Source organism: Elaeis guineensis, chromosome 8, assembly GCF_000442705.2.
Source record: "Elaeis guineensis isolate ETL-2024a chromosome 8, EG11, whole genome shotgun sequence".
Taxonomy (NCBI): Eukaryota; Viridiplantae; Streptophyta; class Magnoliopsida; order Arecales; family Arecaceae; genus Elaeis; species Elaeis guineensis.
This window is the reverse complement of record NC_026000.2, coordinates 111,193,621-111,265,709: the sequence shown is the minus strand read 5'-3', so window position 1 is coordinate 111,265,709 and position 72,089 is coordinate 111,193,621. Positions and strand designations below refer to the sequence as shown.

Below are 72,089 nucleotides of genomic sequence, written 5' to 3'. Positions count from 1 at the left end.
CTGAATGATGGAGCTATCTGCTGGGAGAGTTTCAAGCAGCATACTGTGACAGACTCTGTTTGTGAAGTGGAGTACATCGTAGCATCAGATACCGTGAAGGAAGCTGTATGGCTGAGAAAATTTATCACTGAGCTCGGAGTAGCTCCATCCCTCGATGGTCCGGTCTTGCCCTACTGTGACAGCACTGGTGCCATAGCTCAGGCGAAGAAATTCAAAGCACACCAGCAGACGAAGCACATTTTACGCCGCTTCCATCTGATTCGGAAGATCGTGGATCAAGGTGACGTCTACCTTCAGAAGATCGACGGAAAGAAAAACCTGACCAATCCCTTCACTAAAGCCCTGGCGATAAAGGAGTTCGACAACCACTAGTCGAAGATGGGTATTAGATACTGTGCCGAGTAGCTTTAGGACAAGTAAGAGTTGTTGGAAAATATATCTCAAAAGTCAATCGTCAAGCTGTTGACGGTTGAGCAACCAAGTATTGTAATTGATTTGTTAATAAATAAAATATATTTAGCATTTTCATCATAAGCTTTCATCTTCTAATGAACTCCGTTGTTATGATGAAGTCCTTAGGACTATTTAGATTCGATAAAGAGAAGATTTATCGATTAGTCTTTAAAATTGTTCATGACCAAATGATAGACTGTTAATAAGGACGACAGCTTCTATCGAGCATAGGTCGCTGTAGGCCATATGGGTTGGTTGTCCTCTTAATCAAGGAGTGTGGAGACACTGGTATAGCATATAGGTGAGATATAAGGGTACATCATCATTGAACATGACCAACTCCAGAGCATTCTGCTGTCGAGAATGTCTCTGATGGGATATAGGTACAAGTGTCCCTTAGACCTGAGATCACCTCAGTGACTTGCAAGCAACTCACTGTGCTTTGGTACTGGACTAACTGAATTTTTAATTCAGTGACGGAAGGCTTCTGGGTATAGTCAAGTACTTGTGAAGTCAGAGTGTGATCAAGATGGGATTGACCACTCCAAGAGTTGGAGAAGAATGAGTCACTGTATTTCAATTTAGCAAAACCTTGGCCAAGGTAATCCATCAGATGGATTTGATATTTTGAAATATAATATGGACAACCTGATCAGAGTTGACAATTAAACTCTAAGATGTCCTATGATCATTTTGGTCAAGGGGATGAATTATATGAAAACTATATCCGCATGGGTTCTAAGATGTTGTTCTACACATTCGACCTATCCGGTCGTCGGGTACCATTGCTAGATGGTCACTTTGATTGGTACAAAAATTTATTCCTGTGCTACCAGCTTAGGTTCGGACCTATGAGGTCACACACATTAGAGTTCATGATCCGATCGGATGGTTGATCAACGATTAAGAATCGTTCTAGGGTTAAATGATCAATACGATTGACATTTAACCTAGTGCAAGTGTTGCAGGAAGATCGATTAGCAATTCAATTGCTAATTGACTTAATTTGATTAAGCCAATGGGTTGAGATTAAGTCTAATTGAATATGATTTAATTAGATTTAGTTTGGACTTGATTGGATCAAGTCCAATTGGTTTATTGGATAAGCCAAGTGCAAGAAAAAAACTAGTCCTAGTTCAATTAGGACTTCGATCAACCTAATTTCTAATTTGATTAGAAAATTAAATTAGATTTAAATCTAATTTAATTTGATTAAATTAGGTTCTTAATTAGGTTAAAATCTATTTTAATTAGGTTGATCTAATTTTGGTTTGATTTGATTTGAAAAATCAAATTAAAACAAGTCATAAGATAGAATCCTAGTAAGACTAGGATTCCACCTTGCGCCACATAAGCCCCCCATGCCCTCTCTCTTATTCCATGCCAATTTTTTCTTATTTTGTATGACAAAAGCCCTCTCCCAGATCTTTCCCACGTCCAAAAGGCTTTCTCTCTTCTTTCATACATGAAAAGTGGTTGTGGATCAAATCAAAGTAAGAATAAGTTTGGATTTCAAATTCTATGAGATAGAGTTTTAGAAATTTAAATCTCTTTCCTTTTTACACCGAATTTACCCAATTTTTTTTGAAATTTTTATGATTATTAAGGCACACATTGTGCACTCTTTTCTGGTCCATGCATGAAAATAAGGAGGAGGAGCCCAAGAGTTGGGCGCCCCTTATCTTGCCATGTTTGGATAAGCTTTGACTAGGTATTTGACCTAGAAAAGGACTCTATCATATCTCTCTCTATAAAATGAGTTTCTTCATGAAATTTTTGGAGAATATATAGATTTGAGAGATATTTGGGGCATCCAAAAATCAAAGAGAAAGACCTTTGGGTCATGGAGATATAATAGACATAAGACAGGGTGTCTAGGAGAGAGTAAAGAGAAGAAGAAGAGGGTCTTCTTCTAGGATTGTTAGTTTCATCTCTTCCCTTCCTCCATCTTGAGTTTTCTGAGAGCATCTCAGATCTAAAACTCCTCTTCCTACTTTTCATCTTTGAAAGAGCCAAAATCAAGAAGAAGGAGGCACCTGATCAACCATCGAAGAAGGATCAGTACAGTACTAGCATACTGTGCTGATTTCCTGAAGCAGGACTTCTGGTTGAGATTCGTGGGCTCGTGTGGATGACTCCTAGAGATCGGATGTGTGTACGGTTTGCAACATCATCCTCAAGCCCGAATCAGCAAGGTTAGAACGTCTAACTTGCAAGGTAATAGATCTGATCTATTGTTTAATACATACATTAGATGTAGTATAGAAACATGTTGATATGATCAACATGTGGTTCATGCTCTATATATTTTAATTTTTGATTTAATGCTATGTAATAATCATGTAATAGAATCTTAGATCTAGAGATTCTCTAATTTTAGAAAATAAATTTTGATTTATTTTAGTCTTCCGCTGTCTGATCTTGAAAAAGTTTCAAGATCTAACCCTGAAATTCTAGATCTAGTTCCTTCACGCACCATACCCTAATGGGTGTGGTGTAGTCGGATAGAATCTCGATATGAGAATGCTATCTCTCGTGCTCATATCTCCAATACTTTAGGGTGAGGTTCTTCAACGGACCTCGCTCTCGTCTCACCACCTGCACCAAATGGCCTGAAACAACAATGAATAAATCATTAGTATGATAGCTATCTATACAGATACAATTAAAATCAAATTTTATCATATAAAAAATATTAAAATACCACTCAAACCCAGCTCTATAGCACCCTCTAGCAGCTCTGATGGTGCGATAGTGGAAATGGGGGAAGTTTCATCCTCAAGGAGAGATTAAAAACTCGAACGTGGTCGTTTCCCTCCTGATGCCATACCTGCAATGTTTAAATCATGCATATAACTAACTTGACATATAAATGAATGTAATAATGAATAATAATAGTAAAAAAATATATAAATATTAATGAATAGAATTATATTATATATCATTATTTGTAAGAGAAGATTCAACAAAGAATATAGATCTACTCATCAATATCCATATTCTCCTTAATTTGTAGGTTCTCCTCCGAATCACAATAATCGACTAATGTATCATTGTTGCCCAGCTATGCAACCCAAGAGGGGGGGTGAATTGGGTTTCTAAAAATTTTATGCTCAATTAATTGCTTATGTAAAGTATTTGTTAAAAGCTTGATGAATGAGAATAAAGACTTTAAATCAAGATTAATTACCTAAAGCAAGAATGCAAGGATATAATAAAGAAATAAAGAGAAACAATAAAGCACACCACAAACACAAGGATTTATAGTGGTTCGGTGCCAACCTTGCACCTACATCCACTCCCCAAGCTCCTACTTGGGAATTTCAATCCACTATACTTGTATTCAACCCGAATACAAACGTCGGAAACTCCGACACTAGCTATCCCAAGCTAGTCCACTTGTTTTCCTGGTACAAGCCAACCCAAAACACTTCGATTTCAGGTTCGGATCAACCTTCTCTCGTTTTGGAAACCCTCCAAAAATAAGAACAATTACTCACAAAGAGTAAGACAGTTTAGAGCACAAATAAGTACAAGAATAGCTCCTTAAATGAGTGAATATAACAATAAAAATACTTTACTCAAATGAAGAATCCCCTTTTGGATTTCCTCAAGGTGTATGAAGAGTTGAATGAACGCTTGAGGAGAAGATGAACTTGATTGAAGACTTCTTGAAGGCTTTGAAAGAGCTCTTGATCAGGGTTGAAAAATAGGCTTGAAAAATCCTCTCTTTGAATACTCTTGAATACCCTTTTGAACACTCTTGCTTTTCTCTTTCACAATCTCTTGTGTATATTGTAGATCTCTTGTCTCTCTCGTGTGGATTGTGGATCCCCTCTCTTTTTCTTTTGTGTATTTCATTGATCTCCTCGTGTATATTTTTGGATCCCTTTTTTTCTTTCACCTTTTGAAACCTTTTATAGCCTTAAGAAACAAGAGAAAATAATTTAGGCAGAAAAAGAGCCGTTAGAGCATTTTAAGGAAGCATAAAAGGCAATTAAAACGGACAAAAAACTAGCCGTTGCGGACGATTTCCGTCGCAGGGGTCGACTCATGAGTCGACTCATGCTTCAGGGGTCGACTCATGAGTCGGCCTCTATTGCAAAGACCAGAGATTTGGTTTTTGGAATTTTTTTGGCCCAAATCAGCAGAGATCGACTCACAGGTCGTGCCAAGCCAAAAATCCAGCGTGCCAAGGGAAATTTTTGCGTGCCAATCAGCTCATAGTGCCATGAATTGACTCATGAGTCGACTCATGCACTTCAAACATTCATAACTTCAAAAATATAAGTCCAAAAATAATAGATTACAAATCATTTGTTCTACCCAATGGTACTATTAAATCAGGATTTTAGTAAAATTATGATTTTGCCCCTGAAAAGCATAAAGACTTTTTCAATTAAAAATATTTGTATCCCTTCAATCTGCTTTGTAATCATCAAAATCAATCTAGGAGCAACAATCATCTTCCATCTCATCATCATTTATAAACTAATCATCGCCCTCCAAATTATCAAGATTAAATACAAAATTGACTTCCACTTCGTTGGATGGCAGATCAACCCTATTCAAAGGAGTTGTCATAAGTTCTTCATCAACAAGGAGCTCAGTCAATGTTTATTCTTCCTCTTGAAAAATTTTTTCTTCATCTAGATCTGAATTTTCGTCCATTTCTAGTTGGGTTGGTATGTCATATATGTCTCTAAGTATTATTATTTGTATGACATGCTAATCACCTCGATACTTCAGATCCTTCAAATATATTACTTATTTCGCTTGAGTTGTTAATATATACGGCTCGTTCTGGTACCATATTCGTGAAAAATTTATATTGATAAAGTGTGAATCGATATGAATACCGATCTTCTTATTAATAATATCCTACCGTTCACACTGAAATAATAATATCAAATTATTGGACCCATATTTCAGTTCTATAATATCTATCAATACACCAAGATATTCAATTTTTTCTTTTTTTTTTATATCCTATCGTAGCAATCCCACTATTCTGGGTCTATTTTTTGCATCTCAAACTCTCTTATATGAAATCTCATTCCTCTAATAATACAGGATGTGTAGTGGTTAATCTTTTGATTGGAACCACATGCTAAATTATACAACTCATCGATCACACCCTTTTCTTTATTGAAATGCTTAGATTTCATCTACAACATAACATAAAGAATTATGTTGATTCAAATAGTTAATTTTATAATTATTAAAATATAACATAATACTAGTAGAACTTACATGGTGTCTAAATTATTTTGTAAATTTTTTCCTATGTCAATCATCAACATCTGTATTATTCTTCCTAGATAGTATCCTCTTATGCTCACTGCAACAAGTCATGATTTTTACATCGATATAAAAAAATTAGTTAGAATACCAAAAAGTATGCTAAGATGGTACCTACTCAATAAAATCTTCTATTTTTTATAATTATTTAGAATATAGAAGTGTGCTTTGGATAGCTCATTCATGTCTGTAAACTCATATCTCCTTCCACCCATAGGTCGAATCATTTATTTGAGTATGGACAGTGTCGGCTCATCGTCACCTCATTCATAATCTGTATTATGATCTGCATGATTGAATCTTGTTTCAATATCATCAAGATACATCGAGCAGAATGTGATACACTTTATAGCTATATATGCTTTCGCTATAGATCCTTCAGGCCGTACCTTATTGCGCATATACTTTTTTAGGGTATATAAGAATCTATAAATAAAAATAAATTTAAATTTAACTAATATATTTACATCTTATAATTGATATGATAAAGGAATTATGATTTCTTTACCTTTCAATAAGATACATCCACTGATAATATATCGGTCCAATCAAAAAAACTTCTTTTGGGAGATGAACAGCCAGGTGCACCATAACATCAAAAAATAATGATGAAAATTTTTTTTCTAACTTACAAAGAATGAGCACAATATCCTTATCAAACTTCTCAAGTTGATCTTCAATTTTCGACAACACAGTTCTCAGAAGAATACTCCCAACTCAATCAATGTAGCTTGAACATCACCACTCAGATAGCTATGCACGACCATAGGAAGCAAGCGCTGAATCATCACATGGGAGATATGACTTTTCATGCAAAGATATTGTCTTCATTGTTGCCAAAACACCGTGATATATTTGAAGCGTAAGTATCAAAAAACTTTACTATTTTGAACCATCTATAGAAACTCTTCTTCTCTTCGCTAAATAGTGAATAACATGCAGGTGGCATAAAAAATTTATCATCTCAGTGAACTAAATGCAACTGCGACCGAATTCTCATTTCTTGCAAATCAAGATGACCTTTTAATTATCTTTTATTTTTTCTACGATGTTCAATACTGTACCGATGATATTATCATAAATTTTTTTCTCAATGTACATTACATCCAAGTTATGATGAAGTAATATGATAGTTTCAAAAATATGCTTTGCTTCATCCAATTCAGCTCAGTTTCAATATGCTTCCACTTGCGAGTATCTGATATTTTCTCAAATTCATATTTTCAATGGTTTTAAGTTTTTTTAAAACTTTCACTCCACTTAGCTCCTTTGGTGGTGGACGCTGGTCGGACTTACCATCAAAATATTAGTTATAACGGATCCTCAAAAAGTGATTAGCAGATAGAAACCACCAATGATCCATGAAGTAGATTTTTTTTTCCATGCTTTAAATGTAAGGAGGACGTATCCTTGTTGCATATTGGACATGTCAGATATCCTTTGATATTCCACTTAAATAAGTTTTCATACACTAGAAAATCATTGATGGTCTAAAAAACTAAAGCATGCAACTTAAAATTTCTTTGACTGATAGAATCGTATGTTTGTACTCTATTTTTTTATAGCTTCTTCAGATCATTGATTAAAGATCGTAGATATACATCAATTTCATTACCTGATACTTTCAGACCTGGAATCAATAGTGACATCAAAATAAATGGTTCTTTCATGCACTTCCAACGTAACACATTATATGATATTAGCATCATAGGTCACATACTATAAAAAGTACGTAAATTATCAAAGAGATTAAATCTATCTATCGCTAGATCAAGTCGGATATTACGTGGATCACTAGCAAAGTGCGGATGCTTTGTATCGAAGTCTTTCCACACTATAGAGTCGGTCGGATGGCAAAATATATTCTGCTCCAAAACCTGCTACTCATGATGTCATCTTATTTCTTAAGCTATTTTTGTGGATATATACAACATTTGAAGTCTTAGAATCAATGAAAAATACCTTAAAATCTTATGAGATATCTTCTTCCCTTTCCTATTATCGGTTTTCTACCCATGCTCACCATATTTTGGATATTCACTTGCTTGTTCGTTCTTCTTATAAAATAATATATAGTCATTTTTGTAGGCATGTATAGGATATAGCCAAGTCTTAATTTTTGTATGTATGTTTTTGCTTCAAAATACAATTTTGGAAGCCTCTCTTCATCAAGAAGAACTGCTTTAATCAATATCAAATTTTAATCAAATAACTTCTGACTCCATCGGTTTACGATTTTAAGATGAAGCAATTTGATCAAAAATTCTAACTTGGAGAACTTTACACAATTTGGAAGAGTGGCTCTCGTGTATCCCTTATAAGCTTTGCAAAGTATTCAAAAGTCTTTTCTACCTCATTAATATTGTGTTCATGATTAGAACTACCTTCAAATGCATTAGTACTCATATGTACATTTCAGAGAACATCCTGATATAAATCATCCAATATTGAACCTATACCACTATGTTCGACAGATTCAACAGCATCACTATCATCGTCAATATCATTATCGTCGCATACAACTTCATTCGGATCACCCTCCCTATGCGATATCCAACGAGTATATTTCTTGTCCATACCATAACATAGCAGATACTCCTCAACAAGTGATATGTGATGATATACCATATTGGCACATCTCTTGTATGGACACTTCATCTTACTGACACTGTCAACCTTATACCATGCAAACTCAATAAAATTTCAAACACCCATGCAGTATTTAGGCAAAAAAATATAGGAAAAGGTGCAGGGTTTCATGCATGAATTTTAAAATATTTTTGAAATATAATGCAACGGAACATGTAAATTAAATAATTTAATCTACAAATACATGTAATCAAATTACTAAACCCTACAATTAGGACCTATAACATATCATATTACATTTATAAATCAGAAAATAAAAGCTTTGGTATTGATCAAATCAATACTGTAGATCTAAAATAATTTTAGATCTAAAATCTAGATCATATCTAGATAAGAGAAGAGATCAAATCTCTTACCTTCATACGGGTTGAAAACTCCATGGTTGATTTTTTTTATTATCTTTGGAGCCGCACACACGTTCGACCTCTACAGGTGATCCACATGAGGCTGCAATAAAATCGAAGGTTCATCGAACGAAGATCCACTCGAAGTGCTAGCTTCTTGCAGATCCCTCCAGATGGTTAATCTAAAAAATATTCTTCGAATCTCTTGGATATTCTAAGAGATGAAGAATATGAGGAAGAATAAGGAAGAAGTAAAACTCTTTGACCTCCCTAAAATCAAAAATAATATGTAAAAGAAATAGATCTTAAGAGAAGACAGATCTTCTCTTTCAGTACATCAATGATTGATGTCCCGAAAACATCTCTATCCTAGGACATGAGAAGACCTTCTTCTCTAGATGTTTTCCTAACTTTAAGATCTTATGATATCTAATTTTTTTCATAGAAAAATCTCATGATTTATAGAGTAAAAGGGTTCTAAAAGAAATCTTAAGAGAAGACCTTCTTTTCTTCTTCTTCTCTCATCAGAACATAATCAGATCATGTCCAAAATTAGATCACCATGCTCCAACTCATTGGAGCATGAATTCACCATGTCATCCCTCTTTCTCTCTCAATTTTTATCATATAAAAATATAAAATAAAGATAGAATAATCTGAAAAGAAAATAATAAGAGAAAATAATCGTCTCTCTTACCTTTTGTTTCTACAGGACATCAACTTTTGATCTCTTGATAGAAGACTTTTCTCCAAGGATCTTGGTGCCTCAAACCACCCATGCCATCCTCTTTCTTCTTTGATTTTTCTATATATTTTTATCAATTTTTGACTGCCTATCTCATCTCAAATGGGGCGGCAACTTTATATATGGTAGACTAGGTCATAAAACCTAGTCTAACAAGGAGTCCATGGGGCGTCCAACTCTTGGACGCCCCTTGCCTTATCTATTTCGTGGAGAGCATGAAAATAACCACAAAAGGGGTGATAAAAAGAAGGGATAAGGATGGAGGAAGTTGGCGCATTAGAGGAGGGAAGAATCCTTGTGAAGAGGGACTCTTTCAAACAAAGGAGATAAACCTAAACCACTTTCCATAATTAACCAAATCACTTTCCACATTGAACCAAACCAAATCTAATTCAAATCTCTAGAATAAGTGGTGTGAGATAACATTCCTTGGACATGGATATCATAGAAAAATATTTAAAAATTAATTAGTAGGCATGGGCTTGAGATTTCTTAGGTGGCGCAAGAGATGATATGGAATCCTAGTCTAACTAAGATTCTTATGTAGATTAGGTCAAATACTTTGAATCCAATCCAAATTAATTGTAACCTAATTAATGATGATCCTAGTCTAACTAGGAGTCTAATTAAATCATATTAAATCATATTTAATTCTGATTTAAATCCTAACTTAATTAGAAATTAGATGTATACAAGTCCTAGTCGAACAGGGACTTATTCTCCCTTACAATTGGCTTATCCAATAAATCAATTAGACTTAATTAAATTAAATCTAAACTAATTTTAATTGAATCAAATTCAATTAGACTTGATCTCAGCCCTATTGCTCAATCAGATTGAGCCAATTAGCAATCCAATTGCTAATCGATCCTCCTGCAACACTTGCATTAGGTCAAACATCAATCACATTGATCGTTTAACCTTAGAACGATTCTCAATCATCGATTAACCATCTGATTAGGTTATAACTTCTTATGTGTATGACCCTATAGGTTCGAACCTAAGTCGATAGTACAGAAACTAATTTCTGTACCAATCGAAGTAACCATCTTGCAATAGTTTCCGACATCCAGATAGGTCGAATGTATGCAAAGCAACATTCTAAGAATCCTGACCCATGGTTACCGTATAATTCATCCTTTTGATCAATAATGCTCAAGATGACTTCGAGTATAATGTCAACACTCATACAAGTCATCTCTATTGTGTCTCAAAATTTTACAAATCTCGTGACTCCTCACGAGGATTACCCAGGTCTAGGTTTTGCTAAATTAAAACACAGCGAGACATTCTCTTTCTGAACTTAATCAAGAATGGTTAATCGTATCTTGACTCACACACTGACTTCACAAGTACTTGACTGTACCCAGAAACCTTTCGAACCTATATTAAAAATACAGGCAGTCCGGCACCAAAGCATAGTGAGTTGCTTGTAAGTCACCGTGATGATCTCAGGTCGGAGAGACACTTATACACATTGGCCTTAGCTAACTACTCTTAATAGTAGAGTGTTACATTGATCACATTCAATGCAGATGTACTCCTACATCTCATCTGGATGCCATACCAGTGTCTCCACACCACTTGGTTACGAGGACAACCAACGCATATGGCATACAGTGACATACACTTGATAAGTTATCGTCCTTATTAATAACTTATCATTTGATCATGAACAATTTAAGAACCATCCGATAAATCTTTCTTTATCGATTGATTGTGGTTCTAAGAACTTCATCATAATTTAGGAGTTCATTTAAGGAAGATAGAACTTTTATGATGAACTTGCCAAATAACTATTATTATTAGATAATTCATATACTAATTTCAATCATCTACCACTTAGATGATAGGCTTTAGGACACATTTCCCAACAAAAAATATCCCTAACATTCATCCAAGTTTTGTTGGTATTCATCTGACAACAAAAAAAAATCATTAATAATAAAAAAATACCCCTGACATTCATCCAAATCGGATCCCGACCTAGATCCCAGACAGGATCTCGAATCGGATCCCGACCCAGATTCTGACCAGGATCTCGTACATCCCTTACAAGTTTTAAGATGAATCCTAACTCCACCAAATCCTTTCTAATAGGTGTGGCCCTATCTCTTTCAAAAAATGCATCACTTTTATTGTTGCCACTGTTTTATTCTTTATTCCATATCTAAAAAAAATCCTGCAGCATCTTCCTACAGTTCTCCAAGTACACAATATAAATAGATTATATTTTAACCACATCTAATATGTACCCGAATAATAAATGAGATAACTGCAATGGAATTTTTCAAAAAGAACAAAGAATGCCATGATAATAATAAAAAATAGATACATTTCTGAGCTGCCCAAATTGAGGCAATCAAAAGCCGTTCACAGAGTTTGTTTTGGGGATCCTATAATCGACTCTTGAATGGAAGTCTAAGGTTACATCAATGCATGTATTACTACCATGGATCTCTCTATGAAATAGAGAGATATATCCAGATCTCGATCCAAATTTGGATCGAATCTAGATCCGAATCTCGACCCGGATCATGATCGGATCCCGACTCAAATCTCAACCTCGATCCGATCCAGATCATGATCCGGATCATGACCCAGATCCAGACTAGATCCCGAACTGGATCCCAACCTGGATTTTGGATTGGATCCTAATTCAGATCTCGATCTAGATCCCAGACCGTACAGTTCATGTGCATTAAAAATTCACTGAAGAATTCGGTTAATTGCAGTTAAAATATTAAATCATAATCATAATAAAACATAGGGACTAAATAAGCAAAAGCATTTAAATTATAACAAGCAAAAGTATTAAATTATTTTTTTAAAATTAATATTTTATCATTATTTTAAAAATCTAACTATTTTTATTATAAAAAATAATTTAATTTTAAATACTTTTAAATATTTTATTTAATTTTATTTATTATTATTATTTTTTAATACTTATTATTATTATTATTATTAATAAATTATTAATTTTTTTAAAAATAATTCTTTTAATTTTTTTTCCCTTCCTCTCCCACATTCCACCACCACCCCCACACCCGTCACCACTGCCCCCCACCCCCTGCAGTGCCCCTCCGCCCCCCATCCCTTGCAGTCCCCACCCCCATCCTTCATTGCCCCACCCTGCATCACCCCCAACCCCCTAGCCTGCTCCGCTCGTGCCCCCCACCATTTGCGGCCTCCACCCCCAGTCCTCCACCCCACCCCACGTCACCCCTAACCCCTGGCCTAGTTTGCCCGCACTCCACACCCCCCATGACCCCCACGCCCCGGTCCTTCACCCCACCCCATGTCACCCGGCCCCACCCCTTTGCCCGTCACCACGACTCCACCACCCGCGGTACCCCTTCGCCCCCCATCCTCCACCACCCCACCCTACGTCACCCCCACCCCCTAGCCCGCTCCACTCATTGCCCCCATCGCTTGTGGCCCCCACCCCCAACCTTCTGCCCCACCCTACATCACCCCCACCCCCTAGCTCGCTCCCCTGTAGCCCCCACCCCTCGATCATTCGCCCCACCCTACATCACCCCGACCCCACCCCGTGTCACCCCAGCCTGCTCCTCTCGCACCCCCCACCCCCCTCCACCCCACCCCACCCCCTGGCCCACTCCGCTCGCACCCCCCCCTGCGGGGAAGGGGCAGCGGTGGTGACGATGGAGAGGAAGACCAACGGTGACAGTGGTGATGACAGGGGCTCGCTCACCATCCATAGGAATCCTGGGAGGGGGGAGGAGAGGGTTTCACGGGTGGGGGGAGAGGGTTTTGCAGAGTTTCACAGAGACAGAAGTGACGAAAGTGACCAGATGAGGGAGATTTTTAACGAACTTTTAGCGATGCAAAAAAAATTTTATCTCTAAAATAATTATTAGCGATGAAAATGGCATTTCCGTCACTAATAATTTTGCCAAAAAAAAAATTTTCCTCTAAAAAAAGTTTAACAAAAAATTTTCAAAAAAAAAATTTACGACGCAACTAAAATTTTTGTCACTAATAAAAGTATTAGTGATGCAAAAGATATTTATGTCATAAATAATTAAGTATTTATGATGCAAAAAGTATTTACATCACAAATAATCTGATATTTATTTTTTTTAAATTTATGATTTTCATTGATTAGTTATGATGAAAATTTTGCATCATAAATAATTCAATATTTATGATGCAAAATTCATTCTCATGACAAATAGAAATTATTTGCTACGATAAATTTTGTAGCAAATACTTCCATCACAAAAATCTTATTTTTTTGTAGTATAATTTTTTTTTATTTTTTTGAATATGATATAATTTTAAAATTTAAAATTCATCTTCATCATTTATTATCCAAATAATTATCATTAGAGTATCATCACAAAAAGATCACCTTGATCCAATAGCCCTATCTATATCGATAAATAAAATTTGATTTCGATGGTCACGAATGATCGTAAAATGATCTGATAGATAGAGATCACCAATGGATTTGAAAACTTACAACGATGATCTCGATAATATTTATAGCATACTATCAAAATTTTATTTTAATCAGACATCATTATCATGGTCCATTTAGTATGGGATAATTTGAGCTGTTAAATAAAAATAAGTAATCAAAAAGCCAAACGACATCTGATTATAAGGTAAATATTTCAGATAAATAATCTTTGTTACTACTTTGATCATTTGTATGATGATGATCGTAAAATTCAAATCACACATATATGAACCATCCAAAACTATATGTCTCTTGATACTCATTCTTAAAGTCTTTAAGTAATTATACTTGTACTTTTATAAGATCTACTTAACATGGATGGTTTATATATGCATGATTTATATTTTACAATGACCACTATACAAATGATTAAAATAGTAGCAAAGATCATTTATCTAAAAAATCTTCTTAACGTGGATGGTTTATATATGCATGGTTTGTATTTTACAATGACCATCATACAAATGATTAAAATAGTAACAAAAATTATTTATCTAAAAAATTATCTTATAATTAGATGTAGTTTGATCTTTTGATCACTCATTTTTTATTTAATGATCCAAATCATCTGGTTTTAAATTGACCATGATAATGATATCCGATTGAAGTAAAATTTTGATAGTGTGCTATAAATATCATCAAAATTATCATTATAAATTTTTAGATCTATCAGTGATCTCTATCTATCAGATTATATAATTGTTCATGATCATAAAAATTAAATTTTATCGATTGACATAGCTAAGGCTATCAGATCGACGCAATCTTTTGTGATAATACTCTAATGATAATTATTTAGATAATAAATAATGAATATAAGTTTTAAATTTTAAAATTATATCATATTTAAAAAAAATTAAAAAAAAATTATATTCAATTGTAAAAAATATTTACGATCAATTTTTCGATTGTAAAATATTAAAAAAATTATGATCAAAAAATTGATCGTAAAATCCATTTTGCATCACAAATACTTATTATTTGTGATGCAAAAATTTACATCATAAATAATTTATTTTTTATTTTTTAAAAATTTTTGATTTTTGATGATTATTTATAATATAAATTTTGCATCATAGATAACCTAATATTTATGATAGAAAGTTAATTTATATCATAAATAACTGGTATTTGCGATGCAAAAAATTTACATCACAAATAATCGATAAATTTTTTTTAATATTTATGATTTTTATCTATTATTTACTAAAAAAATTTATGTCATAAATAATTTAATATTTATGGTGCAAACTATATTTTACATCATAAATAAAAATTATTTGCAACGAAATTTTTTTTTCATCATAAGTAATTATTTATGATGGAACTACTTTTGCATCGTAAATAGTATTGTTTGCGATAAAAATATTTGCGTCATAAATAATTTCATCACAAAAATTCTATTCTCTTGTAGTATTATCCATTTCTTTTTTTTCTCTTTTTGTTTTCTCTTTTTTTAGAAAAGTTTTCTCTTTTGTTGCAGCACTCATGAAATTTGATCTTAAAAAATTAGCTGAGGTGAAGAAGAGAAAATAAGATCCAAGCAACCAACCTGCTACTAAGAGAAAATAAGATCCAAGCAACCAACTTGCTACCAAAGGGAGAAAGGAGGCCGCAACAAGCTCCAGATTGGCTGATTTTCGATCTTCACCTACTTTAGCAATTAGTCCAACTCCAATTTTTGTAGTACCACCCTATCTGACCTCAAAGAACCAACATCGATCTAAAGCTAAGGTGTCTCATCCTTCTCCTAAGGAGGTGATCGTGCGCCCAAGGCAGAATTCTTCACTGGCTCCTCCTCCCACATTATCAAGATTAGCTCAGTCGGTGGAGCAGCAATTGAAGAATTTCAACATCATTCTTCTATCTTCCTCCATGGAGAAGATCAATCTATCCAAAGCATCTCTTTTGGAGACACCACGACTCAATGAGACTATTGTGCATAATGATACCTCAGAAGGACTTGGATGCTTGGAGGCAAGACTGCTCAATTGATTAGTTAATAAATTATGGATTTAATAATATTTTGGATATAAGTTTCATCTCTTGCCTTCTTTTTCTTCTCTCTATTTTTTACATTGATTTTTTATCGATCTAACATATTTTCCTTTTTCTTCTTCAGTCAGCCATGTTTTTCAGGTGGCTCAATGAGCATCTGATATGATTTTATGACAATAAGAAGTCCCAACAAGATGGGCTTAAGGCCGAACAAGAGGTCAAGAAAGCAGTCGGGAAGGCTAAGAAGACACTCAAAAAGAAGGCCGCAAAGGAGGCCAAAACTGCTGAGGAGCTGAAAAAACAACTTCAAGACAAACTGACCTCAATAAAGGAAAAGAACTAGACTCCACTGGATCAGTAGAGAAAAATAAACGAGAATGAAGAGAAGTTGACCAAGTTGCAGAAGGAGGTCGAGAAGATCTCCTAACTAGAGGCCAAATTAAAGGAGGCTGAATCAATAGTTGAAAAGCATGACTTAGCTCTCCTCTTATATCAACGACAACTCAAGAGGGAGAAAGAGAGAACTTTAAAAGCTGTTGAAGACTTCAAGATTCAGATCCTTTCCAATATAAAGTCACGGAAGCTTCTAAAGGGGCTTTGGATTTTAGATTTCTAAGCTATAGAAATTTGGTCACGAAACTTTTTTCTAATCTGGATCTAAGGAAAGTTACCACCGAAGTGGCTATTGCAGCAGCATTCGAGGTGACTTCTAGGCAGACAAGCGAAGTCATCAACCAGTGATAAGTGTAATAAATATCCCTATAAAAGCATCAAAATATATATTAATTGATCTTTATTTCTTAAGAATTGATGCTTTTACTTATGTTTTTTAGGGAAGATTCTTATCAATGCAAAGAGCTCGATTCGCGGGTTAAAATAACTCAAACTAGAAGCAAATCAAACTTAAAATGGATCTTGAGGCATCCCAAATTCAAAAGAAGAAGAAAAGAAGAAAAAAGACCCAAAATCAGCCCAAAAATTGGAACCAAACCAGTTTATTAAGTTGCCCGGTCCACGGTGGTTCAACAAAAAAAAATGCATTTTGGTTTACGGGCAGTCCACAACTACAGTAATTGGCTCACACATGGTGCATAGACCATGGTGCATTGGGTATACACGTGGTCTAAGGAACAGTGTCCCTTGATCTTTATCACGGTGCACAAGCGGTCAGCTTTCTTCTGTGCTATCGGACGACTGCCAGTGATCTTTACATGAAATTGGATGGCCATGGTTCTGCTATCCCATATCTAGTGGTGGTGGCCCACAACATTAGCATGATCCGATGGCTACGCTTCAACCAGGGAAAAGATCGAATGGTTGCGATGGTTCCTGACTGAAAGAAGGATTTTGGGCTGATTTTGTGCATTGATCAATGGACGGGATTCGATCTGGGAAAGCATCCGATGGTCAAAAATGAAGCTGACTTGATTTGGGCTATTTTGAGTGGGTTTTTGAGCCGTTGGATGCTGATCGGATGGTGGGCATGGGTTCACCTATTTGAACGTGAATAAGAGTCCATTTTTCACTTGATTTCAGCTATAAAAAGGGGACTGCTGACACAATATAAAAAGGGCAAGCAACAGCGATCAGCAAACAATGGGCTGCCACAAAAATTCTTTTTCTTTATTTTTTTTAGTTTAATTTTAGGATTTGAGAGAGAGGAAAAGTAGAGAAGAAGGAGATTGCTTCAGGAAGAGGAGGTGCTGTGACAAAGTACTAAATTTTTAGAAAAATATATCCAAGAGCCATGTTTGGCTAAGATGCAGTCTGTAGGGGAGTACAGATATCCTTACATACTTTTATGTATTTATTTTTTATTTTTTATAATTAATAAAATACTTTCAAATTTTATTCACTTTCTTTTATCTTGATTCCTGAATTAGTTACCTATAGGTGGGATGGATCATGATTTTGACAGGATATGCTCCATGATCAGCAAAAGTAATTTATTCTAGGATTTGATATTTATATAACCTATTAGGATCCATACAAATTAACTGTTTGATAGCCTATACTTGTGGGATAGGCTATGATCTTGATAGGATATGGTTCGTGCTCGGCAAGATAGCCTATACTTGGGATTAGTTTGTAAGACTCCTAATTGATTATAAATTTAATTACTTAGATCAGAATAAATATCAAAATCTATGTTTGTGATCATTTAGAAATCTGAAGACATCTTTTTCATTATCTATATCTCTCAATTTCATCTTTGAATTGAACTAGTTAGTTTCAGTTAAAATATTATCAACTTTTAAGAATCAATTTTTTTTTACTTAGTTAATTGCATATCAGCCCTCTAATCTCTGTGAAAATAATCTTGATTCACTCTATCTATATAGTAGTGAGTTAGATTTATTTTTGATCGCTTACGACAGTGATCAAATTTTGATGCCATTATCGGAGATCATTGGCATGGATTTGTTGACTAAGCAAAAAAAAATTACTGCTTATTATTCCTAGTGATTTATTACTTTTCATAGTTTAGAATAATTTACTATCTTGAAAATAGATTTGATTTCTTGTTTTAATTGTAGGTTACCTAGTTGCTTTATAATTTTAGCATAATTTACTTCCCTTTTAGTTTAGACTCTTTACCTAATTAATCTCATTTAAAATTTATTTTTTATTCCTTCTTACTAAAGATAACATAACATAAAAAGAAAACAAAGACATCACATAACACTTAACTAAAATAGAGAAACTAATTAAACCTTAAAAAACTTTCTACTCGCTTGGACATCTTGCTTTCTTTGCATAGCATATTCATAACACATCTTAAGGGCACTTAATTCAATTAAACAAGATAAGACGAAAAATTCATCACCCTTCTTTGGCCCACAAACCATCACTCTGTATATTGTATTAACCTAAATCTTAACTTAAAATCAATGAGACATTGACCCCTAAGGACACTCGAGCTCACTAGAACAAGAGACCCTAAGAGTTGGATCGGGTTAAGGTTAGTTATTTTGACTGGTGTCTAGAAAAGTGGTATAGAAACAAGATTTCGAAGAAAGATGGTTATTTAATTGATTCCCTTCGCTGACTTGATCAATTTTAATTGGTGTCTAAGAAAAGCAACGAGGGGATCCCCATCAATCTTATACTTATCTGGTCAATTGAGTGGTTAGTCCTGTACCTGGAGTGCTAAAAGGCAACCTTGGTAGTTAGGAGCTGTCTAGATCTAGGATAATGCTTAGCTAGGATTGGTTGCATAACTTGATTGCTAACCTATAAATATTAATCCTAATTAAAACACTCTTCTCTATCGTATCTAGATTTAGAAATCTCTTAGGATTCTCATCTTTAAAACTTTTCTTTTTCTTCTTCTTCTCTTCTTCTTTTCACTCTTCTCATCTTCCAAAAAAAAAAAATCAATGAATGAAGGATGGAAGTAATACTACACTTGTCCATATAAAAGTAGATGATTTAGAGAAAAAGATAGGAAGAGAATTTAGAAAAAAGTTCAAAAAGAGTTTAATGTTCTTGGCTTAACTTCTACATTGATTAGTGCTAATACCCCAATGACATACCTCACTCACACTCTACTGAACATTAATGATTTTTTTTAAAATTTTGCCTAGTGAAACTCGAAACTCTAAACTAAATGGTACTTAGCACTAATTCCTTTCTTTACTCGAGGATAAGCAAAGTTGGGGGGTGTGATAAGTATAATAAATATCCTTATAAAAGCATCAAAATATATATTAATTGATTTTTATTTCTTAAGAATTGATTCTTTTACATGTGTTTTTCAGAAAAGATCCTCATCAATGCAAAGAACCTGATTCACAGGTTTAAGTAACTCAAACTAGAAGCAAATCGGACTTAAAATAGATCTTGAGGCAGCCCAAATTCAAAAGAAGAAGAAAAGAAGAAAAAAGACCCAAAATTAGCCCAAAAATCAGACCCAGCCCAGCTCATTAAGCCACCCAGTCTATGATGGTTCACAGAAAAAAATATGCACTTCGATCCATGGGCGGTCCACGGCTATAGTAATCGGCTCACGTGCGGTGCATAAATCATGGTGCATCGGGTATACACGTGGTCCAGGGGAACAGTGTCCCCTGGTCTTTATCATGGCACATGAGTGGGCGGCTTTCTTCTATGCTATTGGATGGCTACCAGTGATCTTTTCATGAAATCAGACGGCCATGGTTCCGCTTTTTCATATCTAACGGTGGTGGCCCATAACATTAGCATGATCCAATGGCTGCGCTTCAACCAGGAGAAAGATTAGACGGCTGTGGTGGTTCCTAACTGAAAGAAGGATTCTGGGCTGATTTTATGTGCTAATCAATGAATGGGATTGATCTAGGAAAGGATCTGATGCTCAAAAATGAAGCCAACTTGATCTCAACTATTTTGAGTGGGTTTTTGAGCCATTGGATGCTGATCAGATGGTGAGCGTGGATTCACCTATTTGAACGTGAATAGGAGTCCATTTTTCACTCGATTTCAACCCTAATTTTAGCTATAAAAAGAAGACTACGGAACAACATAAAAAGGATGAGCAACAGTGATCAGCAAACAGTGGGCAGCCACAAAAATTCTTTTTTTTATTTATTTTAGTTTTATTTTAGGATTTGAGAGAGAGGGAAAGTAGAGAAGAAGAGATTGTTTCAGGAAGAGGAGGTGCTATGACAGAGTACTAAATTTTCAGGAAGATATATCCAAGAGCCATGCTTGGCTAAGATGCAGTCTATAGAGGAGTACAGATGTCCTTATATACTTTTATTATTTATTTTTTATTCTCTATAATTAATAAAATACTTTCAAATTTTATTTACTTTTTTTCATGTTTGATTCCTGAATCTATAGGTGGGATGGATCATGATTTTGATAGAATATGGTCCATGCTTAGCAAAAGTTATTTATTCTAGGATTTGATATTTACATAACCTATTAAGATATGTACAAATTAATTGTTTGATAGTCTATACTTGTGGGACAGGCTATGATCTTGACAGGATATAGTTCATGCTTGGCAAGATAGCCTATGCTTGGGATTAATTTGTAATACTCTTAATTGATTATGAATTTGATTATTTAAATTAGAACAAATATTAGAATCTATGTTTGTGACCATCTAAAAATCTGAAGACATATTTTTTGTTATCTATATCTCTCAATTTCATCTTTGAATTAAACTAGTTAGTTTTAATTAAAATATTATCAACTTTTAAGAATCAAACTTTCTCTTTTGCTTAGTTAATTACATCTCAGCCCTCTGATCCCTGTAGAGATAATCTCGATTCACCCTATCTATATAGTAGTGAGTCAGATTTATTTTTGACCATCTACGATAGTGATCAACTAGCCAACGTCGAATGTTACATTGGTTGCTGAGATGTCACTGTGGTGGCTTCTCAATCTCAAACCGAAGTTCTTCCTACCGAGGTTCCTATCATCGAAGTTATCTCAGTAGAATCTCCAATAGTTGATAAAGATCCAGCTTCAGCTTCTGTTCGTAAATCTGACGGTCCTCAGGCTAATGCCTGATATCAGTTTTATAACTTTCTTTTCCTTTCGAACTTTTGTATCAACCCGATGTGGGCTTTTGTAAATATTTTTTACATCAATAAAAGAAAACTTTTCTTCAAGTATGTATTTTTTCTTTTTCACATCAAATGTCTCTGATCCTATTTAACTTGATGTGGGGGTTTATAACTTAGAAGAAATCTAAGTTATTCATAATAGCCAATCACTTGACCTTGGTCGTGGATACCATGAAACCGATGTAGCTTCACTTAACAAACAAACTTAAATCACTAAAATGATCTGATCTTAATAATCAGATCGATTGATTGGAAGGAAACCAATCTTAATAATTGGAATATCCATAGTAGAGGTTTCAAGAATTACCTTTTGAATTCAGAACGATAGCTTGGGTCTCTTTAACCCTTGACACTTTCTCTCTTTTAAAGGCATGTCATTTTAGGATATGTCCTCGATCATAAATTTCTTTGGATTGAAGTCCAATCTATAGATCCAAATATTTCACATAGGATCTATGTAGAATTATACTAGAAAATCAAGTATTTTTCAATAATTATTCATGGAATCTAATTCAGAATCAGGTTTCTCACATTAATCATTTGTGAGGTCTAATTCGAAGATTGGATATCTCATGTCAAATATCTTATGAGGTCCAATCCAGAGATTGGGTGTCTCATACCGTGAAATCCAATTCGAAGGTTGGATATCTCACATCAAATCTCTTGTGAGGTCCAATCCGAAGATCAGATGTCTCATTTTGAGTTACCCTAGTTCGGTCAGGATTCCTATAGCTTGAGTTCGGCTTTTCCTAACCATGTTTGAACAAATCTGATCTTTTCTTTATCCTCGTTTGGCCGCACTTCGTGGCATCGTTTGGACATATTTCATCCTGATTTGCTCGAAAATCATGACCTTGTTTGAATCAAATCTTCAATTCTATCCTTGTTTGACCAGACGTCATGGCCTCATCTAGATAGGTTGTCATTGTTTGATCGTTTATCACCGATCTAGTTTGGACACAATATACATTGTCATCTGCATTTGATCAATTTTTACGGGTCTGATTTGGATGAGAAAATTTTTCATAATACTTAGATAGAAATCCATCTTCATTAGGACAAAAATTAAAGATTTTATTAAGAGCCTCATTAACAATACATCCTAAGATTTTCACTATTCCTAGTTCGTGGAATAACTGGGCCATCTAGATTTTCAATTTTGTATGCCCTTGGATGAATTACTCTGGTAATTACATAAGGTCCTTCTCAATTAGGAACAAGTTTTCTTTGTTCTGAAGGCTTTAAGATTTTAGCTCCATGAAGAACAAGATCTCCTTTATGGAAAAGTTTTAGCTTCACCCGAGCATTATAATATCTAGCCACTTTCTGTTTATAAGTTGTCATGCAAATTCGAGCTCCTTCTTTAATTTTGTCAAGCAAATCTAGATCAATTTTCAACTAATCTAAGTTACTTTCCTCATGAAAATTTTCTAACTTGGTTGTCGGGAGACCAATCTCCATAGATATCACTGCTTCTACTCCGAAAGTAAGTCTGAAAGGTGTTTCCCCAGTTGGTCTCTGAAGTGCAGGTTGATAGGACCAGAAAACACTATAAAGTTCATCTGCCCAAACTCTCTTTGCTTCAATAAGCCTTATTTTCAAACCTTGAAGAATAGTTTGATTGGTAACCTCGAGTTCTCCATTCGACTACGGATGTCCCACTAATATAGTCTATGGTCGATGTGAAGCTTAGAATAGAATATTTTGAATTTTTGATTATCAAATTATCATTCATTATTGATGATAATGATCCGAGATAAGGTAAAATGATAGATAATTGACTTCCAGATGAAGTCTTGCATCTTTTTCTCAGTGATTTATACCAGAGGTTTAGCTTTCATCCATTTGATGAAGTAATCAATAGCCATAACCGAAAATTATTTTTATCCTATCACCATTGGGAAAGATCCAAGAATATCTATTCTCTATATAGTAAAAGGTTAAGGTGCTATGATAAAAATGAGTTCAGCTGCAGGCTGATATTGAATATTAGCGTACCCTTGGCACTGATCACATTTATTGACGAGGTCCGCTGCATTCTTTTGGATAGTTGGCTAATAATAATCCTATTGAATAATCCTATAGGCTAATGACCTATCCCCAAGTGATTACTATAGATTCCTCAATAACTTCTCAAAGAGCATAATCAGCCTTTGAAGATCATAAACATCGAAGTAATGAAAATGAATATGATCTTTTGTATAATCGATCATCTTGAATAATATACCATGGAGCTTGTCTTTTAATTCTCCTAGCTTCAATAGGATTAGTTAGTAAAATTTCTCTGGCAATGTAATTCATCAATGGATCAATCCAGCTTGGTTCATGATCGATTCAAGCAATCTATAAAGCTTCTAAGCTGGGCTTTTCAAGAACATCAATGAGAACTTTTTGATTGAGCTTGAAAAATCTTGATGTGGCCAAATGTGAAAGAGTGTCAGCTCCAACATTCTTCGATCTCAAAATTTGTATGATCTCCAAATCTTCAAAGATTTTAGATAATTCTTTCATATTTTACAAATATTGAGATATTATAAGATCTTTGATTTCAAATTGATCTCATACCTATTCGATAACAAGTTAGAAATCCATGAAAACTTGAAGCTTTGCCATTTTAAGTCCAGCAGTGAGTGCTTCATATTCTACCCCATTATTTAAGGTATTGAAGTTGAATCTCAAAGCATGCTCAGTGACAACACCTTCTAGACTCACAAGAATTAAACTAGCTCCACTTTCTTTTGAATTTGAGGCTCCGACAACATGTAACACCCAATTAGAATCTTCAATAATCTCTTCTGGGCTATTCAAGGTTAGTTCCTCTTTAGGAATGGAACATTCTATGATAAAGTCAGCTAAAACTTGAGCTTTAATGAAGATCGAAGATGATAATGAATATCAAACTTATTGAGCTCAATAGTCCATTTGGCTACCCAATCTGAAGTGTCAAATCATTATAGAATCGACTTCAGAGGTTGGTCAGTTAAGGAAACAATAGTATGAGCTTCGAAATAAGAATGAAGTCGTCAAACCAATGTGATAAGTGTATATATTATTTTCTCCGTTCTATTATATCAAGTTTCAGCATCCCATAGTAATTTGTTAGTGTAATAAATTGGCCTTTGTATTGCTGCATCATCCAGACTAAAATTGAGCTAACAGTATTAGATAAGATAGATAAATACATGAATAATTCATCACCTTCAACTAGCTTTGATAATAATGGAGGTGATCTAAAGTATATTTTGAGGTCATTGAAGGGAGTTTGATATTCTTCTGATCAATTGAAGTCTTTGATTTGCCTTAAGATTTAAAAAAAAAAATATTTTTTAGCCGATCTAGAGATGAATTGACGGAGTGATGCAACCCACCCTATAAGTCGTTATAACTCTTTTATGGTACTCGGATGCTTCATTTCAAGTAATACTTAGATTTTTTTGGTATTAGCTTCAATTTCTCTTTAAGTTACAAGAAAATTCAAAAATTTTTTCTGATATAACTCCGAAAGCACATTTATTAGAGTGGAGCTTTATTTGATATCTACAAAGTTCTCCAAAGGCTTCTTCCAGATCGATAATATGCTGATTTACTTCAATACTTTTTATCAGTATATCATCAACATAGACCTCCATATTATGACTTATTTACCACTTGAAGATCTTGTTGACCAGGTGTTGATATGTAGTACTTATATTTTTAAGACAAAAAGACATCATTTTATAATAATACAACTCTTTCGATGATGAAGGCTATATTTTCTTCATCTTTGAAAGTCATATTTTGATCTAATTATAGCCAGAAAAAGTATCCATGAAGTTTAATAGTTTGTGTTCCAAAGTGGCATCAATAAGACGAACAATTCTCAAAAGAAGGAAGCTATCTTTAGGACACACTTTGTTGAGATCGATATAATCAATACAATTTCTTCATTTGCAATTTGCTTTTTTGACTATAACAACATTAGCGATCCAGTTCAGATATTGAACTTCTCTGATAAAACTAGCTTTTAAGAGTTTGTCAACTTCTTTATCTATAGCCTTTTGTCTTTCTAAAGCAAAACTCTTTTTCTTTTGTTATATTGGCTTATAATTTAGATCAATATTTAGTTTGTGTATAATGACATCAGTAAAGATTTCTGGCATGTTAAAAGCCAACCAGACGAATACATCGATATTTGTTCGAAAGATATCAGTTTTTCTTTTAGATCAGATTTTAATTGAGATCCGACTTGAATAGTTTTCTTTGGATCTTTACCTAATGGAACAGTAATAAGTTGTTCAGCTGGTTCACTTTTGTTTTTATTGATCTCAAGATTATCCTTCTGATCAGGTGCTTCAATTGACAGGATTTCTACTAGTTTCTTCATATTTATAGCTATCAGGAAGCATTACTTAGCAAGCATTTGATCTCCTCACATTTCTCTGACTCCATCCTTTATTGAAAATTGGACTAATAGATGATAAGTGGAGACCACTACTTTGAGAGTATTGAGTCCAGGTCAGTCAAAAATAGCATTGTAGGCTGATAGTATTTTAACAACTAGAAAGATAAGTTGCATGTTGATTAATGTGGTTCTCTCTCTACAGTGATAGGCAAAGTGATTTCTCCTGCAACAGCTATAAAGTCTCTAGAGAATCAGATCAGTGGTGTATCGATCTATTTTAACTGATTTAGCATATTCATCTTTTGAAATGCATCATAGAACAATACGTCAACAGAACTTTCATCATCAACTAATATTCTCTTTACATCATATTTTGCTATTGTCATAGAGATGACAACTACATATTATGAGAAGTTTGGACTTTTAGAACATTAACATTAGAAAATGAAATGATATTGTCAATATGCTGTCTCTTCGAGGAAGGATTCTTGCCTACCCCCAGTCTCCACCAAAATCTGAGATCACATTAATGACCCTAGTAGTAGGCCGATTGAGTTCAATGTCACCATTAGACTTTTGATGCTGCTCTGCAGCTTGAGTTGTTTGATCTGAACATATTTGTCAAGATGATCTCGATGAATTAGGACTTTAATTTCATCCTTAAGCTGCCGTCATTCTTCAATATTATGACCATGGTCTCTATGAAAATGACAGTACTTTCTTTTATCTCTCTTTGATAGTGGGGCCTTCATAGGGTTGGGCTAATGAAGATATCCTTAATCTTCAATCTCCATCAAGATCTACACACGAGGAGCAAATAAAAAGGTGTAGGTATCAAAACATCAAGATAGACTTCTGGACCTCAGATTCTTTTGAGGGGGGTCAAAATTGCTCTCTGGTCAATCTCCATGATCTTCTTATCAAGTCATTTTTTTTTTCATTCTTTTCCTTCTTCGGCTGACAGAGTATGCTTTCCTCTTCTTCAGCTTGTGCATACTTCCAGACTCGAACCAACATTTGCTCATACGTATCTGGATAATTTTTATCGAGGAAAAAGATCAAGCAAATACTTTGGAGTCCTTACTTTAAAGTAGCCATTGCAATGGACTCATTAAAAATTTTTACTTCTAGTATGGTGGTGTGAAAGCATGCCATATATTCTTGAAGAGTTTCACTGTTGTTTGATAATAAAAAGAATATTAGTATTTTTTAAATAGATCCAGTTATTACCAAAATAAGTGATGAACAACCTTATCAACTATTCAAAAGAGATGGATCCTAATTGGAGTTCAAAAAATCAAATTCTTGCAAATTTCTTGAGGGTAATAGAGAAGGTGATATAAAGCGAGGCATCAGACACCTCTTGTAGCCTCATAATAATTTTGAAACCTTTAAGATGATCTAGAGGATCAATGGAACCATTAAACGATTCCACCACTGGCATCTTGAACCAGAAAGAAATCAGTTCACTCAAAATTTTATTGGAGAAAGGAGATTGCAGATTGAAATCTCTTCCACTTTGAGGATGGCTTTCAAGTTGTACTTTTCTTAATTTCTTTTTAAGATCTTGAATCTTTTGTTCAAAACCTTCTTTCCAGTACAGTTTCCTACTGTATGGAGTGGATTTTCCTTCAAAAGATTGATCAATATGTGAATAATGATCATGATGGAGATTTTAATAAATGACTATTGGGTATGCCGAGATTAAGCTTCTTGAGGAACTGCCTCTTGCCACTATTTTGTGGTATACTGGAGTTGTTGTGCTATAACAATAAGAGCCTAGACTTGCTGAACCAAAAGGTTGAATTGTTGTAGATCAACCACAACTTGAGGTTAAGTAGTCTTTGGCACACCTCCTGGAGAAGATGGTGTGAGTAGGCTCTGTGCCTTCCTATTTACCATTTTCACAAAAAGTTTTTGGGAAAAATGCCCTTCCTCTAGCGTCAATCCTATCACAACAAGGCTCCAGAAAAATGTTGATGAGATCAGCCTTGGACCGAACTGAAGAGCCACTGAGAGTCAAATCGATGTAGACTGTGAGTGAACCTGCAAAAGAAATCCTAGAATCATAGGGTACCCTCTGATTTTAGGATCCTACAATGATTAAGTTAGCTGAGGCCTTGAGAATAGATGGTGAAAAAATAGAGAATAGGAAGGTAGGAAGAGAAATTTTAGTGGAAAGAGTGAGAGCTTTGGGTTTCCTTCAGTGGGAGAAGAGTTCAATAGAGTCTAGACTCTCTGAATTATCACTTACTATCTAGAGAGTATCCTATCTCTATTTATATAGAGGGGGCTTGCTCAGGCCGTTAAGCTGTTAGGAGGGTTTGTTAGGCTGTTAAAAATTTGTTAGGCCATTAGTTTATTATAATAGAATAGCCAGCTGTATGGAGATCAACCCATATGGACAATAACTGTAACATAATTAGAAGACAGTTGTTATAAAGTTGGATGATAGTTGTAACAGAATTATAGAATAACCGTCTTTCTTTTGGATCAGATCGATTCCTGGTCGATGTCCCTTATGGCAGATTAAATAATAGCTGAATTAATTACAATAGTGTGAGACCCAGTCTAGATCGATTTAGATTAGCAAAAAATCAATCTGAGAGCTAAACCAAGTCGGTATTTTACCTGCTCAATCCAAAAGTCGATTTGACTTTCAAATGATTCTTTCTAATGTTGCCACATGGCCATATGTTGGTCAACTATACCAACAGTGCCTATCTGCTTTTGGATGACACAATCATAGGGTGAACAATTAGCTTCCACTGTTGGAGGTTGTCAGTTATAAAGGAGTCATCTCCTAGAGATCTGGGGCCAACTCCTCTCTGAATTGAATTGGCTCCTAAAACATTGCACAAAATAGCCTTTCTATTTCCACCCTCAAGCCATTTTGGAATCAACTCCTTTCAAATTGGGCTCGACTCATGGTCATCTACTGGACAACTTTGCTTATAGTATCGAAGCTGGCTCATAAGGTGCCGGGATCGGCTTCACGAAGCCTAGAGTTGAATTTTGACCATCATGTAGAAATCTTTCATCCTATGGTCATTTTGGAGTTAGCTCCTCCAAGATTGAAGTCAGCTCCACCTGCACTGAATTTTCTACTATGTTTAGAAAGCTTCTCCAAACATTGAAATAACCACTTTCAAAGGTTGTTTAGCTAATCAAATACTAAGAACTTCCTGCAAATGGATATTTATCTCTTTCTGAAATATATAAAACCATGAGTGTTGTTGCCATAATGCTTTGTACTAAGGAGTAGCAGCTTGGTCGGTGATGAGCTGAGGAGGAAAAAGGTGGTGGTGATGATTCAAGGAGGATTTGATCAGCACTCCTTTGAACCTACAGAAAAGTCCGATCATAGGAGATTTTTCAATGGAGGACCCTCCGATGCTTATATTAGCCTGAGATTTGGTAATAGGAAGAAAGAGAAGCAGTAAGGGCTTTTAGCCTTGGCCAAAACTTATCAAAGGATCCTCTAGGATCCCCTTTTAAAGAGGGAGAAGAGATACATTATCTCAGTTACCTATAATCATCTCAGAGAATCATGGTCTATGATGTTGTTGAAAAATATGTCCTAAAGCCAATCATTTGATGACTGTGCTAATTATAAATGTATATGAATTGATAAATAATAAAAGTTATTTGACCTTTTTTATCACAAGATTACATCTTCGAATGAACTCCTATGTTGTGATGAAGTCCTTAGGATTATTTTGATCGATAAAAAAGGATTTATCGCGTAATCCTTAAATTAATTCGTGATCAAATGATACGCTATTACTAGACGATAGCGATATCAAGTGTAGATCGTTGTGTACCATATGCGTTGGTTGTCCTCATAACCAAATAGTATGGAGACACTGGTATGGTATGCAGGTGAGATGTAGGAGTACATCATCACTGAATATGATCAACTATGGAGCACTCTACTATCAAAGGTAGCTCGTGAAGGGTATAGGTATAAGTGTTCCTCCGACATAAGATCACCATGGTGACTTATAAGCAACTCACTGTACTTTGATGTCAGACTAACTGAGTTTCTAATTCAGTGATGAAAGATTTTTAGGTGCAATCAAGTACTTGTCAAGTTGGTGCGTGAGTCAAAATGAGATTGACCCCTCCGAACTAGTAGGAGTTAATGTATCAATATATTTCAATTTAGTAAAAATTTGAACCCGAATAATCCATGTGATGGATTTGAAAAAGATTGAAATATAATATCGATGACTTATCTAGGATTAACAGTTAAATCTTAGATCATCCTCAAGCATTAGGGTCAAAGGGATAAATTATATGGCAACCATATGCCAATAAGTTCTTGAATGTTGCTTCGCCTTCATTAGACCTATCCAGATGTCGGATCACTATTACTAGATAGTTACATCGATTGATTCAAAATATTATTTTTATACTATCGACTTAGGTTTGAACCTATGGGATCACACTCAAAAAAAATTTTTGACTGATCATGTGGCTGATCAACGATTGAGAATCGTTCAAAGACTTAATCATCAATTCGATTGATGGTTAACCTTATTTAAAAGTTGCAATAAATTAATTCATCAAGTGTTAGTAAATTAATGAAAGATTAATTAGTAATTAAATTACTGATTAGTTTAATTTAATTGAGTAAAGTAGATTAAATAAAATCTAATTGAATTGGATTTAATTAGGTTTGATCTGATTAGGTTATGAGATGACCTAATCGCTAAGGAAGAATTATCCCTGATTTGATCAGAACTTTGGTTCAATCAATTTTTAATTTGATTGAGATTTGATTAAAAATTTATGAATCTAATTAGATTGAGTTTTATATATTTTATTTGGGATAAACCAGATGTGATTTGATTTGGATTCAAATAAGGAAATTAAGAGTCCTTCTTGGAATAGGACTCTTCTCCCATGAGCCTCCTACTTTGATGCCATATATCCTCATGCACAAATAATTTTTGTGTGAGATTTTTTCATGCCAAAGAGTCTTTTCCCTTCTCTATCTCACATCTAAATTTTGATAGGATCAGATTTTAAATGGTATATTCAAATCTGATTTGAAATAGCATACCATATAGATAATGTTTGACATTATCTCTAAGACCTTGCCGCCAACTTATTATTTTTTTTTATATATGCAACATTTTGAGAAATTTTTTTGTAAAAAATTAATTAGAAAATTAATTTATCATAAAAAAAAAAATGGAAAGGGGTGTCCCATATTCTTTTGGCATGTTTTGGTTTGAATTTTTTAATAGAGACGATAACACATCAAGAGTCTATAATCTCTAAGACTCTTCACCCCCCTCCTTACACATTGAAATAAAAGGTGTTTTATTTCATTCTTATGCATGTAAGAGACTTGAGAGAGAGGCCTTCACATTGAGAGGGGTCTTGGGCATGGTTTCATGGTGTGAAAAAAGAGAAGAGTTCTCTTCTCTTGGGGTGTGCGCAAAAACCAGGTTTCTAGGGTTTTAGTCCTCAAGATTTGGGAAGAGAGAAAAAATTAAAAAAAAATTATTTTCCTCTCCATCTTTCTTCCACCTCTTCATCTCCTCTAGAATTCCATCTTTAACCTCTGAAAAGGTTCTAGAGATTTGAAGAAAAGATTCAGATCAGCTAAGAAGAAGGTCTTCACATGAGCTAGCACTTTTGAGAAGGCCGATCAGATCGGAGCTTCGAGTGGACTTTCCATAGAGGCCGGACGCATGTGCGGCTGTGAGCAACCAGTGAAGACCCTCTCTACTATATCTCTCAGTAGTAATGGTTATCGACTCATGCAAAGGTATCGAGTTCTGAACTCAGATTAGAAGTAGATGTGATCTACTGCTCACATGCATGCATGCTGATTTTATCTTCAATATTTTTTAGATTTTATATGTAACATATTATATCATAGATCCTAGAGTAGATTGATTTGATAATTAGATCATATGCATGTTAGATTAATTTAATTAATCTAATTATCTTTTACTATAATTTATTTAAAAAAATTTTGAAATACATGCATAAAATTATCTATGTTCACCAACAGTGATATCAGAGTCAGGTTCATTATGACATGATTTATGTGCATATTAAATCAAAATTTTAATTTTATTTAGATCTGATATGTGATATTTAGATCTAAATTTAATTAATGATGGATCGCACAAACTGATATAAGGTTGTCCTGCTATAATGTTTACTCTTTACAGTGAAAAAATTATCCTAGTTTATGCTGATTGTTGATAAAATTTGATTTTATGTCATGCATGTGATGTTTATGATCTGATTTAGATGTGATCCAAATTGTAATCAAATCTGATGTAATTTAGATTAGATCTAAATTTATGCATATATAATATGTGATTAGATTAGATGATCCAATTAGCAAGTACTTGGATTGGATTGATCATCAGGCCGTCCGATCATAGGAGTAAGAAGGGTTTAAAAGCCCTCTCTTTTCACTCGATGGGGTGCTCTTATGATGTATAGGGGTGCCATGTGATTAGATCCCATGAAGAAAAATACGAAAGGAAGAACTTACTTTTTTATAAAATCCTAGATTTTGAAACTCTAGATTTGTTGTATGTGATACAAAGTTGTATGAAATATAAGACATCTAATCTATATGATAAAAATTACTTTAATCATGAGAAAATAAAATTTCAAATCAAAAAATTTTAGATATGATCTAAAAGATATTTATGATTAATTTTATTTGTGTTATTCAAAATTTTTTTAGATCTGAAACTTTTTGAGAAGTGCTTGCACAATCATTGAGCTGACCTAGTTTTGAACTGCGTTGACCCAGTCCCCTTGTGTAGTCGGCTCAATGTTGATTGAGTCAACTCAATTTCAGAATAGAAAGTCTTTGTATAATATTTATTATAAATTATTTACAAAGCAAAAGGAATAAAATTATTTCAAACCTAAATCTAAACCCATGTTAATGCTAAAACTTAATTGAGAATTAAGTATAGAATCGATTAGATCTAGAATTGTGATTTAATATCTAATGACATTGCATAAAATATGAAGGCATGGATTAGCTCAAATTAGGTCTTTTTAATTGGGTTAGACCTAAGGTTAGAATCAAAGAATTAATTAACCATGTAGAGAAATTATTTAAGTCTAATCAAATATTGAATTAGATTAATCAGGATTTTTTTAATACAATAGTTATAGATGGTCATGTCCATGTCTTTGATTAGACCAAATAGACCTTGATTGTGGCTCAGTGGTTGAATCCGAATCATTAGGTTGGTCAAATCAAAACTAATTAACTAATTAGTATCTAAGGTAAGTTCGGCATTCTAATCGGTGGTTTTTAATTGAGAGCGGCTTATCTGACCATTTTGATAGTATATAAGGCAAGCTTAGCAGACCCTTCCATCAATCTCACTTATCTGACCAATTTGATGAATTATATCTTGATTAGACTGCTAAGTGATTCGAATTGACCCATGCCATTAAGGTTGATCAATGTGACTGATCTAGGTGCCAGTTTAACCAACATGATTTTAATCTAATTCAATGACTTAGTGAAGTCAGTGAGAGGATTGTGATTTACTGGTTGATCTCTTCTCTTCTCTTGACTCATAAATTAAATTTTTTAAATTATTGAGTCCATAAATTGAGCTAGTTATGGGGATAACTAGATCATAGCCTCTCATTAAGTTGGATGATAATGGATCTATTAGTATGATGATCATTGGAGATCCAAAGGCCTAGTGTTCATCTACTATTAGAATTATCATTCATAATATGACGACTTAGTCAAGTCTCTCTGTCAAGTGGTCGATTAGCTGGCTAAAATCAGGCTTGATTATTTGATAGTTGAATTCGTAAGTATGATCATATTAATGGTTGGACCTAACTGAGACTTTCAGTAGAGGTCCATCGCCTACTGAAATAAAATATGGGATAAAATTAATTACTAAAAATTATTTAATAAAATAATTGGTTAAGAATCTACCTATAGATGTACATGAATGAGCCGATTAAATTCGATCGTGTGCAGTCTGTGTAGATTCTAGTACCCACTAAGAAATTAGAGTAATTCTTCGGATTAGAGGTTGAGGCTACCAATTCAACTAAAATAGTGGGAGAACCTTTAAACTAAAGTCCAAGTCTTTAAGCTTAATCAATTCATAAACATAGAGGTCTTGAGTTTTTTCTTTTAGTTATGGCTAGATGTCCGTTGCTCCATTCACTGTTTGACAGTGACTTATTTATAGGATTCAACTTCGATAGATAGTATCGAAAGTTATAAATAGTTCTAGAACACGAATGGATTCTATGTATAATTATGGATCCAGCACCTGAAGTTTTCATATCCAATACATATGATGCAATCAAAAGCATTTATCAGAAGTGGCCAAATGATCGTATCACCATATGTTGTATTTTGAGAGCAGCAAAGAACATGATTTTAGTTGTAAATTTATTGATGCTCAGTGGAAGGAAATCCTTCAAATATTGAAAGAGTTCTTTTTGCACCTTCGAAGATGTGTCTTCAGTGGGGCAACAATTCTTTAAGAAAAAAAAAAAAGGTGCAAAAGAGTCATGATTGGAATAATGAGTCCAAACTGACAAAAGAGCTTAAGCTTAACCTAGTCTGACAGAGTTTCTTGATTCGAACAGGCTAAGAAAGAGAAATAAGCAAAGAGTTGTTAGACAAGGTACTTATATGATAACACCTTATAATTTTTCTATCTATGACACTACTGCCTTGGTATTGGATATCGAAAGTCCATACAAATTATTGCAATGACTTCAGGTTAGGAGAAAGATTAGAAACAGCAAGAGGTTCCTAAACTTTGGAGATAGAAGTCATGTTCCAATTCTGGTTTTAAGAATCATCGAGCTTATTTTCAATTCTAGCAATATCGTTTTAGTGATTATCACTATTGTCTAATAATTTTTGTGATATCATTATGAATGATGTCAAAATCATATGGATAACTAAAAAATGGCATTTACGAATAATCACAGTCTATTAGTATATAGTACACAACAATCATACTCCTAAAGTAGATTATGTCCTAGAAGCCTACCTTTGCCAGTTTAGGCTCGATCATTAAGCAAGAATAGGATCAATAGGATAATTCTCGAAGTCAATGATTGTGAATCATTATCAACCTGTCAATCTTATCTCCTTAATAAGATGACTAAGTCATCATTTACTGAAAAAGGTGAACGAGCCAATGATGTTCTGAGTCTGATACATACTGATGTATTAGATCTACAAATATATTTACTACAAATTTAGATTATTTAAAATATTTAAATAATTTTATAATAAGATAGAGAAACAAACTAAAAAGTATATTAAAACACTTCAGTCAGACCAAAGAGGAGAATATCCTTCTGATGAATTTTTGACATATCTAGAAGAGAATAAGATTCTCTCTTATTAGAATCGACTTTATTAGACATAGTTCGATTCATGATGGAGTTTATAAGTCTGTCATCTTCTTTTAGGGTTATGCTCTTGAGACTACTTGTTATGTTCTGAGCTGGATTCCAAATTAATCAATTGCAAAGACTCCATATAAGATATGGATTAGGCGTAAGCTGATATTCTCTTACTTTAGGGTTTGAGAGTGTTTGATTTATGTTAAGCAATTACGGACCAATTAGCTTGGATCTCGATCCTATATGTATTATTTTGAAGGATAATCCTAAAGAATCTCAGGGATATAATTTCTACCATGCTAAAGAACAAGAGTTGTTCGGTATTTCTTTCAGAAAAAGAATATCATGATGAAGGTATTGATGCCTTTAATGTGAAACTTATGAAGTTTGACAGGTAGAAGAATCGACACAATCTAGTGAACCCATAGAATTAAATTTGATTAGATCATATCCAAAACCCATTGAAGAGGCACTATTAAGGAGATCCGGTAGAGTACCGCATCCGTCGGATAGATACTTCAGTATTTAAGTCCGGGATGTGATTCTGTTGAACTCGATAAAAACAACAAGGATCTGATCGTCTATATGGATGCCATGCAGAGGTCTGACTCTGATTAGTAGGTTGCTGTCATAAAGTCCGAAATTGAGTCTATGAAGGTCAATGGTGTATAGACATTCGTTGATCCACTTGAAGGGGTAAAACCCATAGGGTGTAAGTGGATCTTCAATTGGATTAGAGAGCGTAGACGAGAAGGTGGAGATGTACAAAGCTCATCTGGTTGCTTAAGAATATTGTCAACATTATGGTATTGACCATAACGAGATATTTTCTTCTGTGGCAATGCTAAATATTTTAGAGTTGGAACATGTTTGTTGATAAGTGATCAAAATGCATGACTTCATTTAGAATGAAGAAATATCTTATAAATACAAATGGGTTAATAGTTCTATGAGTGTATTTCTTATTTTATATGTAAATAAAATTTTCTTAATCAAGAATAACATTTCTTACATTATAAGAAATAAAGATTTTGCTGTTATTATTATTCTCCATAAAGAACTTTGGAAAAAGCATCCCTCATCCTAAGGATGAAGATCTATAGAGATAGATCTAAGAGGCTGCTTGAGTTTTTTCAATCCAACATGCATAGAGTATTTATGAGTAGAATTTATTCTATCATGTACATCATGTATGAGATTGGATATGGTATACTCACTAGGGTAGTGAGTGGATACTTGCAAGATCCGGATGAGAATCACTGGAAGGTCATCCTTAAGTATTTGAGAAATACTAAGGACTGGTGACTCGGTTATGAAGAATTTGACTTAAAACTTATAAAATTTGATTCCAGTTGGATATAATAATAGTAAAAACATATCAGAATATATTTTTACCCTAAATAATGAAGCAATCTGTTGGAATGGTTCCAAGCAAAGCAATATAGCCAAATTTAAATTGCGAGATAGAATGCATTACAGCATTCGATGCTTGCAAGGAAGCTATGTGATTGTATAGGTTCACTGACAAGCTAGGAGTGGCATCCTCTGATGATGGTCCTACTATATTATATGGCATTGGAGCCATAGCTCATGCCAAGGAGCCGAAGTTTCATTAGCTTACCAGGCATTTTGTATCGCCATCATCTTATTCAAAAAATCTGTTAAGATGACGTTGAACTTTAGAAGATCGATGGAAAGGAGAACTTGACCAACTCATTTACTAAAGCCTTGGTATCTAGGAGTTCTGAGATGATAAATCAAAGGTGACTATATGATACTATACTGATTGGCTTTAGTCCAAGTGGGAGTTGTTGAAAAATATATCCTAAAGCTAATCATTTGACGATTGTGCTAATTATAAATGTATATGAATTGATAAATGATCTTTTTCATCATAAAGTTATATTTTCTAACGAACTCCTATATTGTGATGAAGTCTTTAGGATTATTTTGATCGATAAAAGAAGATTTATCATGTAATCCTTAAATTGATTCACGACCAAACGATACGCTATTACTAGGATGATAGCAATATCAAGTGTCAATCATTATGTGCCATATACGTTGGTTGTCCTCATGATGTGGAGACATTGGTATAATATATAGGTGAGATGTAGGAGTACATTGTCACTGAACGTGACCAAATGCGAAGAACTCTACTGTCAAGGGTAGCTCATGAAGGGTATGGGTATAAGTATCCCTCCGACCTGAGATCACCATGATGACTTGTAAACAACTCACTGTACTTTGATGCTAGACTAACTGAGTTTTTAATTTAGTGATGGAAAGTTTTTAGGTGCAGTCAAATACTTGTCAAGTCGGTGTGTGAGTCAAGATAGGATTGATCCCTCCGAATTAGTAGGAGTTAATGTATCAGTATATTTCAATTTAACAAAACCTGAATCCAAATAATCCATATGATGGATTTGAAAAAGATTGAAATACAATGTGGATGACTTATCTAGGATTGATAGTTAAATCTTAGGTCATCCTCAAGCATTAGGATCAAAGGAATGAATTATACGGTAACCATACGTCAATAGGTTCTTGAATATTGCTTCGCCTTCATTCGACCTATTCAAATGTCGGATCACCATTGCTAGATGGTTACATTGATCGGATCAAAAAATTATTCTTGTTCTACCGGCTTAAGTTTGAACCTATGGGGTCACACTCAAAAGAAATTTCTGACTGATCATGTGGCTGATCAACGATTGAGAATCATTTAAGGGCTTAATCATCAATTCGATTGATGGTTAACCTTATGCAAAAATTATAATAAATTAATTCATCAAGTATTAATAAATTAATAAAAGATTAATTAAAAATTAGATTGCTGATTAGCTTAATTTGATTAAGCAAAGAGGATTAAATAAAATCTAATTAAATTAGATTCAATTAGGTTTGACCCGATTAGGTTATGAGATGACCTAATCGTTAAGGAAGAATTATCTCTGATTTGATCAGGACTTTAGTTCAATCAATTTTTAATTTGATTGAGATTTGATTAAAAATTTATAAATCTAATTAGATTAGATTTTATATATTTTATTTGGACTAAATCAGATGTGATTTAGTTTGGATTCAAATAAGAAAATTAAGAGTCCTTATTGGAATAGAACTCTTCTCCCATGCGCCTCCCACTTTGACATCATATATTCTCACGCACAAATAGTTTCTGCATAAGATTTTTTCATGTCAAAGAGACTTTTCCCTTCTCTATCTCACATCTAAATTTAGATAGGATCAGGTTTTAAATGGCATGTTCAAATCTGATTTGAAATAGGATACCATATAGATAATGTTTGACATTATCTCTAAGATCTTGCTGCCAATTTTTTTTTTCTCCTTATATGTGCAACATTTTGAGGAATTTTTTGTAAAAAATTACTTGGAGAATTGATTTACCATAAAAAAATATGAGAAGGGATGTCCCATATTTTTTTGGCATATTTTGGCATAAATTTTTGAGTAGGGGCGACAACACATCAAGAGTCTATGATCTCTAGGACTCTTCACCCCACCTCCTTACACATTGAAATAAAAAAAGTTTTATTTTATTCTTGTATATGTAAGAGACCTGAGAGAGAGGACTTCACATTAAGAGGGGTCTTGGACATGGTTTCATGGCATGAAAGAAGAGGAGAGCCCTCTTCTCTTGGGGTGTGCACAAAAATCAGGTTTCTAGGATTTTGATCCTTAGGGTTTGAAAAGAGAGAAAAAATAAGAAAAAAATTATTTTTCTCTCCATCTTTCTTTCACCTCTTCATCTCCTCTAAAGTCCATTTTCAACCTTTGGAAAGATCTCAAAGATTTGAAGAAAAGATCCAGATCAGCCAAGAAGAAGGTCTTCGCGCGAGCTAACACTCTCAAGAAGATCGATCAGATCGGGACTTCGAGTGGACTTCTCGTAGAGGCCGGACATATGTGTGACTGCAAGCAACCAGAGAAGACCCTCTCTACTATATCTCTAAGTAGCGATAATCATCGACCTATGCAAAGATATCAAGTTCTGAACTTAGATCAAAAGTAGATGTGATCTACTGCTCACATGCATGCATGCTGATTTTATCTTCAGTATTTTTTAAATTTTATATGCAATATATCATGTCATAGATCCTAGAGTAGGTTAATTTGATGATTAGATTATATGCATATTAGATTAATTTGATTAATTTAATTATCTTCCACTATAATTTATTAAAAAAAATTTCGAAATACATGCATGAAATCGCTTACGTTCACCAACAGTGTCATGGATAATGGTGATTAGTGGTGTTAAGTCATGTGTCATGTAATTTGTTGTGATCATCGAGAGTTCCATCACAACCATCTGACATTTAAGGGCCATGGGGTCGGCTCACGTGCTCCTTATAATGGCTCAACGTTCCTAGGTCTTCAAAAGTTGTCAACTGAAGTCATCGACCTGAGTCTGATTAGATGGTCGAATGTGGCATCCCTACCACTGTGCCCCGTCAGATCAGGCTTCTCCTTATCGGATCCAACCTCCCCTCTTCTTTCCATCCCTTACTGCAGTGTCGTGCTATCCAACCGTCACCCCCACCTCCCCCCTTCGGACGCCCAACCGTCTGAGTGCTGTGCCGCCGACCTGCCATCAAACCCACCATCGACCCGCCATCAGACCGGAGCCGCCAAGTGATTTTTAGCAACAATGACGGCAACGGCTCCATCACCGTCGCTACAATCCATTCTCATATTTTTAAATTTTTAATATTTAAAATTATATTTATCTAATTAATTTTAAATTAATAATATTTAAAATTAAATATTATTAATTTAAATATTAATAATATTTAAATTAATAATATTACTAATTTAAATATTAATAATATTTAAATTAATAAAATTATTAATTTAAATAATATTATTAATAATATTATTAATAATATTATTTAAATTAATATTATTCTCAAAATATGGAACTACTTTGGAAAGCTCTCCGATAAGAGTAGTCCTACTGCCTTAAACGGTATGGGTTCGAGGTAGGGCCACCATCGGATCGGTTCTGGTCTACTCAACTACTTCGATGGTGGTCGGAGTAGCTCGATAATTAGACTCTAAATTCTAGGCCTGATCCGAAGTTTTAAAAAAATTTCGGATCAGACTTAAAAAGGGATGTGGTTTGGCTTACCCCGACCCATTTCCAGCTTTATTTGCAATCCCGCTACCTTTAGGATGGGAATTGCTTGGATGCCATACTGGTGTGCTCGCATAGCCTAGTCGTCTGGCATGTTTAAAGTCTGCATGCGTAAGACACGTATCCTAACCATCCCCATTTGCAATGATGTTCTTTACTTAGAAATTCAGTATTTTAAAAATTATAAAAGTATTGCATTGCATATAACGATAGACTCATTTTTTGATTGATATACATATTTTATGACATCCATATATTTATATATTTTTATATGAATCAGAGAATTATGTACATTGGTTAATTGACTATCCAATTTGGATAGTTTGAAAATTATAATTAATTCTATAAGTAATTGTAGTAATCAAACAGTATGTTGAGAGTTCGAAAAAAATTTTGGAAGGTATTTTTCTTTAGTTCTCCTCATATATCTTCAATCATATGAGAAGAACTAAAAAAAAAATACTGTCAAAATTTTTTTCGATCCCTATTACATATCGTTTAATTACTGTAATTGACCTATAGAATTAATATAATTTTTGAATTGGATAGGATCTTATATATATATTAGTTGATGATAGGATGTGTTTATTATGTAATCTATTTTAAATGATAAAATATTTGGTAAGCATTTTGTCATGTACTTGTATATGTAGAATCCTTAGATAGTGTGCCATGGATCGTAGTTGGATGGACCATCGAGTAGTTGACGGGGTGATTTCTGCTGAATATAATGAGAATGTCAAGTACTTCTGTGATTATGCTTTTGAAAATACTGCACTCTTGTCTTACATTGCCACCCTTCTGAAGGGTACAAACATCTGAAGGATATCAAATATCTAAATACTTATCTTGCATCATTTTAAATAGATGGTATCGATGCAGTGGAAGTCGAATTAACTTTAATGCCCCTATATTCTTATGGTTGCTTTCTTATTTTTTTTTATGATGATCCAAACTAAATGGATATTGAAAGGACTGGCTCCACAAATTGCTATGACCTTTTTTTTCATCTATCCATATGATGTCTTAAAGCTGATAGATGCCAAAGATTAGTTTTTATGAACATATATACTCGACTCTATTCCTAAATATTTGATTAGATTTTATAAATATATATAACTTCTTTAATGTTGTTCTTGATCTGCGGCAGATGGCTTCTCAAGGTCGAAGCCATCACAGTCGAAGAGAGAGCTCTAGAGGAGAGAGCTCTCATGCTGCCAACTTGCATGGTTCTACGGCACATATACCATATGGTAAACTTTGATACTTTAGATCGATATTCTCTTTTATGTTATTTTATCTTTTATTATCTAATATAACTTCTTTATGATATCTTGATACTCTCAGATTCGGATGATGTGGGGTCACTAGTGACCCCATACTCATATTAAGCAGCATCCAACTCTCAGAGTCAGCAGCGTGGTAGAGGACCCACCCAGTTCGTGGCACCTCCAACTTGGTCAGAGGATAGAGAGCTCATCCACATTTAGAGCCACACGTAAATACTATATATCCTCACTGAATATGTTTAAATTTTAGTCATTTTAGAGTCTAATATTTATTATTCAAAATAAATTTTGTAGCACATTTACAGAGCTTGGGGTGCCTCATGTGGTTACCGACATCATCCGATGATTGATGCTAAGGTTGGTGAATGAGTTCTCCAGTTGGCCATCAAGGCTCGTGATGCAGTCAAGGAGATATTTCTGGTAAGTCAAAGATGTTTAATTTTTAAAATTATAGTAGGTTTATATTCTATTTATTAATACATAGTTGCTTCTATTTGTAGGAGTACTATCGATTCAAGACTCCTTAAGATGAAGAGGCTGGTCGTCGGACCTTCGAGGAGGTGGCCATGCGAAGGTTTCGAGATGGGCTGTATAGCCTTCGGCAGTCTACCATAGAGCACTCCAGTTTTGAGTCACCATTGGATTGAAAGTCCTACACAGATCACTGGATGCGGACGGACATATAAGAGGCCCTCTACGACTAGTGGAGTACTGAGGAGACTCTGATAGGCGATAGAGGGTATGGCAGAATTGGTTCGTCCAGCAGCATCTGATCAAGCACACTGACAGCTCCGTTGGCACATATGTTGTGATCGATAGATTGGTAAAAATTTTATACTTAAATTAATTTGATATTGAATTAATCATATGTATATTTTAATTAATTTAATTTTATTATTTATTTATTATAGACATGACAGCTGGGTCATGTACCAGGGTAGCGTAGATATGGAAGGCCACACACCAGTCTAGGAGGACTGGTGATTACTTAGATCTTCGATCTTGACAGATCATGATAACAACTTAAAATATTATTTATTAAATTTTTATATATACTGATATATATGGACTGATGAATTTTTAAACTATATAGATAGACTATACGGAGTATCTCATATCATGGCACAATGAGGATCCATCCTCTCAGCCCCTCTTTGACCTTGATTGATGGCTCAGGGCCATCGGAGGGGTGAGTAAGAGCTGAATCATAGGATTCGACCATAGTTTCGATCCTCAATAGTTCAATACTCTGCTTAGAGCTCGACGACCCAGACGTGGGTTGACACACATGTGGAGGAGGTCATGCAGAGACTTTGGAGCCAGCAATTTCAGAGTTTCCAAGATGCCGTCCGTGATACAATCATTGAGATCCTTCAGGATCCACATCTGTGTGATCAACTAGGTTCATTATCATAGCCATCACAGCAGATAAGCCTATTAATATTTTTTTTACTTATTTTAAATTTTTATATTTAGAAGCTTCATATATTTAAGCTTGAGTCTAGAAAAAAGACATAAGAGGTAAAAATTTAATCTGACCATCCAAATGATGGCCCAAGGGTATCTATAGCTGCGTATCATCGAATGAAATATATATGAATAATTTATTCGAGAATCAAAGTAGTATATCAAAATATACATCTCTATATCGATATATACGCTTTCGTATCGAAACTTATTAATAATGTCTTATTTTTTCGTTACAGGATGCTAGAACATTCGACTTTAATTCACCAGCTACTGGAGAGGACAAATAGAAGTAGGAAGATAAGGAGGATCTTACATGATTTTTTTTTTATGATATGTATATAATTTTGATACTTGTAAAGCAGTATAAATTTATAAAATTATATAATTTATATTTTTAATTTAATATAATTAATTTTATATTTATGATTATGTTAAATAAATATTATTTTATTTATAATAGATTTTTAAAAATATTATTGCTTATTAATGTAATTAAAATAGATTTTAAAATATTTAATTATTAATTTTTTTAAAAAAATTAAAAATTATTAGCGACAACATAAGCGATGGCATCTACCATCGTTAATAGTTTTTTAAAATTTTTATTAAAAAATTAAAAAACTATAAGCGACATTAGAAGTGATGTAATGGCCATCATCAATAGTTTTTAATACTTTAATTAAGAAAAAAATTAAAATTATTAGTATCGATTTTTGTCGCTAATACCGTCGCTAATTACATTTATCAGGGATGGCGGATTTACCGTTGCTAATAATGATAATTAGCGATGAGATTATTTTCATCGGATTTTTAGCGACGGCAAAACGACTATAAGCGATGACAGTTAGCCATCCTTAATAGTCTGTTTTTTTATAGTGCGATCTCTCAAAGACTGATCTCCAAAGGTCGATTTTCTGAAGTCCAGCTTTCAAAGTCAACCTCTCAAAAGCCAACCTCTGAAGGCCGACCACATGAAAGCCGAGCTCCCACAACCTTTAGAAGCCAACCTCCAAAGGCCGACCTCTGGAAGCCGAGCTCCCAAGTTGACTACCTCTCGAAACCGACCTCCAAAGGCCGACCTACCAAATCAGAGCTCCTGGAGGTCAAGGTGAAGCAAACTAACTAAAACAAGATAATACAACTCTAATCATTTATTATTATTATTCCAAAATCTGACCTGACTTAGACATCAAAGAATCCGATCAGAGCAAATCCGACAAGCTTTTTTATTCTTTTGTGTGCAAATCTACGACATCAAGATAAATCATATTCCACCATTGCAAATTGAACAACACCCTCCAGATGGTCCTGGCCAAGCCGGACTGTGGCAGCAACAAGTACCATAGTCAAATGTTTTGTATCATCACTTAGGCTCAACAACAACTATTGGTATAAGAGTCATATTGGCTCACTAGGTTGATCATGGGAGTTTGGTTGTTGCCAAATGTGGGGACTTTTGCAGAATTATAGTTCGTTGTTGCACATGTCTCCACTAAGGTTCTCTCATTGCCATTTTGATCCCAATAGTTTGTTATTCCTCCGGCTTGCAACCTTACAATAGTAGCAAATAGTGATTAACCAAACTGCAATTTTAAGGTGGGCGAGTAGCTGGCCATATCAAATAAGTAGGTTATCACTCTTTCCATTTTTCTCTTTACTTAAAGAGCAAAGGCCAAGCTTGGGTGTTCTCTACGCAATGATGCTTGGGCAATATCTCTTTTATCGTAAAATTGTGACTCCAATTTTTGTTGGCCATTGACACAATGCAACTTGTGCCAGAGCTTAAATGCCAAGAAGTCCCTGCCATTATTACTTAATTATGGTAACATCAAAATGAAGATGGCTCATAATTTAATATTATCTATATTACTTCATCTCTATATATATAAACAGCATTGTGCAGATGATGAAGGTTAGATAGCCACCGATGATGCAACTCTAGATTTTCATTGAATAATGACTTGTCATGTATGCTGCGTAATTAAAAGAATTTCATAGCACATCTCATCGGGAATAACTTTTTGTTGTTTCAAAGGCCATAATGTCAGCACTTGCATTTTTGCTGACTAAGTCTGCAGATAGGAAATGAGGGCAAATTCTGATTAGCGACAATTATATATATATATATATATATATATATATATATATATATATATATATATATATATATATATATTTATGAATTAGATAAGGATTGATTTGAGGATGGAGACACTTGTAGGCTTTTTTATTTTATTTTTTTTTCAGTGGTGGTCATGGAGATTGCAGTTCTGGAAGTTGTGTTGCCCCTCGTTTGATGAGGAATAATGTCAGATATCAACTCAAACCATTTTACTATTCCAAGTTCCATATTCGAACAAATGAAATAGATCAAGACAGTTAATGGAACATTAGTGGTGTTTAAATTTAGGAGTGAGTTTTGTATCATTTACATTTTGGAGGTGTCAATATATCCAGCTGCGTCAATAGAGACTTTGGCAGAACCCTACATGTTAAGACAGAAATATTATCTGTTGATATAATTATCCCTTCACTGGGGGTAAGTTCAAGGGTGCCACGCCTGGTGCACCCTTGAATTTAGCGGCCTCGAACAAGGCTGATGAACTTTTAATCGCAACTGAAAGGGAGCTAGACAACATTCACATCCTATCGAGGTAGTCGCTGTACGGGACATTACACTTTGATAGGCCATCTCCATGTAGCACGCCAGGAGCCATTGAGGTCAGGATCTCTCGTCTTCCATTCCTCTCTATTTCCGCATCTGTGACGTCGTCCAACGCGTTGTGTTGGGGTGCAACCAAGCACCTTGTGCATTTCATTGTAATCAACAGAGGTGCAAGCACCTTCAAGCCTTGTCTGGCACTTTTTCAAAATAACAAGAACAGTCTTGAACATTGATGCTAATGAAAACCTTCACATATCTTTTTATTTACCTATCTTAATAGTAAAATTTTTTGAAAGACAGAATTATCATATCACTATATAAAAAAGCAAAAAAATAGATTTAATATTGCCAACATTAGTGGAAAGCATCGATAACTTTCAAATAATGCATGCATCCACCGATACTTTTTGCGTGCGTTGACAGTTTACAATGCTAAAAAACATCGATAAATTACGATGCAGAAAAGCATCAATGGAGACCATTAGTCATCGTTGAAATTCAACTCCTCCGATTTATCCATCCCTCTGTCCTCAATTAGAAACCTAGACCCCTTCTCTCCCAATAGCTAACTCTCCGCCTCGTTACTGTCGATCCCGCGGACTCCTCAGCCTCTCATCTCTTACCGATATCAATCCACCACCCCTTCCTCTCTCTTGCCTTCAGCCCAAGCCCCGATCGTCGTATCGTTGTCTGTGCCTCCTCCTCCATCTCCGACCCCATCACCGTTGACCTCATCGATCGGTCAGCCTTAGGTATGTCTCCTCCTTCTTCTCCTCTATCTGTGCACCACACGTCACTGCCTCTCATCTCCTCAATTGAAACCCTAATCTCCTTCTTGAATCGCTCTCCTCCTCTTCCGCCCCCATTGCTCTCCAACACCCGCAACTTCCAATCGTACACAGACCTTCTCGGTCGAAACCCTAATCGAAACCTTAACCTCGAATCGCTGCTCTTCTTGAGGGTTGTTTACCTTGTCATGATAACTAATGCATGTTCTACAGGTCACCTTCCATGCTAGGTGCATATCATTGGGTATATTGCTTTGTAACATAGAACATCTACTTGCATGATAAGATTGATTTTTTTTTTTCTGATTGTGTAAGAGGCTGGTAAGTTTCTCATGGAGTCACCATGCATTTCGTTTATGGAAGCATGGAAACGAAATCTATGACCTCTCTATCTCATATTTGCTATTGTTCTCACACTATTAAATATCAACTTGTAATATGGTCTAGATTTTGCTTGTTCTTGCTCTCATTAAGATCAGTGATATTTTAAAATTATAATTTACCCAGCCTTGACCTTCTAAAAGCTCAGACCAGATTTTTTTTTTTTTAAGAATAATTTGTAGCATTGATAAAATGTAATTTCTGGACTTGTCATATAGCTATCTGCTCTCTTAAGAGCATGCCTCTTTTGTATTCGAGATTGCTATTACTTGGAATATCTAACTGAAGATGTTGCATAGTATACACAATTGTATATGTATGAAATTGTACTTTCTCTGCCATTTTTGAAGCTTGGCCTTTTCTGGAATTTATCAGATGGATATACATGTCCAATGTGATTATGGAAATGTTTAATGTCCATCTATATCCGAAAGTATCTAATTCCTGATCCATGGAGAAAACAATGGATGTTGGAATTACAGTTAATAAAATACATAAGTGGTTCTTCTCATAAGATAGAGTTAAACCTAAAATTTATTATTTGTTATCATTTATCATTGAGTTAAAGAAGTTACCTATAGTTGATTGTTCAGATGGATATAACCTGATTTTTTTTTTTTTCTGGTTAGTTGTGCAAAAGATCTGTGCCCCTTCCATTTCTGACTAAATATATTTAAATAGAAACAACATAAAATATCTTTGTAGGATATGCAATCTGAAACCACCTGATTTTGCTTTATGTTGAACTTAACATGCCAAGGACATCAATGTACTGTTTGCAGTCTTTTTCAATCTGCTTGTTTGTATTTTTAATGTAAAAACTTTTGGTATTGTGTAGGAAAATAATAGACTGCATGATCACCAGTAATAACATTTTTAATTCAATTAGCCGTTGCATCATATTTAAAATCTCAGGCTGCTGAAAGGTCAATACTTCACATACAGGTTACTGGTAGTTAGTGAAACAAGTGCCAGCTGCTTTTTGAGGACCTGAGAGTCAAAAAACTGTATAGAGAGCACCAGCATCTTTGGAGCACAAGCTTGCAGAAAAGAGATTTTTGGAGCAAGATCTTGCTGAAAGGAAAAATTTAAGGTTCAACACCCATGTCTAATTTACTCTGATTAAATGTTGATGATGTATGTCTTTACTTATTGATGCAAAGCTAGTTTATACGCATTAGTTAATATATCCTTTTACGATTGATGAACCTTTAACAGGCTAAATGAGGTTTCACGTTTGTTACATAGCATTACTTAGGTGAAATGCATTGGGGTTTGATGCACACATAGACTCGCACTTCATACCTATTTACATGTTCTTGACATTATGTGCTACTGTAATGCGGACTTTATTGTGCCCTCGTAATCCTACACGATGGACTTTAAGATGAAGGTTGATAAAGTGCAAAATAGATGGTGTACCATAATATTATGTAAATATCTTGACATGATGGCAACATTTTATTGTTTTGTATTATTTGTATACCTATTTGCATTTATGAACTGTTGCTGAATTTGTGGCTGACGTGATGAGTATTTTTTTATAGAATAATTTATGTTTCTTCTTATGACAATGTGAGAAAACGGCCAGTTATCTCTATTTGGTATATATTTTTAATTTTTTTGATAAATACCCAGCTAATATTTTATTTATATATTTTTTTAGAAATATTGTTATTCAATTATTGATCTTATACGATGGATAAAAATTAGATAAATAAGTCAAAATTTAGTGAAGATTATTTTGAAAAAGTATAAAATTTCATTAAATTTACTGTTGAGAAAGGATCAATGAATAGAAATTTTTTTTGCCTATGCTAAAAATGTATAAATAATTTTTCTCTCAATCCACAAACTATCGAAGAACATTTGGTGTGGAATGATTTTGTAAGAAGATATATTAAATAGATATTTCATAAAAAATTCTTGTTGCCATCTTCATATAATCAATCCTCATATATTAGAATTAGTAAATTTGATATTAGAATTAGTAACCCACGAAGAAATCCTATAAGAGAAGATGATATGAGGGGTTTACTCAGAGATACTTGGGGATTTAGTGCTGAAAATTTAGGAGATTTCTGTAAAGGACAAAAAACATGTGTGACGCCAGAGGGGTCTATATTTACTAATCCTATACAAGTTGAGAGACCCGAGCGTGCATCTAATGATGAGTTAGAGCATTGATATTATAATTTATTGAAAGTTTATGATCAAGAACTATATCTGGGATGTAAGAATTTTTTTAAATTTTTTTTGTGCATCTTTTTTATTTAAAATATTTGAATGGATAATCTGGTAAGAGTTTTATTACACTGCTCTAATTATTAAAGAATACATTTTCTGAAGTCACTGCTTTGTCAACTTCCTCTTATAAAGTTAAAAAAACTAGTAAAAAAATTGGATCTTGGATATAAGAAAATTTATAATTGTCCAAATGGCTATATGTTGTACCGGGATGAAAATGCTAATCAAGAATTATGCAATATCTATAGATCTTCACGATGGATATCATATGAAGAAGATAAGAGTGATGTATTGAACGAAATAGATACTACTTGGAGTATGAAAAAATCAACTAAAGTTTTGCGTTACTTTCTTTTGATACCTAGATTGAAAAAGATCTATGCATCATCGAAGATAGCTTCATCGATGAGATAGTATGATGAAGGTCATATAAAAGATGGAATGCTCAGACACTCGACTGATAGTTTAGCATACAAAGCATTTGATGATAGCCATTATGATTTTGCCTCAGATGTTCACTGTATTAGGTCAGGTTTAACTACTGATAGTTTCAATCTATTTTAGACACTAAGTTCTACTTATAGAATTTAGTCAATCATTCTGATTCTATATAATTTGCCATAATAGATGTATATGAAATAGTCTTCACTTATCTTGTAATGATTCTTTCAGGTGATAAGAGTTCAGGTAATGATATTAATATCTTTTTGTAATTTTTAATAGAAGAATCGAAACAGCTATGGGAGGGTATCAATGTATTTGATGCTTGCAGTGATCAAATATTCAAATTGAAAGTAGCTCTTATTTAGACTATCAATAATTTTTATGTATATACCAATTTATCTAGATAGAGCACAAAGGGATCGATGTATTGCATGTCCTTCTTATGGGGATTCTATCTATTCACATGGGTTAAAATATAAAGGAAAGTTTTGCTATATGGGCCACCATCGATGGTTGGAAGCTGACCATCCATTTCTATTTCAACAAAATATATTTGATGGTACTATAGAATTGTGACCTGCTCTTGTACCCCTTCTGGAATTGAGGTTCTTATACAAATACATGACATCAATCATAGGTATGGTAAGGTTTCCAAGTATTATAAGAAAAGAAGAAGAAAAGATGTTGAACGCTCAACAAATGAAGGGTTGACAGAAGATGTCATTACTCACAATCTTGATACAAAAGGTATTTGATGATGCTGATAATTTTTATGATGATAATGATTATAGAGATGAAAATTGAAAAGATGATGACATAATGGAGGGATATACATAGAGTTATTAAGCAATTGTAGAAGAAAAAGAGTATTTTTTTATTTACCTTATTGGGAGTTCAATTTTTTCAGACATAATCTTAATGTGATGCATATAGAAAAAAATATTTATGATAATTTAATTAAAATATTATTAAATATTAATAAAAAGAGTAAAAATAACTTAAAAGTATATTTAGATTTGAAAGAGATGGGTACAAGACATGAGCTTCATCCAAAAGAACTTGTTAATGATAAAGTTTATATACTCCTGCATGTTATACAATGTCCACTCGAGAGAAAGATCTTTTTTTGATATTTATAAAGAATAATAAGATTTATGATGGCTATGCATAGAATATTTCAAGATGTATAAATCTCAAAGAGTGAAAATTTTTAAATCTTAAAAGTCACGATGGTCACATTTTGATACAAGATATTTTTTCACTAGTTTTAAGGTCATCAGCGGCAAAACAAGTCATTACTATTGTTGCTCAATTGTCATCAATTTCTAAGTTATTATATTCCAAAGTCAATGATCCATGAGAGCTTGATCAACTAGAGTCTCTTATTGTACCTATACTTTGCTATATGGAGAAGATCTCTTCAGGATTTTTCACTATTATGGTTCATCTACTTGTTCAGATCGTTACAGAAGCAAAATTTGGTGAACCAGTATACTACAGATAGATGTATCCAATTAAAAGGTGATATTGCTAAATTTTATAATTATAATCTAAAAATATTTAGCATAAGTAGTGTCGTAATCGTATTAATGTTTTAATAAATTTCTAATTTTTGAAGGTATCTTGTGCATTTAATTGATTATATCTGAAATAGAGCCTATCTTGAAGGCTTAATTGAGGAACTCAAAAAGTATTTGATATTTTGTTCAAGATATCTTGAAAGTGAAGAGATTTTTTCTAATCGTCCTCAAAGAAATTATGATATTGTCGATAACTTAGAAATTTATAAGTTCTCAACTGTTGAAAAATTTTTGGGAAAGGCTGAAAGTATGGTTCTTGAAAAAAAATTTTGGCACAAGCCCATTGTTGCCCAATAAGACAATCCAAGAGGAGGAAGATGAATTGGATTTTCAAAAATTTAAACAGGATATGTGCTACTTTTATAAGACAGTGAAGTATTAGTGTGTGCAAAAAATTATGCAATCAAATGAGCTAAAAATATAGAAGAGATGAAGAGCAAAATAGAATACAAGTAATATATAAACACCATAATTTTTGTAGTGGTTCAGTGCCCCTAGCACCTGTTAGAAAATCAGATAGACTAGCATGCATAGATTTCAAAATATTTTAAAATAGCAGCAAAAATAGATCTAAGTTAAATCCTTTAATCCCACATACTATAGATCTAATCTACATCTATCTGAGTCCTAGATCTAAGATATGCATATAATCTAAAAATTAAAAAAATTAAAATTAAGATCAGATCTCAATACTTTGTGTGGGTTGAAATACATCGTAATTGATGATCTTGGATCTGAAGGTTCTTGAGCCGTACACGTATCCGACCTTTATAGATATCTACTGAGATTAATCTTGAACTTTTTTTCTCATTATAGATCTTTCTTCTCCAAGTAGGATCTCAGTCTTTTGAACCTTTGATCAATCTTTGCTCTTTGACCGCGAACTAAACACTTGAACAGCAGCCTGTCTCCCGTTCTTGATGTAGAAGCAATCACCCTCATCTTTGGACGTGTGAGAAGATGGGATGCCCAACACTTGGGCATTGAAAAGAGAAAAGAAGGAGAGATGGCGTGGAGAAGAAGAAAGAGATCTAAAATCATAAAAATTTAATTGCCTAAAATCCTAAGAGACTATCTCCTTAAATAGATCTTTTTTTGATTTCAAATCATTATCCAACCAGACTAAAAACATTAGTCCTTATCTCATAAGGTCACTTGCCTTTTAATTTGATTTTTTTTAAAAAAAAATCAGACTCAATTGAAAAAGCCCTTGCCTCAAAAGTCAAGTGGATGTGGCACTCTTATCTTACAAGGCAAGATGAGGATGCGCCACATGATGTTTAAGGTAGGTAGTTGGGGCCCAACTCTGAAGGAGGAAAATCGCTTTTCCTTGCAGGATCTTCCAGATTTCATCAAATCTGGGATGAAATAATTTTAAAAAAAATTTATCCTATATATATTTTAGATCAAAGTCTCTAGATCTAATCTTCATATCTGATGTTAAATCTAAAATAAATCTAAAGGATGAGGAAACTAGTAATACCTCAAGGGTAATCTGATTACCCTGTAGATGATCTCTGCAAGATTCTGATGTAGCCACGCAAGGCCTGGCCTCTACCGTATCCACTCAGGCAGGACCTGAAACATCTTCTCCTCATGAATCTATGCTTCAAAAATCAGATCTAAATCTGATTAGGAAGATCTTCAAAAGTCTTCCTAAAGTTGGAGCAGTAGCCTGTCGAAGAAGTTCTGCAGCCTTCTTTCCAAGCGTCACCACGCCTTGGATCTTTGCCAGATGGACGTCCAACTCTTTGAACGTGAAGAGGGGAGGAAGGAGAGTAGGGAGGACATAGAGAAGAGGAGAGGAGGCGCATCTATTAGGTTTTGTACATAAAACAACTTCTACCTCGAAACCCTAGGCGTAGCAGGGTTTATATGGACCCTGTATGCTGCGCAGTGCCACATCATTCAACTAATCAAAAAATTCCAATAAATTTTGAAAAAATTCTGATTGATGGAGTGATGTCATCTAATCATATCAGATAAAAACCCACCTTATCTCCAAAAGATGTTGCCAACATTGGATAAGCACAAATAGAGGTGGCGCCCAAGAGTTTGAATTGATCAAGACTCTCCAATCCTTATCCACTTGGGGCACCCACTTTAATCCAATTGGGCTCACACCATAATCTCATTATGGTGCCCAATTTGATGTGGCTTGGCTTGTGGACACTCCACAAAAATCTTCTAATGAGTCCTCTTCAGTTTAAGACCCATATGTCAACTTTTGACAGATGTCCTAAAATGAAATTGGTAGGTGCTAGGAATTAGCGGTGTTGTCTTAAATTCATCTCATGAATTAAGATAAGCCTTTTCTAAGCTGGACAAGCTTTATTTAGACTAAAAAAAATCTTCTAAGGTTCTCTGGATGAGTCAAATCATATTTAGCTTAGTAGAGATAGAAAAGATTACACGAGGAGAAAGTTAAGCTCAATCGTGTGCTAGCACGATTTCCTTGAATCTAATTGGATCTTATCCAAATCAATTGGGTTAGCTCAATTGATGACATCCAGATCCTAACTCTTATTTTGTAATCCAGTTAGGTTCATTTCTGTATGGTAATGAGACATATCGTGATCTCATCATCGACATCATCGAAACTCCTTTCGATGGATCAGAACTCTTCTGATTCAGACAATTAGAATAATCGATCATCAATATCATTCTAATTACTCCCAAAATCCATCAGTGACACCTAGCAGTATGTGGGAAAATCCATCAAAACTGAAGACGAACCTCTCGATGCAGCTTCCTGTGTGATTGAGTTCCTCTATCATGAGTTCCGACTGAATTAGGGTTAAGGTGAACTCGTCAAACCCAACATCAGTCATATGAGTTAATCGATCGATCCGAGTCCGATGTGAAACCTTAATGAAAAACTCTTTTCCATTATTTCACTTTGCCATGGCCATGGGCTTAAGGACTCGATCTTTCAATTATCATAGGACTACTCCTCTCATCTACCGAGGTTGATAGATCCCATCTTGGTGCGACCTAGTTCCTACAATGAATATGCTACAGCCAACATACACCTCAGGGTTTTGAATGACTAGGAGATCGAGTTATGGTATAGTCAAACTATAACACACTCAAGGTGAACTGTCGATGCACCTCAGGTCAAAGAATTAGATACACAACTGCAGCATCGAGCTAGTCATTGACGAGAAGGTAGACTTCCTTATGACTGCTCGAAGTGGTCACGCTCAGTACTCTCGTTCTCAACGAATATCTATACTCTCGCTCTGGTGTCTCACACCATAGACTCAAGACACATCTATCCTAAGGAAGCGATCATACACCAACCTTCCAGATCGATCACCATCCTCATGATGATCCTATAGTCAGGAGCTGTTTATGAGTTAGTTATGTAAATTCATGCCTTAAATTTTCAACTCTTGAAAATATGAATTTACATTCCTACTAACTCAAAGGATGTATCACAGACATAATGTACATAATATGATAGAAGAATAATCTTTTTATTCATTTATTATCAAAATTATAAATTTGCCCTTAGATCTATACAGGAATGTGTCGGCCGATCTGGCATCTAGGGCACACATCTAACAAACTCCCACTTGACCTAATGTCAATTGGCTATATATCTAAGTCCCATCTTCTCAAGGTGGGCTTCGATCTTTTACTGGCCCAATGGCTTAGTCAGCGGGTTTGCCACATTGTCTATGGAGTGGACTCTCATAACCTCGACATAACCTTTTTTGAGGTAATCACGGATCAGATGGAATCGCCGCTCGATGTGCTTGGACTTCTGGTGAGACCTTGGCTTCTTAGCTAGGGCTATGGTGCTAGTATTATCGCAGTAAAGAGGTATGGCATCCGATGACATCACTCCAAGCTCTGCGGCAAACTTCTTGTACCAGAATACCTCCTTCGCAGCTTTCGATGCAGCAATGTACTCGCCTCCATGGTGGAATCAGCAATCACCGTCTGCTTGAAACTCTTCCAGCTAACTGCACCACCATTGCAAATGAATAGACTTTCAGATGTCGATTTTTGATCATTTATATCAGACATAAAGTCTGAATCTGTATATCCCTGAATCTGGAGTTCTCCATTCCCAAAGATTAGAAACATATCCTTAGTCCTTCTCAAGTACTTAAGGATACATTTCACAGAAGTCTAGTGCTCTTCACCTGGATTCGACTGATATCTGCTTGTGACACTCACAGCATGGGCTATATCAGTCGTGTACATAGCATGGCATACATGAGGCTCCCTATTGCCGAAGCATAAGGGATCTTGCTCATGCGTTCAATCTCCTCAAGTGTGCTAGGGCACATCTTCTTGGACAGATGAATGCCATGTTTAAAAGGCAATAAACTTCTTTTGGAGTTTTTCATGCTAAACCTCTTTAGCACCTCCTCTATGTACATCTTCTGTGAAAGTCCCAACATCCTATTTGGTCTATCTGTATAGACCTTAATACCCAGTATAAAGGATGCCTCTCCTAGATCTTTCATAGAGAACTCCTTAGACAACCATACTTTGACTGAGGTTAACATAGAAATATCATTTCCAATTAGAAGGATGTCATCTACGTACAATACGAGGAAGACAACTGCGCTCCCACTGATCTTTTTGAACATACATGGTTCCTCCTCGTTCTTGATGAAATCAAATATTTTGATCACATCATTGAAACGAGTATTCTAACTTCGAGATGCATGCTTAAGTCCATAAATGGACCTTTGCAGCTTGCAGATCTTGTGATCATCATCACTGGATATGAAATCAAGTGACTGTTCCATATAGATATCTTCCTCAAGATGTCCATTTAAGAACGCCATTTTCACGTCCATCTGCCATATTTCATAATCGAAATAGGCTACAACAGCAAGCAATGTGTGGATGGATTTTAGCATGGATACGGCGAGAAGGTATCCTGATAGTCAATGCCTTCGCGCTGACTATAACTTTTTGCTACGAGCCTAGCCTTGAATATCTCTACATTCCCATCGCACCTATCTTTCTCTTGAAGATCCATTTACACCCAATAGGTACAATACCTTCAGGTGAATCTACCAAGGTCCAGACTTGGTTTGAGTGCATCGAGTCAATTTCTGATCTCATTGCCTCTAACCATTTCTCGGAGTTGATATCTGATATCGCCTCATCATAGGTCTTGGGGTCATCACCATGAGCTTCATTTCTTGTGAAGAATATTTTCTCTACATCCTCTTGTATGGTACCTAAGTACCTTTCAGGAGGATGAAAAACCCTAGTTGATCTACGAGGTGGAAGAGGTTGTGTTAAGACTGGTTCTGATTGATTAGGTTCCTCAAGTTCTTTAGCTTGTTGCTCTTGGAAGACATTCTCCTTGAGCTTAATTATTCTTCCGATGCCACCATCTTGAATAAACTATTTTTCAAGAAAAATAGCATTTCGACTCACAATCACATTGTGATCTTCCGAAATATAGAAATAGTATCCTAATGACTCTTTAGGATATCCTATGAACGAGCTCTAAAAGACCTAAACTCTAACTTATCTGCCTGCTATCTCTTGACATGAGCCGGACAACCCCAAATTCTAAGATGATTCAGACTTGGCTTCTTACCATGCCATATCTCATATGGTGTGGTAGGAACAGTTTTAGAGGGAACCCTATTCAATATATAAATTGCTATCATGAGACAATGTCCCCAAAAAAATTCGGAGAGGTCCGTGAAGCTCATCATGGAACAGACCATATCTAATAGGGTCCGATTTCTCCGTTATGAAACTCCGTTGAGTTGAGGCATTCCAGGTGGAGTCCATTGAGAGACTATGCCATTATCCTTAAAATAGTCTAGAAACTCCTGACTAAGGTATTCACCTCCTCAATCTGATCGAAGAACCTTAATGGACTTTCCTATTTATTTTTCTACCTCATGTCTGAATTCTTTGAACCTTTCAAAAGCTTCAGACTTGTGTTTCATTAGAAATATATACCCGTACCTAGACATATCATCGGTAAAGGTAATGAAGTAGATGTAGTTACCTCTAGTCGGCACATCAAATGGGCCGCACACATCCGTATGTACTAGGGCAAGTAGGTCTGTGGCCCTTTTCCCATGTCCCACAAAAGGAAGCTTGGTCATTTTGCCTTGAAAGCATGATTCACAAACTGGATATGACTCGAAAGTCAATGGACTCAATAGTCCAAATTTCTCCAATTTGTTAATCCTGTCTTCCGCTATATGACCTAGCCTTAGGTGCCACAGATACTTATCATTTAGACTATCTCTAGACCTTTTAATTCCTATGGCATTCACATTTTGCTTAATATTAAATACAGATACATCAATATATAGCTGATAGAGACCGTTAATAAGAAAACCATCTACAACTTTATTATTTTCATAAAAAATATTACAATAGTCCTTATGAAAGCTAATCACATAGCCTTCTTGTGCTAAACATAAAACAGAAATCAAATTCCTGCTTGCTGCAGGCACTCAATAACAATCTCTAAAAAATAAATCTAATCATAACGTAATCACAGAGGGTAGGTTCCCACGGCCACAGCAGCAACTCTTGCTCCGTTCCCGATGCATAGGATCATCTCTCCATCCCTCAGCCTCCTGCTCTCCTCAAGATCGTACATAGAAGTGCACAAATGAGCACTAGAACCAGAGTCAAGCACCCAACTGGATACAGAAGAAATCGTAAGATTAGACTCTAAAATGAGCATACCTCTAAAAGGACCATCCTTCTTATTCTTCAGGGTGGCCAGGTACTGAGGACAGTTCCACTTCCAATGGCTGTCTGATTGACAGTAGAAATATTTTCCCTTATCAGCAGCCTTCTTCTTCAGTTCTGTCTTCTTCTTCTTGCCATCCACCTTCTGCTTCTTTACAGGCTTCTTTTTCTTTCCAAAAGACTTTCTCTTGGAAGAAGTCCGCTCCACAGTAAGAACTGAGCCTTTTGAACCCTTCATAGAAAGCTCAGCCGTAACCAACATGTTCATTAACTCGGCCAAGGTACACTGCATCTTATGCATATGAAAGTTCATGATGAACTGACCATATGCATCTGACAAGGACTGAAGAATCACATCAATCTGAAAATCCTTGTCTAAGATGATATCGAGTTTCTCAAGCTCCTCAAGATCCTTGATCATTGTCAAACAATGATCTTGGACTGACTGTCCATCATGCATCTTGGCCTTAAAAAGTCTTTGACAGACTTGATACTTGGCCGCGTGACTCTGTTCACCAAACAACCCTTGCAGGTGAGCCAACATTTGGTGGGTAGTCAAAATGTTCTCATGTTGGTGCTGTAAGTCATCAGACATTGCACCCGACATGTAGTACCTTGCTTTGTTATCATCATCCATTCACTTTTTCAAAGACGCTCTGTGTTCAGCAGTCGGACATGCTGGCATGGCAGGTGGGTCCTGGTCCAAGACATGAGTTAATTTTTTGAAACTCAGAATAATTCTGTAGTTTCTCAACCAGTCCTTGAAATTGGGTCCAATCAATCTGTGGGTATTTAGTATTTTGGTCAGGGAGTTTGAGGCAGACATGTTTTTTGTAGAGAGTCGAAAGTTTCTAGTTAGATTTTGTAATCAGACTTAACCAATTTGTTTAGGAGTTTCATTTTTAAAATAAATTAGGCTCCCACTATTTTCTCAGATCCCTACACTCCCTTGGTAGAGATGTAAAAATCTCTGTGATCAGTGATTTTTAGTGGGTGGTGCGATCTCACCGACTGGCTCACCACCTCACCTAACAGTTATTGGTAATGGGTCAATCGATGAGTGGACAACTCTTAGCCAATGATTCTCTAATCATAGTGTACCCAAAACTTGGTCTCTAATTCATGAAGCTCACCGTGTCTGGGATATTGCTCTAATCCTTAGTTAAGTCAGACCCACCATTTGTACAAACTAGATTCCTGATTGGGTCCCTCACTGTATCCGAAATATTGAGCCCAACCCATCCTCTAATTCGTAGCATCCAATGCCTAATGGACATGGTTGTGTCTTTTCGTGCAATTGAGCCACTGTAACCAGTCGAGAACAATCAACCCCGGGAAGGGCCCGCACATCCACAATGGTGGAAGATTTAGACTTAATATTTTCTTAGGAAGATTTAATTTAGGTCTCATTAAACTTGACTTGATATAGTTATAACAATTATGACTAACCTAGTGGCATGGGTTAGCTCGAATTGTTAGCCATCTCTAATCAGAATTGAGTCGATACATATGGCCAGGTAAGTGAGATCGGTGGGAGAGATATGCCATTAACTCGACAAGAATGCATTCGAGTCGAGTAGCTCTTAATTAAAAATCAGTCGATCGCATCTGTCCAACTTACCTTAGACACCAAATTATCGAACCAGAACTAATTGGGTTAGCCTACAATCCAGGCTCTAACCACTGAGCCAAATTAGGTCTTAACTTGATCGAGTCACATCTAAATATGATTCAACCTTGACCCAGACTTAATCCTATTAGGCTGGTCAATTATTAGCTTTCATGATCCTACCTAACCAACTCTTGATTCGATTTGATCAACCACTAGACCTAATTGAGCTACCCAAGCCCGAACCCAATTTTATGAAAATGCCTTAGATCTGAAATTCTTAATTTTAGACCTAACTTAATTTCATAAGCTTAATTCATTAATTAAGTTTGAGTTCATAAACAAAACACGTAAAATAAATCCTAAGATTTCAGGATCTAAGATTTTACAGAAAAGTAAGTTTTGATTTCTGATTAAGGATGAACGTGCGGCACCCCTACATGTCATATGAACATCCCATTGAATGAGAAGAGAGGGTCTTAAAATCTTACTTCGTTCTTATGACTGGACGGCCATAAGGAATACCTTAATCAGAAATATAAATTTAACTATAAAACTAGTTAGATCTAAATTAACATATCACATATACAATTTAAGATCTAAGTAATACATGCTTTGCATACATCTCATGTATCAAAAATCAATCTAATTAATATGCTTTCAGATCTGATATATTACATGTAATATCTAAAAAATAAGATTTAAATTGAACTATTCAAAATTAAATCTATTCTAGACAAGTTACTAGAACAATTCTACAACTAGTCTAGGCATGCAGCAGATCAATTTTATGAAAAAACTAAAATTTTATTTTTTTATCTGATTATAACACTTATAATATCAAAAAAATAAATAATAAATTAGATTTAATTCATATTTTAATCTCATTAAAACATAAGACTTAAGACTATTCATGGATTCAACTAATCCCAATCTAGTCATGCATCTTATGCATATTAGATCTTCTTAGATTTAATTTTAAATATTTTGATTTCAGATCCTATTATATCTGATGTGATATTTGAAATCTTTAATATCAAATAAATAAAAATTAAAATTAAATCTAAATTAGATCTGAAATAGAGCCAACAACCTGGCTCTGATACCAGTTGAAGGAGGAAAATCGCTTTTCCTCGCAGGATCTTTCAGATTTCATCAAATCTGGAGTGAAATAATTTTTAAAAAAAAATTATTCTATATATATTTCAGATCTAAATCTCTAGATCTAATCTTCATATCTAATATTAAATCTAAAATAAATCTAAAGGGATGAGGAAACAAGTAATACCTCAAAGGTAATCTGATTACCCTGTAGATGATCTCTGCACAGTCTGAGGTTCTGATGTAGCCACGCAAGTGCTTGGCCTCTACCAGTATCCACTTAAATAGGACCTAGAATATCTTCTCCTCATGAATCTATGCTCCAAAAATTAGATTTAAATCTGATTAGGAAGATCTTCAAAAATCTTTCTGAAGTTGAAGTAGCAGCCTGTCGAAGAAATCCTGCAGCCTTCTGTTCCAGGCATCACCATGCCTTGGATCTTTGCCAGATGGACGTTCAACTCTTTGGACATGAAGAGGGGAGGAAGGAGAGCAGGGAGGATATAGAGAAGAGGGGAGGGGGCTACAGCTATTGGATTTTGTGCATAAAATAGCTTCTACTTTGAAACCCTAGGTACAGCAGGGTTTATATAGACCCTGTATGCTGCGCAGTGCCACATCATTCAACCAATCAAAAAATTTTAATAAATTTTGAAAAAATTTTGATTGATGGAGTGATATCATCTGATCATATCAGATAAAAACCTCACCTTATCTCCAAAAGATGGTGCCAACATTGGATAAGCACAAATAGAGGTGGCGTCCAAGAGTTTAAATTGATCAAGACTCTCCAATCCTTATCCACTTGGGGCACCCACTTTAATCCAATTGGGCTCACATCATAATCTCATTATGGTGCCCAATTTGATGTGGCTTGGCTTGTGGATACTCCACAAAAATTCTCTAATGAGTCCTCTTCAGTTTAAGACCCATATGTCAACTTTTGACAGATGTAATGAAATTGGCAGGTGCTAGGAATTAGCAGGTGTTGTCTTAAATTCATCTCATGAATTAAGATAAGCTTTTTCTGAGCTGGACAAGCTTCATTTAGACTGAGAAAAATCTTTCTAAGATTCTCTGGATGAGTCAAATCACATTTGGCTCAGTAGAGACAGAAAAGATTACACGAGGAGAAAGTTAAGCTCAATCATGTGCTAGCACGATTTCCTTGAATCTAATTAGATCTTATCCAAATCAATTGGGTTAGCTCAATTGATGACATCCAGATCCTAACTTTTATTTGTGTGATCCAGCTAGGTTCAATTCTGTATGATAATGAGACATATCATGATCTTATCATCGACATCATCGAAACTCCTTTCGATGGATCAGAACTCTTCTGATTCAAATAATTAGAATGATCGATCATCAATATCATTCTAATTGCTTCCAAAATCTATCAGTGATACCTAGCAGTATGTGGTGGCAACCCATCAGAGCTGAAGATGAATCTCTCGGTGCAGCTTCCTGTGTGATTGAGTTCCTCTATCATGAGTCCCGATTGAATTAGGGTTAAGGTGAACTCGTCAAACCCAACATCAGTCATATGAGTAAATCGATCGATCCAAGTCCGATGTGAAACCTTAATGGAAAATTCTTTTTCATTATTTCACTCTGCCATAGCCATGGGCTTAAGGACTCGATCTTTCAATTATCATAGGACTACTCCTCTCATCTACCGAGGTTGATAGATCCCATCTTGGTGCGACCTAGTTCCTACAATGAATATGCTACAGCCAACATACACCTCAGAATTTTGAATGGCTAGGAGATCGAGTTATGGTGTAGTCAAACTATAACACACTCAAGGTGAATTGTCGATGCACCTCAGGTCAAAGAACTAGACATACAACTGCAGCATCGAGCTAGTCATTAACGAGAAGGTAGACTTCCTTATGACTGCTCAAAGTGGTCACGCTCAGTACTCTCATTCTCAAAGAATATCTGTACTCTCGCTCCGGTGTCTCCACATCATAGGCTCAAGACACATCTACCCTAAGGAAGCGATCGTACACCAACCTTCCGGATCGATCACCATCCTCGTGATGATCCTATGGTCCGGAGCTGTTTATGAGTTAGTTATGTAAATTCATACCTTAAATTTTCAACTCTTGAAAATATGAATTTACATTCCTACTAACTCAAAGGAAGTATCACAGACACAATGTACACAATGTGATAGAAGAATAACTCTTTTATTCATTTAGAGTCAAAATTATAAATTTGTTCTTAGATCTGTACAGGAATGTGTCAGCCGATCTGGCATCTAGGACACACATCTAACAAACTCTTGGTGCCCCTTTAGGATTTTAAGTGCATAAGAGAGGGGGCGTGGCCCCCTCTCTCTCTTTTCCATGCCCAAACAAAAGAGGGGTGGGCCTCACTTTCCTTTGTTCGCCCACTCCAAGGATATGCGCCCTTGGTCTTTGCAAAAAGGGAAGCTTGCACCTCCTCTTTCTTTCTAAATAATTCTCCCCACAAAAAAAATTCAAGAGATAAGATAAGGAGATTTGTTTGCCAACTAATTGGCTTGATTCAATCCTTTTTGGCCCACAAATAGGTATCCAGCTAAATCCAAGTTAAAATAGATTTAGATTAGGTTCAAAGCTATGGACTTGATCTAATTCTTATCTAATAAGGAATCAAAATTCAGAGAAGAATTGGGTTTAACCATGTACTAGCATGGTTCTCTTAAACCCAATAGGATTTCACTAAATCCTAACCTAATTAAAACTTCATAAGTCCAATTGGTTAATACAAAATTAAATTTCTTAATGTGTGACCTCACAGGTTCCATTCTATCTGGTAGTGTGATATATTGTGATCTCCATTATAATATTATCGAAACTCTTTTCAATAGGTTGGAACAATTCTAACTCTACCCTTTGAGGATCATCGATCATAAAGACAATGCTCGATGAGTCTCACAATCTACCAGTGATACCTAGCAGTATATAATGACAATCTAGTAGAATAAAAGTGTGAATCTCTAGGTACAGTTATTGTATGATTCAATCCTTCTATCGTGAGTTTCAATTTGATAGAGGTTATAGAAAACTCATCAAACCCCATCGTCAGTCATACGCTAAATTGGCTCGACTCGAGTTCACTTGTGAATCTCATGAATTTTTTTTTTTAATATTCACACTTGCTTTGGCCAAAGACTTTCTGAATTCAGTCTCGTAAATCACATAGGACTTTTTTTTTCTATCAAGATTGATAGATTTCTTCTAGGTGCATCCTATTCCTAACAACAAATCTGAATCTACTGTAGCCAACATACACAGTAAGGATCCAAATGGATAGGTATCAAGAAAATATGCAGTCAAACTCAATAGCCTCACTGTGAATAGCCGATGACATCATAGGTCAAAGGATCACTCACACCACTGTAGCATTGAGATAAACACTGACAAATGAATAGACATCTAAATGGTTTCTCGTATTGGTCACGCTTAGTACAAGTTATTCTCTAACAACTATCCGTACTCTCATCTCAGTGTCCCTACACTACAGATCCGAGACTCATCTGCCCATAAGAGAGGTGAACAGTGCATCGATCTTAAATGGATTGATCACTGACCTTCGTAACGATCCTTTGATCGAAAGTATTTGAAACTAACCACTAATAATGTATGTCTCAAATTCTCAACACTTTTGAGAATATACAAAATGATCTTTGTTAATTTTTAGGATAAATCATGGACACATAAACATGATTGAAATAAAAAACTCTTTATTAATATAAAAATATTACAAGTATAGATGTAAGCACTAGAAATATAAAATATGTCAGTCAATAATTGGCTTCTAAGGTACTCATCTAACAAATTTTTACTTGACCTAAAGTCAATTGGCCATATACTTAAGACCCATCTTCTCAAGATGAGCTTCGATCTTCTGCTGGCTAAGAGGCTTAGTCAGTGAATCTACCATATTTTATGTGGAATCGATTCTCTGCATCTTGATAAATTTTTTCTCGAGGTATTTGCATATGATGTGGAACCACCGCTCTATATGCTTGGACTTCTGATGAGATCTGGGCTCCTTAGCTAGGGCTATGATACCGTTGTTATCGCAGTACAGTGTAATGGCATCTGATGGCATCATATCCAGCTCCACAATAAACTTCTTGAACCAAAAAACTTTCTTAGTAGCTTCAGAGGTGGCGACGTACTCGACTTCTATTCTATGATCGAATCTGTAATGATCGGCTGCTTGAAACTCTTCCAGCTAACCACACTATCATTATATAAGAAAATACACTTCAATATAGACTTTCTATCATCAAAATCAGTTATGAAGTCTAAATCGATGTATCTCTCAACTTTTAGCTCTGATCCTCCACCAAAAACTAATAACAAATCCTTCATCCTTTCAAATACCTAAAGATATTTTTCACAGCAATCTAGTATTCTTCATCTAGATTCGCCTGATATCTGCTCGTGACACTCATGGCAAAGGCTATATCAAGTCATGTATACAATATGGCATATATGAGTCTCTCTATTACCGAAGTATAAGAGATCTTGCTCATATACTGGATCTCCTCAGGTGTGTTAGGACACTTCTTAGAGAGATAAATACCATGCCTAAGGGGCAAGAAACCCCTCTTGGAGTTTTTCATGCCAAACCTTTTCAGCACCTCCTCTATATACATTTGCTGTGAGAGTCCTATCATTCTCTTAAATCTATCCCTATAGACCTTTATACTAAGAATGTAGAAAGCTTCTCCTAGATCTTTCATGGTGAATTTTTTTGACAACCATACTTTAACCAATGTCAGCATAGGAATATCATTCTTAATCAGGAAGGAGTCATCCACGTACAATACGAAGAATATGATAGCGCTCTCACTGATCTTTTTATATACACATGGCTCCTCATTTTTGATGAAATCAAATATTTTGATTATATCATTAAAGTAAGTGTTCCAACTCAAGATGCTTGCTTGAGTCCATATATGGATCTTTGCAGTTTGCAGACTATGTGATCACTATCACTAAATGTGAAATCTAAAAGCTGCTCCATATAAATATCTTTCTCAAGATATCTATTTAGAAAAGTAGTTTTCACATTCATCTGCCAAATTTCATAATCATAAAAAGCTACAATTGCAAGCAAAGTGTGGATGAATTTCAGCATAGCCACGAATGAAAAGGTTTCATAATAGTCAATGTCTTCACGTTGACTATAATCTTTCACTATCAGTCTTGCCTTATAGGTCTCTATCTTATCATCTGGTCCAATTTTTTTATTATAAATTTATTTACACCTAATAGGTACAATACTTTTAGATAGATCTACTAAGGATCAAATCTGATTGGAATGCACGGAGTCAATTTCTGACGTCATCACTTCTATCCATTTCTCAGAGTCAGTATCTAACATTACCTCATCATGGGTCTTAAGATCATTCCTAATGTCCCTATCTCCTATAAGAAATGCTTCTTCTAGATCCTCTGTAAGAATATCTAAGTACCTTTCAGGAGGACAGAAGATCCTGTTTGATTTACGAGGTGGAGGAGATACCACATCTACTAGCTCACTACTGGGTTCAGGTTCTTGGACTCATGCTTTTTAGAGACCTTCTCTTCGAGCTCAATCCTCCTCTCACTATCTCTATCTTGGATAAATTCTTTTTCTAAGAAAATGGCATGATGCTCATAATCACATTGTGATCCTTAGAAAGATAGAAGTAGTATCCCATAATTTTTTTAGGATATCTATAAAGCGAGCCCTAAAAGATTTAGCCTCTAACTTGTCCACCTGCTATCACTTAACATGGACCGGATATCTCCCAAATCTTAAGGTACTCAAGAGTCGGCTCCTTACTATGCCATAACTCGTATGGTGTGGTAGGAACAGATTTAGAGGAAACTCGATTCATAAGATGAATTGCAGAAAGTAGTGCATATTCTTAGAGAAAGATAGAAAGATCTGTGAAGCTCATCATGGACTGAACCATATTTAATAGGATCGATTCCTCCTTTCAGATATCCTGTTAAGCTGAGGCATTCCTGAAGATGTCCACTATGAGACTATGTCATTATCCTTGAGATAGGTCTGAAATTTTTTACTAAGGTATTCCCCTCTTCGATCTAATCGAAGAATCTTTATGAATTTTTCAATCTATTTTTCTACTTCATGTCTGAACTCTATAACTTTTCAAAGGCTTTAGACTTATGATGCATCAAATACACAATTATACTGTGAATAATCATCGATAAAAGTTATGAAATAAACATAGCCACCCCTGACTTATACATCGAATGGACTGCACACGTCAATGTGTACCAGGGTTAATATCTCAGTGGCTCTTTCTCCTTGTCCCACAAAGGGCCACTTAGCTTTTTTTTTTTTGAAGATAGGACTCACAAACTGGATAAAACTCGAAAGTCAATGGTCTGAGAAGACTATCTTTCTCTACTTTGTTGAGTCTATCCTCTCCTATATGGCTTAGCCTAAGGTGCCATAGATATTTTTGGCTTATACTATCTCTAAGTCTCGTAGACCCTACGGCATTCATAGTTTGCTCGTTAATATTAACACTCACATCCATATGCAAATGATAAAGACCGTTAATCAAGAAAATATGTGCAACAACTTTATTTTTAAAATAAATTATACATATATTTTTATTGAAATAAAAATTATAATTACCCTGTGCCAGCACAGATATGAAAATTAAATTCCTACTGACTATAGGTACATAATAGCAGTCTTTCAAAATTAAACTAATTCCTAAAGATAATCATAGAGGATAAGTCCTGATGGTCACAGCGGCAACCCTTCCTTCATTGTTGATCTAGAGAGTGATCTCACTTTTTCTCAACTCTCTAACTTCTTCAAAACTATGCATAGAAGTACACAAATGAGCACTTGAATCAGAATCTAGAACCCAACTAGAAGAAGAGAAAACTACTAGATTAGTTTCAATTACGAGCAAATCAGATGTACCTTTAGAAGATCCATTCTTCTTTCTATTCTTCATAGTCGTCAGGTATGTCGGATAGTTTTTTCTCCAGTGGCCTTCGACATTGTAATAAAAATACTTTTTCTTGTCCTCAGCCTTCTTCAGAACCTGGCTCTTGGGCTTGGCCTCATTCTTTTACTTTTTCACAGGCTTCTTCTTTTTCTTGAAAGAAGACTTTCTCTTAGAGAAAGTCCACTCCATAATCAAAATCGTGCTCCTTGAATCTTTCAAGGTGCCCTTAGCTATTATCAATATGTTCAGCAATTCCGATAAAGTACTATCAATCTTATTCATATGGTAGATCATAATGAACTATCCATACGAATCAAGAAGAGACTGGAAGGATCAAATCTACCTGTAATTCTCTATCCATGTTCATCCTGAGCTTCTGAGGTTCTTCGATATCCTTGATCATTATCAAATAATGATCATTGATGGACTGTCCATCCCATATTTTTGCTCTGAATAGTCTCTAAGAGATCTTAAAGCGAGCTGTGCGACTCTGTTCACTGTACAACTCTTACAGATGAGTCAGCATCTCTTTGGCATTCCTTATGTCTTCATGCTGTCGCTGAAGATCATTGGATATGGATGCTAGAATGTAACACTTTGCCTTATTATCCTTATCCACCTATTAGAAAGTGCTATGATTTCGTACGTATAGTTTAAAATTTTTTAAAAACTTTGTACAGTGAAAGTAAATAAATTAATTTTTTTTATTTTAATACACATACCAGATCAAATCTAAAAATCATGCTTAAGATCTTGACATGAATATCTGATCTTGATCTAAAATCTGAAAAAAAAAATAATCATCAATAAAAAAAATTGAAGATCAGGTCTCCATACCTTCGGATCCTGAGGATATCGGGGGTTCCGATCGTAACCGCACACATATCCGATCTCTGCTGGTATCCACACGAAGATGCCTGATCAGAGCATCGAGATCACCGGTGTGCTAGTACTTTGTAGATCTCGCTCTTCAACTTTGCATATGCATCTCTTCTTCTAGATCTTGAAGAAGATGATCGCTGCGCGAACTCCTTCGCGCAGATCTGATGGGATCTGAACCAGATCACCAAGAAGAAGAAGAAGACTCTTCTTCTCCTTTTTTCTCTCTCTATTTTTCTCTCTCCAGATCTAATCTCATCAGATCGTGGCATGGAGGTTGAAGGAAGAAGGAAGAAAAATGGGTGTTGAGGAGAGGCTACACCGCAAGAAAAAACTTCCTCTTAATGTTCATGCATGCCACTTTTCCTTTCTAAATTTTTTTGTCACACAAAAAGAAAGCCCTCACGCCCCAAAAGAGATAGGATCAGATCTTATCAAATAAAGTAGGTGTGGCATGAAAAATATGGAAGAAAAGAGGATGTGCGATAAAGAAAAAAACTGCGTGAGATCTCTCACACAATTCTTAGCACATGCCCTTTCTTTATCTTCAATTTTATCGCACAAGATAATATCTCATGCCACATCTGATAAGGATTTGATTCTATTTTGAATCAAATTTAAATAGAAAACAAATCAGAAAGAGAGAGCATCCCAGATGGGGTGGGATGCCAACTATTGGTGCCCCTTCTATTCACGCGTGCAAGAAAAAGAAATGGGGCACGTCACCACATGTGCCCTCCTTCTTTCTATGCAAGATCTAGAGAGAGAGCCTTAGAGAACCTAGGCTCTAAGCATCATGATCAATTTGGTTCAAATTGAGTTCAAATCGAGTCTGAATTGAATCGAATTCGAAAAGCTATCAAATCTAATCCAATCAAGCTTGAAATCCAAATCTGATTTGGATAATTAAACTCAATTAACATTAAACTAAATCAAATCTAATTAAATTAAATCTAATTTAAATTAATTAAGACTTGATCTATAATTTAATCTATCCAAAATAAATTACAACACCTGTAATTAAGTTCCTGCGCTAATAATTAGCAGCTGCCAAAACTGTAAAACTTATAAATTAGCAATTTCTAAAATTCAAACTATTAATTAGATTGATAATTTGAATATAATCCAAGTCATTGATTAGGTCATACTCTTTTTGTGTGTAACCTCTCATGTTCTATTCTATTTGGTAGTGAGATATACCATGATCTCTATTACAATATCATCGAAACTTCTTTCGATAGGCTGGAACGATTCTGACTGACCTCAATAAGGATCATTGATCTGAAAATGATCTTAGTGAGTTTTTACGATCTACCAATGATGCCTAGCAGTATGTAGTAACAATCCAGTAGAACAGAAAAGATAAACCCCAAGGTGCAGTTATCGCATGATACAATCCTCTATCATGAATTTCGACTAGACAGAGATCATGGAGAACTTATCAAACCCCATCGTCAATCTTATGCTAGATTGGCTCGATTCAAATTTATTTGTGAATCTCATGGAAACTCTTTTTCAATATTCACTCTTGCTTTGGCCAAAGGCTTCTTGAACTCAGTCTTGCGAATTACATAGGACTACCTTTTTTCTATCAAGATCGATAGATTTCATCTAGGTGCATCTTATTCCAAACATCGAACCTAAATCTACAATAGCTAACATACACAGTAAGGAACCCAATGGCTAGGGATCAAGAAAATGTGCAGTCAAACTAAGTTGTCTCACTGTGAATAGCCAATACACCGCAGGTCAAAGGATCAGTTATACTACTGTAGCATTAAGAAAATCACTGACGAGTGAGTAGATATCTAAGTGGTTTGTCATGTTGATCACGCTCAGTGTAAGTTGTTCTCTAACAACTATCTACACTCTCACCTCAGTGTCTCTATACTACAGACTCGAGACTCATTTACCCTAAAGAGAGGTAATTCATGCACCAATCTTGAATGGATTGATCACTATCTTCCGTGATGATCCTTCGATTGGGAGTATTTAGAAATTAACCACTAATGATGTATGTCTCAAATTCTTAATACTCGAGAATATACAAAATTATCTTTGTTAATTTTTAAGACAAATCATAGACACATATGACATGATTGGTTATAAAAACTATCGGTCAAGTCTAACATATACCCTAAAGAAAGATATATATCAGACAAGATTGACTTCTAGGGCATACATCTAACAAATTTTTACTTACACTAAAACCAATCTATCATATACCGGAGCCACATCCTATGAAGATAGGCTTCGATATTTAGCTGGCTAAGTGACTTAGCCCACCATATTTTTTGTGGAGTCTACTCTCTACACCTCTGTATATTTCTACTTGAGGTAATCGCATATATTCCTGCTCTATGTGCATAAACTTTTGGTGAAACCTTGGCTTCTTAACGAGGGCTATAGATCATTATCTTTACGGTATAATGTTATAGCATTTAATGGTATGACATCCAGTTCCACAACTATCATAAGGATCAGAATGCATCCTACACACCTATAACATATTCTACTTCTATTGATCGATTGTCCGAAACTCTTCCAACATATTGAACCAATATAACTCAAAAATATGTGGATATAGAATTCTACTATCAGCATCAGTATATCCTTCCACTCAGCATCAGTGTATCCTCCCACTCTTAGCTCTAACCCTTCTTCAAAGATGAGAAAAAATCCCTTAGTGCTTCTCAAGTACTTTAGAGATATTTTCATAGCAATCCAATGCTCCCAGCTTGGCTTCGACTAATATCTGCTTATGACTCTCATTGCAAAATATACCAAGTCGGGTACATAGCATGGCATACACCCATACCCAAAAGGATAATGAAACCCTTTTGGAGGTTTTAATATTGAATCCTTTTAGCACCTTTTCTATGTACTTGTCTGTGAAAATCAAACATCCTTTTAGGATCTATCTCTATAGACTTTTATTTCCAAAATACAAGATGTTTGACCTAGGTCTTTGAAAAAAAAATTTCTATATGTAACCACATCATAGCCTATGTCAGTATGGGACCCTCCCACTAACCTTCATGTAACTTTATGATTCCTCACATCACCTCATTGTAGGTTCTGAGATCATCTCTATGTTTCTAATCTCCCTCGAGAAATACTTTCTCCAAATCTTTTGTAAGAATATCAAGTACCTTTTTAATGGATGGAAGATCCTACTAGATCTATGAGGTGGAGTAAGTACTACATATACTAGCTCATCTTAAATAAGTTGTACAGATCCTGTGACTCATTCTTTTAGAGACTCTCTCTTTGAGTTCATCCTCTCACTGTTTCTAAGAACTATTGGGAAGAAAAAATGACATCCCAAACTCTTTTGGGATACCCAATAAATGAGCTCACACAAACCTATCCTCTAACCTATCCATCATATCATATCTCATATGATGTGGTGAAAATAACTTTAGAAGGAATCTAATTTAAATTTCAAAAATTAAACTTTATTTCTAA

At 34.9% G+C, this 72,089-nt stretch overlaps 1 pseudogene; it reads left to right on the top strand.

Annotated features, from left to right (window-relative positions):
• Nucleotides 1-41,150: 41,150 nt before the first annotated feature.
• On the top strand, nucleotides 41,151-51,639 carry LOC140851212 (uncharacterized; annotated as a pseudogene).
• Nucleotides 51,640-72,089: the final 20,450 nt, after the last annotated feature.